At 40.1% G+C, this 60,948-nt stretch overlaps 1 protein-coding gene and 1 pseudogene across 1 annotated transcript; both read right to left on the bottom strand.

Annotated features, from left to right (window-relative positions):
* Positions 1 to 6,808: 6,808 nt before the first annotated feature.
* RAB21 (RAB21, member RAS oncogene family) lies at positions 6,809 to 46,522 on the bottom strand. Its single transcript, XM_059683655.1, has 7 exons — positions 46,084 to 46,522; positions 31,906 to 31,965; positions 30,873 to 30,980; positions 25,213 to 25,276; positions 18,260 to 18,314; positions 16,889 to 16,977; positions 6,809 to 13,983 (listed from the first exon to the last, which is right to left on the bottom strand). Exons 1-7 carry the CDS (start codon positions 46,228 to 46,230, stop codon positions 13,841 to 13,843), a joined length of 666 nt encoding a protein of 221 aa, XP_059539638.1. The 5' UTR covers positions 46,231 to 46,522; the 3' UTR covers positions 6,809 to 13,840.
* LOC132228820 (U2 spliceosomal RNA) lies at positions 40,400 to 40,540 on the bottom strand (annotated as a pseudogene).
* Positions 46,523 to 60,948: the final 14,426 nt, after the last annotated feature.

The raw sequence follows: 60,948 nt of genomic DNA, 5'->3' as shown, positions 1-60,948 counted from the left end.
TATTCTGCACACAAATATTTACAGAAGCTTTATTTGTATAATCACAAATGGAAAACCACCCAAATGTCCATCAACAGGTGAATGAATAAACAAAAAAGCAGTATATCCATACAAAGGCATATTACTGAGCAATAAAAAGGAATGAACTATCAATAAACACTATAACATGGATGAATCTTAACATAATTATGCAGAGTGAAAGAAGTCAAACTCATAAGTGTACATACTGTATGATCCTTTTATATAAAATTCTAGAAAACTCAAGCTAATCTATTGTAAAGGGAAGCAGGGGTGGGGGAAAAGGATAAAGCATAAGGAAACTTTTGGGCTTGATGGATATGTTCATTATCTTCATTGTGATGATAGTTTCACAGGTCAAACTTGTCAAATTGCACACTTTATATGTACTTTATTTTATATCTATTATACTTCAACAAAGCTAATTAAAACAATTTTAAAGCAGCATACACATTTCTGCCTCCTGTTGTGTTTTTTTTTTTTAAAGAAACTTAACATATCTTGTTGATTATATCTTTTAAATACACAAAACACCCTCATTCTTTTTTATAGCTACTTAGGATTATACTATACACATGCATTATAATTTGATTTTACAATTCTCCTACGGATGTCAATTTACAAACAATGCACTGAAAAACTTGAACAAACTTGTTTCTGTCATATATAGGCATATTCACAGGATATAGTTCTAGAAGCAAAAGTGTTAGGTCAAAAAGAAATACATTTACAATTCTCATTGCTATTGCCAAATTGAACAGTTTTCAATGCAGGAAACAGAACCATTCTAGGCATTTTAAACAGGAAGGCACTTGTAGGGAATTTGATGCTTGCAAAGTCATTGGGAGGGTTGAAGGAATAGGATGTAGGGATCTAGGTTGAGCCTCCCGGAATGAATCCTGCCATGATACAGAACTGATTCACTAGGGGAGCTCTTACTTCTGGGGTCATCACTGAGCCATGCTGGAAGCCAGATGCCACCACCACCACCTCTCACACCTGGGAAACTGGGAAAGAACTCATAACCACAATTCAGGAATATGTCAGATTATGAAGCTACTGCCACCATCACCACTACTCCATATCCGGAAGTCGAAGGATGGACACTTGACCGCTGCTGCATGGAAACAGGTTTCTCACAACATTGCAACATTCAAGAACCTCAAGAAGATATCCTGTGCCTCACTTCTCTTCTCAACGTATGTGGAAAACATATAATTGAGAAAATCTAATTAGTTTCCAGAACCCTAGCTACACGAAAAGGTCTGGTAAATGTATTTATTTACCTCTCTAGGAAGGTAAATTGACGATTGACAAAATACAGAATACGTAGTTCACCATCCTTAGTGGTTGTTCCACTATATGCCTCTACAAGTAAAATCACTTGCTTCCTAATTCTTACCAATAATATCTAGAACATAACACGATGGTTTATGAAATTAAAAAAATCTTCCTCAGGTGTGGCTAGTTGGTTGGAGCATTGTCCCATGCACTGGGAAGTCATGGGTCAGATTCCTGGTCAGGGCACATACCTAAGTTTGGGTTCGGTCCCGGTTGGGGCGCCAAAGGGAGGCAGCCAACCAATGTATTTCTCTCATATTGATGTTTCTCTTTCTCCTCCCAACCCCCCCTTCCTCCTTCTCTAAAATCAATTTTTAAAAAATCTTTCTTGATCAAATAGGTTTAAAAACTAGTGTCTGTGTAGTTTTATTTTGTACTTCTCTTAACAGTGAAGTTGAATTTTTCCCCAGCTTGAGTCATTAGTATCCATTTCTGTAAAAACTCTCTAGTTTTGGATCTTTTTCCTTCTGTACTATTGAACTTTTTCTTATTGAATTATAGTTTTTTATATATTAAGCAATGCATAATATAATTTGCAAATTATTTTTCCCAAATTTGTCATTTTTCTTTATTTTGCTTATGGTGGTTTTTGCCAGGAAGAACTTATTTAACACAGTGATATAATTTATCATTATAATTTTATAGTGAAAATCTTTTTTTGTTTCTGGATTTTATATTGAATTTAGAAAAGCCTTCACACCACACTAAAATCTTTTACGATTCTCCCATGATTTCTTCAAGTACTTTAAACATTTCAGTTTTCACACTTAAAACTGGATTTTATTTTGGTATAAGATATGCATCCAACTTTATTTTTTTCCTGGAAAAAGCTACCTAGGTATCCTAACACCTTTCAGTGAGTAAGCCGTATTTCCCCCCCACTGTACTGAAATGTCATCTTTATCTTGTACTAAATTCCCATATCTGGGTCTATTTTTGACCTTTTAATTTAGTTATAATGATCTGTTTAGCCATATGCTAGGACAAAACTGTTTTAATTACTAGAGTTCTCTATTTTAATATTTTTTAAGACTAGTCTACCCTCATTGCTTTTTCAGAGCTTTCCTGGTCAGTCTTGCTTCTCAAGGAACTTTGGAATCAGCTTTCTAGTTTTAAGAAAGCCTGATATTTTTATTGGGGTCACATTACATTTATAGATTATTTTACATTAATCTCCTCCATTTCTAATGTCTCTAAATACTCTAATTCTCCCCCTCGGTTTTAAAGGTCCTTGAGGACATGAATTTATACTCGTATATTTTGTGTACCTTTTAGAGCACCAGTAAAATGCTCTGCATTGAATGGCTCATGATTAACCCCTACCATGAAAATAGAAACACGAAGTGCCTGCTAAGTTCTGAATCTGCCCAGTTAGTTCATTTATTCACCACTTTGTCAGGTCCCACTAATCTTCTTCTAGAGAGACTAATCAATTCTGCCCATTCACAGCATCTAATTCTTTTCTCCTCTCACAGTGAAATCTTTTAAAGTGTCACTCATAAATTTTACAACAAAGTAGGCATTTTAGATTATAAGTTTTTTTGTTAGTTTTACATATGAGATTGCAGGGAAAATTAAAATGTTTTAGTCTCAGGTTTGCGTAAAGATTCTTGGTGATACTCATACATTGTTCATAGCAGTTTTCCTAAATCTATGTATGATTTTATTTTAAAAATACACACATTAAGTATAATGTGAGGAGAAATCCAAACTAAACATGTTTACATGTATGAAACATTACATTCTATAAACTATATAAGAAAATTAGAGGGGCCTTGACTTACGAGTGTCCTGACCAAAGAGTTTTTGAGATACCAGCTGTCTCTCCGCCGATATTTTGCATTGAGTTGACAGAGTAATTTGAGTTAACGAGTTCCTTAACGAGCTCTGTCTCGGAACGAATTAAACTCGTAAGTCAAGGCCCCACTGTAGTCTTCTTACATTAGGATATTATGTTAAAATATTTCCCAACCACACCAGTTAAATCAGAAGTTTCATGTGATAAAACATGTTTCTTCCCCAGGCCTTTTACAAGCATGGTAAAAATTCTAACTTCTAAATTAAACTTTCTAAAGTGAAGTTAAGTTAGTAACAACTGTGTGCTAGAAGTGAAATAAGATGAAAATTCAGGAAAATACAAACAAAAAGCAGCTCTTCAACCTGCCCAGCAAAACGGTCAAATATTTATAGAATTTCCTCACAGGACCAGGAGACACTATCCCCCAGCCTAACTCCAGCACTAGTCTCAAATCTCATGATAAGGCTCTTTCATTGCTTCAGTAACTAATTCTTCCTTGTGCCTTATAATATTTCACCTTATACGCGCTGGATCTTATATTGACTGTGTACATACCACACTCCCAACTCTCAAAAAATGAGGCATAAACTTTCAAATGTGCTAATATTTTAAAATTAGTATCAAAGACCAACAAAGGCAGATAACTGAGATTTAAAGGTCTAACCAATGAGTTCATAACAATGGGATGTGAATCCTGACCACAATACTCAAATTAAAAGTGCAATTACTTTTTATTATTAATTTGGATTAACAGATTTGTCAGTGTTAAGTGACAACTGGAGATTATGAGTTAAGATTATGTTTTGCCGCTTTTCCTGTCCATTTGCTGTTTCCCATTTGAGGTGCCCCATCAGGCACCTGCAGAAGTTCCTTTTAGCATTTCTTGGTATATATGTTAAAAATGGCATAAAAATTCTTTTGAGTTAATCTAAATGTAATGATTTGCTTTTAATATCCCATTAAGTATATTGCAAAGCAACCAAAAAGCAAAAACAAAATAGCAAAATTATCTTGAAAAACTGAAGGAACTAAAAACATATACATTTTTCTAAAAATTTTTGTCTAAGATTAAGAATTTTAAGACACTAACGTCTAGCCAGTTTTCAATACTAGGACAAAAATAGCGAACTTTCAGCTCAAGTTTTCTACCTCAAGTGTTTCCAAAAGATAACAGGCAGTGCTTAATCATCTTAAAAAAACACCCCCCCCCCCCAAAAAAAAGAGAGCAAAGATGGTAAGGGAATTCAGGACAGCATTAGCAAAAATTGTACATATGGAAAACTTGGAATTTATTATACAAATGCCAGGTAGCTGGAAGCGTCTGCATAATTTATTGATGAAAGAAAAGGGCAAATGAAGGAGAGGGGAGGGCTGACTCTGAAAAAGATATTAGTTACCCTTGGTAAATAAAGGTCATAGAACCTATCTCAACCTTCCCTAATGATGTTAAAACTGACTTTAAAATAATGTCAACATAAGACATTATTAGGCGAAGAATATCCCCAAACTTCCTTATTATTAAATATAAGCTTTTTTAAAAAAAGCAGTGCTTGGCTTAGAGCTGTGTTTTGTTTTGTTTGTTTTTTTCATTTAGTACCACTACAAATACTATGATCCTTTGACATATTTTTTAATGGCTATTTCTGGATTCTTGGCTTTTACTATTCTGAATCACAAATCAATTTTTCTTTAACTATACCCACCCATATTCACAGGGTTCACTATCAATAAAAAAGGACAAATAGAAGTCACTTATCAGTTGAACAAAGCTCTCCAACACCGTACCCTTAAGCTTTACTCTTAGTTCTGCATTTAAGGACCACCCTCCCACTTTTATGAATCATATCCCTGGCAAACAGTCCACAGATTGTTTGCTTTTATGAGAACTGTTTTTATGGCAGTGATAACTTTACAAATAATTATTCACGTTAGTAACTCTTTAAAAAATTTTATCAGAAGAGGCAGCAGCACTCCTACTATAGTCTGGCAAAGCAGTGAACCAAATGCTGAGAAATCAGGACTATCAAATGTCAACCTCAGGCCAACATATCAAATAGAAGTACTCAGTAAATTAAATGCCATATCTGACCATCTTCATTCAAGTTCAACCAAAATTATGTCCTTCATAAGTGATTTTCTTGTGCCACTACTGTTGGCCATTTTAAAAAATCTTTGAAGGGAGGAACTACTCATGCCAGCCACTTCTTCAGTTAAAGAACATTTTCAGGTTTAAAAACATCAATACAGGATTCATGGGGGAGGGGAGCTTATATTGCATATAGCTTTGGTACAAAAGTAATAATTCTGTCACCCCGGAGACAGCCAAAAATTTTCAAAGCGTCTTGCTTTTTCTGTTTAGTATTTCCCTTACAGGCTTTTACCTTTTGAAGAACTGTCACTAGATCATTGAAATTATTCACCTTTGCCCTAACCGGTTTGGCTCAGTGAATAGAGCGTCAGCCTGTGGACTCAAGGGTCCCAGGTTCGATTTCGGTCAAGGGCATGTACCTTGGTTGCGGTCACATCCCCAGTGGGGAGTGTGCAGGAGGCAGCTGATCGATGTTTCTAACTCTCTATCCCTCTCCCCTCCTCTCTATAAAACATCAATAAAATGTACAGTGGGGCCTTGACTTACGAGTGTCCCGACTAACGAGTTTCTTGAGATACCAGCTATCTCTCAACCGATTTTTTTGCATTGAGTTGACAGAGTAATTTGAGTTAACGAGCTCGGTCTCGGAACGAATTAAACTCGTAAGTCAAGGCCCCACTGTATTAAAAAAAAAAGAAATTATTCACCTTTTATGAATTAGTGATGAATTCAGATAAATAGAAGTTATTTCTTGATAACTGGCTATGGAATCATTTTTAAAAACTGATGTCATTCATTTTCTCCCCAAAATGGTCAAGAAGGGATCTGGATGTTACCTTTGATAATATACTATAATTAAAAATATATTCTTAAAACTTATTGAAAAGATTAGCAGAAAATTCAGGTAATCATTAAGCTATCTTTCTGACCTATCTTCAATATCAGGTAGGAAAAAGAGGACACATACTCCCAATTTGGAAAGTGTATTTAGAAATTCACAAATTACACTCGGTTACACTCTCCAAACAGGCCTACTTGTTTCCTAGGTTACTGTTTGGTGACAAGGCAAAGAAAATATCTGTCAAAGGCAACAATAAAAAATTGCTTTTTAAAATGCATTTTTTCTAGGTTAAAAAAAAAAAGCAACTAAATAAGCACAAGGCATCTGTTTCTGCACTGTTACCACAAAATTTGGAAAAGCAATTTGGGCTTGAGGATCATTTACTAGTAATTGCTCCCTTGAAGCTAAAAAACAAGTTATTCTATTTTAATCTGGCTTTAAAATTATTTGCAAGACTCAAAATCATTCTGTTCAGCTTTACCTCAACTTTCACTATCAGCTTCAACTACTGTCATTCTAATTACCTCTGAAGTTTCACTGGTACATATCTGATCAAATACAGAATGTGAACATGCCTGATTTGTTGACCTCATATCCACAGATAAAGTACTTACATGCTGGAGTATGGGCAATGGCTCCCTAATTTTAAGCTCTAACTATAAAGGACACTGGGCACACAGCACTCAATAAGTGAAATTGACAGAAGTCATGATAAGCAGAATGTTTCACATTTTTTAAATGACCACCAGAAAATTAAAAAATCATGGAAAGTTGTGCTTCAATTGCTCTCTGAGTTGTTTTCATTAAAAATCAAATAAGAATAAATTTGAATAATTGTTGTTCTGGGGCACACACACACGTAACTTTATGTCATGGCACTAATGTGCTAAACTATTGCTTTGACAACTATTGCAAAGAAGAATCTGAAGTAATTGTTGGGGACATTGCAATGCTCCCCAAGTAGGAAAGTATGCCAAGAGAATGAATGAGCCCAACCCAAAATTACCTGGGTATTAAGGAGCTTGGACTTGCACACTCCTCCTTCTCAGCCATATTTACACAGGGAATAGAAACCAATAATCAATTTGACTTTCCCAGAGTGCTATGGTTACTCTTTAAGCTTAATTTATCGTAAATATAAAACATCTTAAGAGTCAGCTAAGCCGAAACCGGTTTGGCTCAGCGGATAGAGCGTCGGCCTGTGGACTGAAGGGTCCCAGGTTCGATTCCGGTCAAGGGCATGTACCTTGGTTGCGGGCACATCCCCAGTGGGGAGTGTGCAGGAGGCAGCTGGTCGATGTTTCTCTCTCATCAATGTTTCTAACTATCTCTCTCCTTTCCTCTCTGTGAAAACTCAATAAAATATATATATATAAAAAAAGAGTCAGTTAATTTCTAGTTTAAGAAATGTTAACAGTGATTTAACTTTCGTTAAGGTGGGATTCTCTGGTTTGTTCTTGATAAAATGGTCAGTTGATTGAGGATGGAATCTGACATAGGGTAAAAGTTGCTTTCAGGGAACTGAAACATATAAAGGTCAAATAATAAAAACATTTATATATAATAAGGATACAAACACACCCTAAGTTGTTAACAGTGGGTACCTCTAAAGAGTTATGTAGATGGTGGGGAAAGGGAGATCTGAAAAGGAACTTAAATTTTTTTTACTCTAAAGGCACAGGACAAATGAAAGTTTAAATTTTTGTTAACATTAAGTCTTATGTGACATAATTACTAGGAGTTGTATGAAGACTTTAGTTTATCCTGTACTTTTCCCTAACAATTATACTTCCCTTTTTCCTCTTCCCTCAAATAAAAACCTAAAGAACCTGCTGAAGTTAACTCCTGATTTTTTTATTTTAATCAGTCAACAGTCCAAAAATAATGTACTTCAAGTTAATTGTAAGCAGATGCCGTTTTGATTTCCTGATTTACACATTTAAGGGAGACTGATTCTAAGTAAGCACTGGTTTGCATTAAAATTTTATGATTCTAATGAAGTCCACCAAATTAACCAGGTATCTTTTTGGAGGTAATTCAAAAAGGCAAAATATGCCCAAAGACATATGGGAGAAAATAAAATGAACGTCTGTTGCACCGACACTAGAGGCCTGGTGCACGACATTCATGCACTTGGGGGCGGGGATCACCTCAGTCCGGCCTGCGCACTTTAGCAGTCTGGTAGCGCTCAGGGGATGTCTGAGGGAGAGCGGGCTTAAGCCACAGCCGGACATCCATAGCGCTGCCACAGAGGCGGGAGGCTCCCACTGCCACCAGCCTGACTTGTGGCTTAGTGGTGCTCCCCATGGGAGCACACTGACCACCAGGGGGCAGCTCCTGCATCGGTGAGCGTCATAGCGACCCGTTGTTCTGACGTTCTGTCGATTTGCATACTAGCGTTTTATTATATAGGGTAAGAGCTCCTAGGCATGTTGGTAAGAAAAAAAGCAAGTTGCAAAACATATGCATAGTAAGAACAATTCATGTAAAAATTGTAAGCCCAACTAAACTATGTATGGCAAAAAGGTAATTGAATAGTATATATTAGAGAGCAAGGGTGACCATTTGGGAGGCAAGTTCCTAAGGGGCACTTTCACAGTATCTATGTTTATATTCTTTTTTTCTAGAATGTATTTAGATAATTAAATACAAAATGAAGAACTTCACATTTCTAGGAAGTACTACATATAATGGCTTCCTTAAAATAGCTTGCTACCAAATACCACTGTTGTCTATTTTTCAACATTATCATACTTTATCCCTATCCCTCATTTCTCTCATTGCTCTAGACAAGTTCAAATATAAGAAAATCATATTAGCTTTTTCTTGAGCATCTAATAATGAAGAGATGATACAGCTGCCAGGAAATATCAAAATCAAGGTAAGAACTGATAGTGGGAATAAAGGTTATTTAAGTAGGTAAGCCCACCTTCTGGTTTTAATGTGATGCATTTGGAAATATGTCCAGGCTTCTGAAGAGGGCAAGATGCTTTCTTGCTAGGTGTACCATGTAATATTAACTTGCAATGCTCATTTGTCTACTACAGAGAAAATGTTGCAGTAGAAAAGTTAATACTCAAAAGTACACTCAGCTTCTCAGAAAGAGATAATATAGGGTGTCCTCCAAAATGTATACACACTTTAACAGCTGATAACTCACTTAATTTTCACTCCTTTTCAGGTTTAACCGATTTGAAATAATGGGTGAAGGCCGACTAAACTTTGAAGAAAATGTATCCTAATGTGCCACTATACTTTTTTTTAATGGGGATACATAAAAGTAAGTTTACGGTACAAAACAGACAACAGTTGCCAAATTGAGGGCACACAAGTACCAAACAAAATAATTCGTAATATTTGCAATTCCATTGCTTGGATTAGCAGCAATGAAGTCATCAGTTTGAAAACATGCATTGACAAAAAAAAAAATTATTCATTTCTGTAGATCCTTTTAAATTCTGAAAATGAACTGTATGTTAAACACTGACTTCAAAATCATTCAACATATGTATACATTTGAGGAACCCTGTATACATACCCCAGATAGTACAAGTAGTGCTAAAGTAGTATTTATTTAGAAGTGAAGCATTTTTGCTTGATATTGGAAAGTCAAGAGTATTTATAATTTTTTTCATGACATATGATAAGACTAAACTATTTACATTTAGGAAAATTTGCTCTGGTTGTGATTAATCTGTTTTTCTTGAAAAGAGAAAACCCAATGAAATAAGATAGATATAGCATGAATTTTGGCCCACAACACCAAATACATTACTGTTAGTTGATTAAAAATTACAGAACATACTAGAATCAATGCCTATTATAAAATCAAGTAAATGTGTATGTTCAATGAATCTCAGCTTTTAATTACTAAAATCTAGGTAATGCATTTTGTTTACAAAAGAATACTTAAGAATCTATTGAAAGGATAACCAATGGACACAGACACTTGGGGGGGGGGGGAGGGAGTGAGGGCATGTGCCAGGGGTAGGGGAGGCCAGGGGAAGGTCAATGGAGGGAAAAAAGGAGACATATATACTACTATTTGTAAAAAACAATAGAAAAATACCAAATAAAATAAAATAAAGCAAATCATTGTGAAAATGTTGATGAAATATAAGGGGAGGGGGGAATCTATTGTCTCTTTAATCTTTAGACATTATTGTTAGACTACTGCTGGTCACTACTAATCTACACTCTTGTAGAAGATCCCAACATCTTACAGCTTCCAATTAAGTATTCCCTCTTTGTCACACTGTCTATAAAGAACCTATGAAAATTATTATGGCAAACAGAAGTTAAATTTGAAAAGTAAAAGGCACAGATCAAATCACTTCTAGAGATAACTGGTAATTACAAGGGGAAATTATGTTATCTGGAGATAATAAATGATCTGGATTCTTGGTAGCATTTATAATACAGAAAATTGCAAATTGTGTATTAAAAGAAATAGCATCACAATTCCTTTTTTTTAATGTTCTAAATATTTGGCACAATGCACAGCTTGCCTTTTTTACAAACTATGTGATAAAAGTAACGTATTTTTCAAAATACTTTTAAAAATTGTCAGGTTATAGAGGTTCACATTTACTCCTCACTACCCCCTTCTCTAGTTCCCAAATTTTCTATTTTCTTATTGAAAATCTAAAAGTGATTATCATTCCTTTCTTACCTGAAGGCCAAATTAAAAGTAATCACTAATAATATATGGCTAATATATAAAAAATATTTTAATTTAGCTGTAACAGCCATAGATTTAGGGTATTTTCAGGAAACATCCCTAGAACAAAACAAATTCACTCATATTTATCCAATAATATGATGCTTTTTTCTTTTCAAATTACTATTTACCTCCAGATTATTGCAACCTACTTTTTTGTTTTTTTACATATTTTTATTGATTTCAGAGAGGAAGGGAGAGGGAGAGATAGAAACATCAATGATGAAAGAGAATCACTGATCGGCTGTGTTCTGCATGCCCCACACTGGGGATCGAGCCCACAACCCAGGCATGTGCCTTTACCAGAATCGAACCTGGGACCCTTCATTTATTATCGTATACTTTTAACGTAATATTAGGTATTTTTAATAACAATACTAAACCAATTTTTAATTATATATACTAAATGTATACACTTACTCTTTGAAAAATATATTGATTCTACCTATTTTTATTATACATGGTAACTTGTGTCTTCTTCCTAATAGCACAATTACAACAATAGGAATACAAAATATATATTAAATGTGAAGAAAGATTGGATAAACTTCTCAGCCTTGGTCTATTATCTCTACCTTTCCTTTGTATACCCATTACAACTGATTGGTCTTCTTCATTTCCCTTTCACGCTATTCCTATCTAAAGACCTTTGGGGCTTCTGAGCAAGGACAGGAATACTATACTGTTGCTATTGGATTAACTTAAATTACAGGTTTAAAAAAGAATAAAATGCTTGATGTTAAGAAAGCTACACACAGAAGCCAAGGGAGAATAGAGGAGGAGGGGAGGAAACAAAACAAAACAGGGAGAGCGGTTGTGGCCCACCAATAATATAGACTTTAAAAGGTCAAAATTGAGAGCACAGTTCTCCAGTTATCAGGTTTCGTAACATTATTATTTTTGGAATAATGCTCAATTTCATCTCTACTTTAAAAAACCTTTTTCACTCCAATGGAAAAGAGCTTGCTTCCCATCTACAACAGCAGAAACGGCAAGGCTTTCATTATTACTTCTGAAAGAAAGTCAAAACAATTTTCCTCTATTATACTCATGATTCCCCCAACCTTCCCCAATTCCCTGCATAAACATCAAACTCTCAGAAAACCGAGAAACTACACAGAGTACAGCCACCGAAGACAATTTTAACTTATCTCCCTGACTTTTTTCCACCCCTCCCCTCCAAACACACACAACAGAGGTCAATGTGTTTGTTGAGTTTGGCAAGGACAATCACTAAAAAAGGTAAAGTGCAATAGGGTGTGAAGGATGCAGGAGGCGGGGGCGGGATAGAAGAAGTCAATGGGAGGAAAAGGGGGATAAGTAATATTTTCAACAATAAAAATTTAAAAAGAAAAAATTGGTAAAGCAAAGGCTCACAGAATCCTTAACACTAAGTAAAAATTGTAACATTATAAAATCAATTCATTCAACTTTTAACCCATTTGGGAAAGTTTAAGCTTTTAACTTAAAAATATGGTAGTACTTCTTTATATCCTCTTAATTGTGCATGCTAACAACTTTATTGGATACTGCTGCTTCTTATTAGAAGTAAATCCAGGGACCATTCCATTTTATCTTAGACATAACATTTACTAGTTTTCCAAGCATGACAGAAATGGAAAAATATATATATTAGAGCAAAAACAATTTATGTTAATGTCTACCATTTGTGTTCCTTCTGTGAGCAGTGCCTGACTATATGAAAATTAACAAATTTAAGTTCAGTCCTATGCTTAATGAAAAAAAAAAAAATCTAATGAGAGACTAATTTACAAAGTATACAAGAATATAATTTTATAATAAATCTTTCCAGTGTTCTCTGTAACTGCATTTCATGAAATGTTTCCCTTCACAGAAACTCAAAACAGCTCTTATAAAATTAAACAAAACTTTCTGTGTTCATCTCTGGCAAGCATTAAGCAAATACAACTTGCTCACAAAAGATCTAAAAGTGCTGTCTCAGGAGCATAAACTACCACTAACATGCTGCATGAATTAGTCTTGGTGAGTGGCTACTGTCTGGGACCCCTTTTTCTCTTCTTACATCAATGAACCCTTCTCATATGAAGCTTAAGAGAAAACCAAAGCCGTTGAAAAAGTGAAACTCAGCATGCTCCACTCAAATATTTCTAAGATAACCATTCTAGAGCAAAATTGGCAGAAGTCATCTCTTTTATAAAAACAAACAAACAAACAAATAAAACCCAAACCAAAAGGCAAATGCCGCTGCTCGATCATCGGTTGAACTTACAGAGGCCAAAACATGTGACAACAGCAATAATTCAAGTAAAGTATTTGTGAAAATTTAAACACGCCACTTTCAAGTTAAGACAAAAGTGAAGGGAGCTATGATCTTTATATATCAGAGTCAGAAAGCTTAGGCATTATCATCAAATGTTAATCACTTTACAGTCATCAATGAGACTATTGTATATATTTTTGCACCTTGCGCTTGTAAAAGCAGATAAAATATTTAATATGTAATTTACAATGTATTTTACCAGCTCAGCATACAGGATGTATATAGATTATATCAAAGTAGTAGACAGTTATAGGGGCCTGTGCAAACCCTGCAAAAATAGTACTTCGGGTATTTGCTAATTAAAAAACAAAAACAAAAACAGTTCACTGTTTGGAAGTGATACAGTTCAAACTACCACAAAATACAAAGGGCTGCAAAATGTATACCATTCCAACAACATATATAAGTTATTAAATAAAGATTTGATTTAAAAGAATATAAATGAAGCCTTTAAGTAGGTCTTTTCTACATGCATATTATTCCTTATTAAAGAAAAAAATATGTAAAAAGGCCATTGGTAATTGCTTTGTTAACATTTGTAGAAAATGCCAATTCTCTGGTCACAAACTCCACTAAGTTTAGCACTTAAGGTCTCTGCAGTGTTATAAACGTAATTTAAAATACTGTTAATTCTATAATTCCATTGGTAAAATAATGTGACTTGGAATATGGCAGTCTTCATGTTGAGGGCAATGATCCACAGTTTGTTTTAATTTCTGAGGCGTGAACAGTTATCCAGAAGAACAGCACCCTCCACCACTGCTCTGGACTTGAGGTTCATCATCAATAATCTGTACACCTCGCCGGGCAGCTCCTGGTTGACTGGAGCCATTGCCTTTTGCCCTCTCATCCATTTGTGCTGTTTCTATCATCCCTAAGAGAGGAAGAAAGCAGAGATTATTTAAGAGTAGAATCTTAGAATTTTCTCTTTTTATAATTTCGTATACCAGCATGATAGCCATTTCTGACTTTAAACCAAAAAAGGAACTAAATATAATAAACATTCTGTCAGCTCACTATACAGTTTTTCCTGCAAGTTTAAAAATTAATAGCAAGTTTATTTGTCTAGATATATAATGGCCACAATGACAGAGAAAAAAAATTTTTTGGCTTGAACAAATGAACAAAAGGATAAGTATAATCCTTAAGATTTTTCAAATGTACTTAGAAATATGTCAAAGACGTCCAAATTGTTCCAAGAACAAGTGATATTTAGGGTGCAAGATTTATTCTTCAACTAGTAATGCATATTTGAAATAACAAAAGAGTTTAACACGAAGAAGAACAAATCTGGAGAACTCACACTATCTAATTTAAAGATACAGTAGAAAGCTATTCTTATGAAGACAGATATTGATGAAAGGAGAAATACAGAGATCAGTGGAACAGAGTCCAGATACAGAGCCACGGTCACTTGATTTTTGACATATTTGCCAAGATTATTCAATGAAGGATAATCTTTTCAAGAAAACAGTAGTGGAACTGGACAGTTATATGTAAAAAATAAACCTCAACTTATACCTCTCACCATATGCTAAATTAACAAAAATGTTATTACATTTTTCATTAACAAAAAATGTTTTACATTCATATACTAAATCTAAATGTAAAACATAAAACAAAGTTTCTAGAAAAAACACAGGAGGAAATCTCTATAGGAGAAAATCTTTGTGACTTTGAGTTTGGCAAAGATTTCTCATATAAGACACAAAAACCAGAAATCATAGGAGTAACTAATAAATCAGACCTCATTAAAATTTAGAACTTCTGCTCTTTAAGAGACACAGTTAAGAAAAATGAAAATACAAGACATAGACAGGAGTAAATAACTGCAAAATATATATCCGAAAAGATAAGGAAAGAACAGGTGGAATCCTCAAAACAGAACAAGAGTTCTTAAATTTGTGTCGAGACACTGCTCTTGAACAATGGTTTCCAAATTGAAGTGAGAACAATCCACTGAAATGAAATTAGAAAACATTACAAATTCTAACTTCTGCTTAGCTTTCCGCAACCTTTAAAATTATCTATTTATGTGTTTTATAATGTACAAAATATATTCATACTTGTGTATGTTCTGTATTTTTAAATAAACATATGGGGAATGTTCAAAATTTTCTATGAAGACATGTGATTGAAACATTTATAAGCCAGATCTAGAGCGTGGTACTCAAAGTACAGTCTGAGGGAGGACCAGCATCACCAGCTGGGTTAGAAATGAGAAGCTCAGACCCCACCAGATCCATTTAAACAAGATCCCCAAGAGATTGGTATACACAGCAGTGCTTCTCAAATTTTAGAGTGCACCAGAATCATACAGAGGGATTGTTAAAACACAGATTCTGGGCACCACCTCCTTAGATTTTGATTCAGTAGATTTGGGGTAGGGCCCAAGAATTTGCAGCATTTCTAACACAGTCTAAAGTGATGCTGCTGATGCTGCTAAGGGCACTTCACTTAGAAAATTATTACTCTAGAACAATTATGAATGACTTTCAGGTTTTCATAGAACTGAAATTTACTCCAAAGTTTGTATACATGTACATTTTTCTACAGAGAAAAACCAGTTTCATCAAATTCTCAAAAGAGTCTGATGTCCATAAGTTCAAGGAATATAAACTAACAAAATCATTCCAATCCATTATTCCATAGACTTGAGTTTTCCAAAATATGTATTTTATTAGTGATATGAGAAATGACTTTCAGGGTATATATAAATAAACATTTTCCTTTCTCTCTTTAAGCAACTTTTTAATAACAGAAAATTTCAAACGTATACATAAAATTGGAAAGAACAGCATAATGAAAATCCATATGTCCATCACACAATTTCATCCATACCTGGCAAGCATCCTTACCATTATTTTGAGTCAAATCCCATATACATAATTTTAAAATATATTTTATTGATTTTTTACAGAGAAGAAGGAAGAGGGAAAGAGAGTTAGAAACATCGATGAGAGAGAAACATCGATCAGCTGCCTCTTGCACACCCCCTACTGGAGATGTGCCCGCAACCAAGGTACATGCCCTTGACTGGAATCGAACCTGGGACCCTTCAGTCTGCAGGCTGACGCTCTATCCACTGAGCCAAACCGGTCAGGGCCCATATACATAATTTTATACATAAATTATTTTAATAATATAATCATCTGTAAAAGATAAGAACTCTTGTTAAAAAAAAATAACTCTTGCCCTAGCTGGTTTGGCTCAGTGGATAGAGTGTTGGCTTGCAGACTGAAGGTTCTTGTGTTCGATTCCCATCAAGGGCAAACGCCCGGGTTGCAGGCTCGTTGCCCAGTAGGTGGTGTGCAGGAGGCAGCAGAGATCAATGATTCTCTCTCATCATTGATGTTTCCATCTCTCTTTCCCTTTCCCTTCCTCTCTGAAAAAAGAAAAAAAAATTAAACAAATAAAATATCTTGCCCAACTGGTGTGGCTCAGTGGTTGAGCATCGACCTATGAACAAGGAGGTCAGTGTTCAATTCTTGGTCAGGGCACATGCCCAGGTTGTGGGCTTGATCCCCAGTAGGAGGCAGCTGATCAGTGATTCTCACTCATTATTGATGTTTCTCTCTCTCTCTCTCTCTCCCTTTCTGAAATCAGTAAGAATATATATAAAAAAGAACGGAGTTAAAGAAAAATATTAAGTAAATAGTAGTAATGGTAGATGTGACAAATGATCAATGTGGTCATTAATGGAGATTGTAAAACATCACTTTAGAAATCTTATATTTTAAAAAGCCATTTCTAAATATACTAAATCTAAATATACCTACTTTTACAGAGGTCAAGAAAGAGTTCCTCAATTCCTTTGTTCTGTTTGGCTGATGTATGATAATGTTTTGCTCCCACAGATTCTGCATACCTTAAAAAAAAAATAATATCAATGACCAATGTAAAAAATATTTCTCATATTTTTGTCATGACGGCTATGTGAATTTTTTCATAGTACCAAGTTTAGTGACCTTTAATTAGCCCAGATTTAACAAAATTAAGACTATAGCCCTGGCTGGTGTGACTCAGTTGGTTGGGCAGTTGGCCCATGTACTAAGAGGTTGCCAGTTCAATTCTAGTCAGGGCACATGGCTGGGTTTGGGGCTCGATCTCCCGTGGGGGGCATGCAGGAAGCAACCCAGGCAGCCGACTGATGTTCCACTCTCACATCTATGTTTCTCTTTCTCTCTCCCTCTCCCTCTCCCTTTCTCTCTCTCTAAAGATCAACTAAAATATATTTTAAAAATAATAAAATAAAAGATTATATATCGCTGTTTCACATCTCTGTACATTGAACCAAATTTTAAATGAGCACAAGTTAACAAGATTTAAAATTTTTATAAGTTAACTTGGAACCCAAATATTTTAAAAGTTTTTGTGACACACTGACTATTTGATCATGATAGTTTTCTTATGCATTACTTTATATTTTTTACTGAAATCATAAGGAGATATGAGAGTGGGTTATCTTTATATACAGCCAAAAGTCTAGAAATTACCAATGTTAACATACTTCACTGAATCCAACAGCTCAATCTATATTAAGACATTTGAGCATGCCTGGTGTAGTCCAGTGGTTGAGCATCAACTCATGAATCAGGAGGTCACAGTTCGATTCCTGGTCAGAGCACATGCTGGGGTTATAGGCTTGATCCCAGGTGGCGAGCATGCAGGAGGCAGCCGATCGACAATTCTCTCTCATTACTGATGTTTCTATCTCTCTCTCCCTTTCCTTCCTCTCTCTGAAATCAATATATACATATATAAAAGAAACATTAAAAAACCTCAAACCAGACATTAGAGCAGTGATGGCGAACTTATGACACGCGTGTCAGAGGTGACGCGCGAACTCATTTTTTTGGTTGATTTTTCTTTGTTAAATGGCATTTAAATATATAAAATAAGTATCAAAAATATAAGTCTTTGTTTTACTATGGTTGCAAATATCAAAAAATTTCTATATGTGACATGGCACCAGAGTTAAGTTAGGGTTTTTCAAAATGCTGACACGCCGAGCTCAATAGGTTCACCATCACTGCATTAGAGTAATACCTAAATGGTAAAGCACACTCCTAAAAGGAAGACTTCTACTGGGGAGTGATTGTTGGGGGAGGAAGGGGTGTCATTGGGAGGATGGCAGGGATAACACTTACGATTCTGCTTCTTGAATGGACACATGTCTCTCCTTTTCCAAGTCTATTTTATTACCTAATTTGAAAAAGTAAATGCCAATCTTTAATATTAATTCATTATTATAACAAAATTAAGCCAATTCTAAATACACAATTACAACTTTAACCACCTGGAAAAGTAATACAAATCCTCATCAGACTTCTAAATATCTTAAAATTATAACCATAACCCTTATGACATGAGGGTTGATCATATCTATCAAGATGAATGCCTCAACCTCCCTCAAATGGCTCAATGCATAGCATTCCTGAAGCTGTAGTCTGTCAGAGAAAATATGGTCACTATTCCTTGTTTTGCAGTATTACAGAGACTAAGATCACTAGGGAACCTAGACATAAACCTATGTTTCTTAGCCAAGTGTAAATGGTTCCCAATCAACTTTAGAGTTAGTTAATAATTAATTAAGCAAGGCTACCTTATTGTTCACAAAAATATATTAGGCTAGCCTCTTGGATCCTAAGAGTATTTTGGTTTCCCGGATGATATAAGCTGGATAAAGAAAGAATTGTATGGCTTTTTAAGCACTTCACCACCACAGAGGAGGAAACTATACTCTTTTGTTTTAAAAACATGAGAGAACTTAATACAGTATATGCACATTATAACCTAGAGAATATTAGGCTAATGAAGTAAGTCAGAAAGAGAAAGACAAATACCGTATGATTTCACTTACTAGTATATGTGGAATCTAAACCACAAAATAATTGAACAAAAAAGAAACAAACTCACAGAAACAGAGGAAAAAAACTCACAGACACAGAGAAAAAAACTAGTGATTGCCAGATAGGTGGGGAATTAGGGGGATGAGTGAAAAAAGTGGAAGGGATTAAGATGTACAAACTGCCAGTTATAAAATTAGTCACAGGGACATAAAGTACAGGATATGGAATATAGTCAATGATATTGTAATAACTGTGTATAGTGTCAGACGGGTACTAGACTTATTGAGGTGATCACTTCTTAAATTATATAAATGTCTAATCACTATGTTGTACACCTGAAACTAATATATTTGATGTCAATGGTAACTGAAAAAATATATATATGTGCACACCATACACATTTAAAATTACTGAAAATAAGTTTAGCCGTCCTTAAACAAGGGAACCAAACTGAGATTATGATAAAAAGCCACCAGAACAAAAGTGAAGACACTGCAAAATGCAGATTCCTTATTAAATGCAGGATAGAAGTAGAAGTGAGTTGGCTGGATACATGAAGTGCTAAAGGGAATGGAAATAACAGATAGGAATGGGGGAAAATACCCTAAGGAAGGACACTTCAAACAATACTTTATTTTTTTCTATTATGACTTAGGGAGGGGGGAGGAAACCTTGTAAATAAAGTTCTTTTTCTTAGGACCTTAGAAAACCTAGAAGAGCATTGAAGTAAAAGCACCTATTGAAAGATTCAATGCTTAGAACTGAGAAGCATAAGTGCAGAGGTTCTACATGTAAAGGACCTCGAATAATCTGAGCACCTAATTGTAAGCAACTGCAATCAACTACCTGACTCCATAGTCTAAGGATGAGAGGGAGGGAAGTAGTCTAAAGCTCAGTAGGTACCAACAAATTTAGTAATGAATTCTTCCCTCTTTAAACAGTTATTTGTATACCTCAGCAGGAAGATACATATTAGTTCTGATTTCCTACATTAAACTTTTTCAATAAAAATTTTAATTTGCTGAATATTATAGCCAATATATTCAAGTCACCAAAGAAAAGTTTTATTTATGTTATAAGAATGCAAAAAGCACCACCTAGTGGCCAATGGTTCCAATAAACAAAGGCACAATATTCTGCCACTCTTAAAAAGGTAAAACAAGATTGCCTCCTAGAGGAAGAAAGACCTCTTTGTTCCAATTAACTAAAACCCTAGATGGGTTTTTTCCTAGATCTTTTTGCCCTCCCTCCTTTTTCCCCCCCAAATTCCATCTAAATTATCAATATATATTTTTTAAAAATGAGAATAAAGAGAGTACTGCCTCAAATGATTACTTGGGGGAAATTACTCAGTTTTATTTTTTAGTAACATTTTAAACTTAACTAACTTTAATAAACCCAGTTATTAAAATAGCTATTTTAATTACTTACTATTTTATTTATTTATTTATTTTAAATATATTTTATTGATTTTTTTACAGAGAGGAAGGGAGAGGGATAGAGAGTTAGGAACATTGATGAGAGAGAAACATCGGTCAGCTGCCTCCCGCACACCTCCTACTGGGGATGTGCCTGCAACCAAGGTATATGCCCTTGACCGGAATCAAACCTGGGACCTTTCAGTCCCCAGGCCGACGCTCTATCCACCGAGCCAAACCGGTTTTGGCTTACTTACTATTTTAAACAAAACTTTTAAAATCCTTCTATGAAATAACTACTATTTCTTTGAACAATCAGTGTTCATAATGGATTAGGTAAGCACAGACTAAGTCACAGAAAACTGCCTGTTAGCAATGCATACCTTTCCAAAGCTCAAAACCTTTTTAGTTCTATATTCTTTTAAAAGCAAGACAGCTAAAGGATTAGGCTTTAAGGCTCATATCTGCTTTAATACGATGGCACAGCTAACAGGAAACTGTCTAATAGGCTTAAAACACCTGAAAACAAGGATAAAAACACCTACTTGAAAGTACAGTACTAGAAAGATTTAAAAAAAAATTGGCTAAAGCTACTGGAGAGGGAGGAAAAAAAGCCACCCTGTTAAGAACAGTAAAAACTTTATCTTCTTTAAAAACACCTATTTGACTGAAGAGCAGAGGGCCTAAAAAGAGCTAGAACCATATTTTGCTTAAATTGGATGGTATCCGGTCTAGTAATAAGCAGCTTTCTAAAGCCTTTTAAATCCGAAGAAAATTTGTTACATCCAGGCTCATTTCATGGCTGTAAGATTTCAGGCAAATTACTTAACGTCTCTTAGTCTCACTTTGTGCAAATATAGTTAACAAACTTTGCAGGACTGATGTGAAAATATGATATATGTACTAAGCTTAGCATACAGTACATGTTCAATAAAGAGTAGTTATTAATATTAGCCATATTCATTACAGTGAATAATCATATGGAAAATCAATCTTGTTATGAGAGAGTTAAAGCCCATGATAGATACTTTCTACAACCACCCTGCTGGTTCCATCTAGCTAACTTAGTTAATCCAATGCTCTAGGAAATCCTCCCCTAGCCCTTGCCTCCCTAAATTTAGTTAGGTTTGCTTCTGAACTATCACAGCACTCTGTACTCCACCCTTCATAGCATTTATCATAATATATAATCGCTTGTTCTCTCTCTCCTTACACAATAAACTCTGAGAAAACAAAGGCATTATCTATTTTGTTTACTTATTCACTACACAATTCCCAAAGCCTGGAACATAGTAAGCAATATATAATGTTGATTAAGAATATGGGCTTGAAGTAACAGACAGATCCTACTTAAAATCCCAGGTCTACATCCAACTAGCTATGTATTTTGGAAAGTATCAAGCTCTCCAAGTCCATTTCCTCAGGTGTAAAATAGAAATGGCCACAATACCTCCCTTGCAGTATTGTCAGGAGGCATAAATGAAATAATAAATATGTAGTTCTTAGAAAAGTACCTGGCACTCAATAAATAACTTATCCTATATAATAAAGAGCTAATACGCAAATGGTCATCACGCCCTCATGCCATAATGGCTCAGACACTCAACACTGGGGAAAGAGGAATGGGGACCAGCCAGGCACAAATGAGCTCGCGAGAGAGGAATGGGGACCAGCCAGGCTGCGGCCTGGGAGAGGGACAAGCTACCCGCTCCATGGTCCCGGGGGGCCAGTGGCTGGGGCTGTGGCCCGGGAGAGGGACAAGCTACTGCCCCGCAGTCCTGGGCACCTGCGGCTGTGGCCTGGGCGAAGCCACCCACCCATAGTCCCTGCAGCTACAGCTGGCCCAGGCAAAGCCGGCCCGGGTCCTGGGTGCCTGTGGCCAGCCAGAGGGAAGGAAGCCCAGGTCCCAGGTGTCTGCGACCAGCCGGAGGAGGGAATCCAGGGTCCCAGGTGCAGGGCAAGGCAGAGGTGGTTAGGGGCGATCAGGCCAGCAGTGGACCAGTTAGGGGTGATCAGGCCGGTAGGGGAGAAGTTAGAGGCGATCAGGCAAGCAGACAGGCAGAGGTGGTTAGGGGTGATCAGGCAGGCTAGCGGTTAGGAGCCAGCGGTCCCGGATTGCGAGAGGCAGTCGGACATCCCCTGATGGGTCCCAGATTGGAGAGGGTGCAGGCTGGGTTGAGGGACTCCCCGCCCATGCACAAATTTCATGCACCAGGCCTCTAGTCATAATAAATATTTGGGACTGGCAGGCGTGGCTCTGTTGGTTGGGTGTCGTCCATGCATGGAAAGGTGGCTGGCTCAATTCCCGGTAAGGGCACATTCCTGAGTTTTGGGCTAGACCAGGGGTGGGCAAACTTTCTGACTCGAGGGCCACAATGGGTTCTTAAATTGGAGCGGAGGGCCGGAACAAAAGCATGGGTGGAGTGTTTGTGTGAACTAATATAAATTCAAAGTAAACATCATTACATAAAAGGGTACGGTCTTTTTTTTTTTTTTAGTTTTATTCATTTCTAACGGGCCGTAGTTTGCCCATGGCTGGGCTAGACCCTGGTTGGGAGCATGCAAGAGACAGCCTATTGATGTTTTGCTCTCACACCTATGTTTCTTTCTCTCCCTCTCCCTTCATCTCTCTCTCTAAAAAAATATTTAAAAAGTAGTAAAAATAAAAATAATAAATATTTAACAAACATACAAATGTGAAGGGCAGACTAAAACCAAAATACTATCAAATAGAGCAAATAGGATGTAATCAATGGATTAAAACCTAGCAGGGGAAAAAGTCTCTGCCAGTGAAGTATGAGGTTCTCTATTATTGGTTAACACATTATCAGAGGCCTAGATAAAGACCTAAAAGGCTCAGTATCTAATTTAATCTATTCAGAAACATAAGATAAGTTGAAATTCCTATTCTTAGGCTTAAATAACAATTATAGAAGAACAAGATGGGAAAAGACTGACAAAAGAGCAATATTTATAAAAAGGAATTCAGAGTTTTGTTATCTCTAATCTTTATAAAAGAGACACAGACCTGACATGGCTAAAAAGTATATACATTCTTGGGCAATGTTGGTAGAAGGACTGTGAGAATTTATAAAAAAAGAGAGAGAGCCATGTAAGTATACACTGGCTCAATAATGTTAGATTCTAGGGTTCATTTTAAGCATAGGAGACACATTGATACATTGAAATAAACCCATAAAAAATAATTAGGATGATGAAAATGTTTGGAAGTTAGACCAATAAAAAAAGTTGAAAACCCAGAATATAAGACTGTAAGTGAATTATCCAAACAGGCTTCAAAGGTTTGAAAGGTTGTCTTATGTTCAGGAAAAGGACACCACAATCTCGTGAGGTATTATTATTTTGAATTTAGTAATAAAACAAAAGAACTACTTACTATTAATAAAACTACTGAGCTACTGGAATAATAAATAATAAATGTGTAATTCTTAGAAAAGAACTACTACAGAGAATAGAATGAACATCACTAGGTGAAAAAAATAATGCAAATGTTCATCAATAGCAAAAGGATAAACTGTAGAATGTTCAACAGGATAAAGTATTAGATAGCAAAGAGAATAAAATGAACTACATCTATATACAAGAATGCAGAGAAATCTTGCAAACATAATGTAAAGTCAAAAAAATCAGACAGACACAAAAGAGTTCATTCTCTACGATTACACTTATATAAAATTAAAAAAAACAAAAAACTAGTCCATGAAGTAAAAAGTTAAGATAGTAGGAGATGGTGAGGAGAAGGCAGCTGGGTAGTGAGGGGATGAGAAAGAAGCACAGGTGGGGCTTCTAAGGTACTGGTGATATGATTTCATTAACTGTGAAATTTTTCCTTTTGTGATAAATGGACTCTCCAAATTCTTCCAACTCTGAGTTACAATTAAAATCCCATGTCACATTTGCCAATAGGAAAGAAAAGAGAGTGAGCTTTTTATACTTTATACCAATCATTAATAAACAGTATATAACATTAAATATGAATATTTTACCCTATTGGAGTAGTAAGCTACCAGACACAATATTCCTAAACCTTCTTATAATATGAACATGAAGAATATACAGTTTACATTAATTGAGCTTAATATTCATAAGCTTATTTACCCAGTTTTTAAAAAATGTTACTTTATAACTTCATCAACTAACAAGCTCTTGAGACTTCGAGTATATATTAGCCATATACTCTCTTTCTCTCTTCCAAGAGATAATCCCAATTCTAAATACTCAAATATTCATTTGTTAATAATCATAGCCACTTCTACCCCCAGCAAGTCCCATATGCCACACAAAGCCAGGCCAAACACACTAATGACTAGCTGCAACTTTGGCCCCAAAGTCCTATATAGCCTACTATCTCGGTGTTCAGTTCTGAAACATTCCTGCCATCTAGCCTAACATGCAGCAACTATCCCTCCCACCCTCTCTCTAAGCATGCTCTTAGATGAGGATTTTAAAAAATGTATATAGTTAAATGTAGAGAATACGAACACTAGCTTAAGTAATTGGTTTTAATTTTAGTTCCTGAACTTATTTCTAAATAAAACCTTATGGTGAAAGGTGAAAGTCAAATTGAAACAAGGCTGGGGACTTAAAGCCTTACATGTTTAGCTTCCCATTTGTTCCCCAAGACATTCCGTGAGGTACAGAGTTTGAATCTCCTAAAAGAGTAATTCCAAATACTAAATTATTCTAAAACATTATGCATTAAAATGCCATTCTTCTTTTCTCATATAATTTTAAAATGAGAATTACTGGTTTACTATTCGTTATAAAGCATTAAGAAAACAAAGGAGATTTTTAAAAAATAATGATGCTTACCAACTATACATAAACAGATTTCATTTCCCAACATTTTCCGCAATTCTTTGACCCAGTTTTTTACCTGTGTATATAAAAGAATTAATATTAAAACAAATTCTGTTACAAGACTATCATTACAACACTCCAAAATTCAACAATGTCAAAATACCTCAGAATTTGGCTAACAAGCCATATATTTAGTTGTTACCTGGAATGATTCACTGTAAGATCATTTATTGCCAGGTTATATTACAAACAACACACATACAAACATCCAATAGATATATTTCTGTCTCTACCTATAGGTAGAGAGAGAAGTACCTCTTATTACAAATGTTAATAAACCTTCCATAGATTCAAGCAAAGTTATTCACCAGAGCAAAAGCATGTCAACTCCAGCCTCTGATAACAGGTACTTGCATAGAGCCACTTTGGACTTAAGAACACAAGAACTTAACCCAACTGGTTCTGAAATAGAGAGCATAGGAGCTTCTGTGTCACACACTTAAAGGAAAAAGTATATATGGGCACCAAAAAGACTGGCAAAAGAAACTTTCATCCTTTGGTATGACAGGTTTTTTTCAACCTTGGCAACTATTGACATTTTGACTCAGATGATTCTCCGTTATGAGGGACTGTCCTATGGAATATATGATGTTTAGCAGCAAACCTGGCTGCCTAAGCACTCTGCCAGTATCACCCTCCAGTTGTAACAACCACAGATGTCTGCAGACATTTCCACCCCCTCCTGGAGAACCACTGGTATACAGTGACTCTAGTAACAAACTGATACTTCATATGGACATAGCAGTAAGCCCAGCTGGGAATAAACTAGAATTAAGAAAATTAATCTTTTGAAGCCATGATTTTAATGATGTTGACTACAATAAAATAAGATTAAAAAAAAAACACCTGGATATCTCCTTTCATTTTTTGTAATGGAATTTATTCTGTATGCAATCAAATTACACAGAACTTATATACCTCCCCCCAAAATTACACACATATCTATTTATAAGTTACAAATATTACATTAAATATATGGTAAGCATTTACTGTGCAACTGGTCTGATGGTAAAAATGTAACAGCACTATACTCCTATTCCCTGCAAGAATGTAGAGGAACCACGATCTCACTCATTTGTGGAATATAATGAACAACATAAACTGATGAACAAAAACAGATCCAGAGACAGAGAAGCATCGATCAGACCGTCAAACCTCAGAAGGAAGGTAGGGGATGGTGGGGGTAAGGGGGAGAGATCAACCAAAGGACTTATATGCAAGGATATAGGCCTAACCAATGGACACAGACAACAGGGGGGTGAGGGCATGAGTGGGGGGAGGGGGGATGGAGGGTAATGTGGGGATAAGGACAAATATGTAACACCTTAAACAATAAAAAAAAAACAGCTATACCTGCACTAGGTTATAGGAATTTTTAAGCTCCACTATAATCTTTTTTTTTTAAATATATATAATGGGTGTGCTCCCAGACCATGTGTGTGCACACCCTTCTGCAGAAGTAAAGATATTTGCCTGACCAAAAAAAAAAAAAAGAACGTACAGGAACTAACTCTTTAGTAAACCCAAAATCTTTAAAAAAGCAAAGGTAATCAATATCAACACCTTGTCTCTGTAACAGCACTGAACCAGTTTTCTCAGAACAACCCCATCTTTTTGTTTCATTCATGCGTATATAAAGTTTTCAGAAAAGCACTTAACTTCTGCCCCTAGTTAAGAAAAATTTGATAGTACTGGTATAAAATGTCCATCCTCATCACTTCAAAAGAAACATGTCAGAATCCAATTATGTATTACTCTACATATATACTATATGTATACTATACATATAGTATCACAAATCTAACCAGTTAAAAAAATTGTTATTCACCTCTAATAAGAGCTCCCTCCGCAGGCATCCAATTCATTACCCCATACATTCTGTGGTGAGTTAAAGATGGTCACAAATTCTTTGTCAATCTTCCTATCAAGAGGCAGACTCTATTTCCCTTTCCTCTGAATTTGGGCTAGCCTTGTAACCTGCTTTGACCAAGAGAACATGGCAGAAATAATGCTATGCCAATTCCAGACCTAAGCCGTAAGGACTGGCAGCTACAATCTTGGGATCCAGTTATCATATAAGAAGCTTAGGCTAGAATATGGAATAATGAGAGAGCATGTGGTGAGAGAACCAAAAGATGAGACACCAAATGGAGTGAGAAGCCATATGGAGGAGAACCAGGCTGCCTTGGATGGTTCCAGCCCAGCTAAATTCCTAGTTCAATGCAACTGCATGAGTGACTTCGCTGACACCAAATATAGCAGAGGACGCACAAAATCATAAGAAATAGTAAGTAATTTTAAACCACCAAGTTTTAGGAGTTTTGCTATGCAGCAAAATAAATGGTCACTTTTCAACTAAGAGACTCAACCTTCCCTCTCTCCCTCTCTCTCTTTTTGTTAATCCTCACCAGAGGACATTTTTCCCATTGTGGGAGAGTGGGAAGAGGGGGAGGGGGGAAGGAGGGAGGGGGGAGGGAGGGAGAGGGAGAGGGAGAGGGAGAGGGAGAGGGAGAGGGAGAGGGAGAGGGAGAGGGAGAGGGAGAGAGAGAGAGAGAGAGAGAAACATCAATGTGAGAGAGACACATGGACTGGTTGCCTCCTACACCCACCTTGACTGGGGTCAGGAGGTGAGCCCCCAACCCAGGTACGTGCCCTTGACCGGAAATCAAACCTGTGACCCTTTGGTTCACAGGCCAACGTTCTAAACTCTGAGCAACACCAGGCAGGGCTCAACCTTCTCTTTATCAAGAAGATACCTAAACCATTTTTTTAAATGTAAAAAGGCAGGAAGGGCCCTGACCAGTGTGACTCAGTTGGTTGGATCATCGGCCTGTGTACCAAAAGGTGGCAGGTTCGATTCCTGCTCAGGGCACATACCCAGTTGGGGCATGTACGAAATGCAATGAATCAATCTTTCTCTTCTCTCTCTCTCTCTCTCTCTCTCTCTCTCTCTCTCTCTCTCTCTCCCCCCCCCCTCCCTCCCTCTAAGACCAAATTTTAAAAATATATTACAAAATTAAAAAAGGCAGGAAGGGCTAAGAAATAGCACCAAATAGCAGCCCCAAAATAACTTGAAAATATCATTAAATCTGCAAGCTGTTTCATTTTTCTATTCCTTAAACTAAGTTTTTCCATGTCATCAGTAATCTAAGGCAAGCATGTCAAACTCGTGGCCGGCAGGCTGCATGCCTCATTTATTTAAATGAGGCATGCAGCCCACTGGCTGCGAGTTTGACATGCCTGATCTAAGAGCTAACACATATCTGCTTAATCAGTTAAATGCTTGGAGATAAAGGAAAAGAAAAAAAAACCTAAAAAGGCAAGCAATTTCAACATGAAACAACTATAACTCAAGCTAAGGTAAGTTTTTGCTTTGGAAATTACCCCTTTTGGTTATACACCCTTGAAAAATTCCAAAGGAGCTTTCAGAGGAAAGGTCAAATAAGTAATCAATCACTATTCTAATAGTGATGACAATCTATATAGATAAAACCCTACCATGCAAAGAGACCAAATGGTGGGACAACCGACGTGCGCTGACCACCAGGGGGTGCACGTGGAACATGGTGGGTGTCAGCAGCAGGCAGCAGAGTGCAGAACATGGATGGCATCGACCGCAGTGGGATGGTGGAGCAGGGGTGCCAGACCAAGGCAGGGCGCCAGTCACTGTCATCGGGGCAAGCCGCTGGTGGTTACTAAAAATTCTTTGCTCTGGGGCACCATGGTCCCGCCGGGCGCTCGCAGCTGCTGCCGGTGCCAGCCCCACTCGCATCCACTGCCAGCGCCGGAGCCACTGCTCGAACCCACCGTTGGCACCGCTGGTCCCAATCTCTTGGCGCCATCAGTGGTGTGAGCAGTGGCTGCCAGCCCCAATCGCCCCTGAGGGTTTCTCCACCTCTACCTGCTCCTAAGGGGCAATCAGGGCAGCAGCCGCCGCTCACACCCGCCCCAATCACTCCGCACTATTAGAAGGTGTGAGCAGGGCCGGCTTCAGCACGTGGAAGCGGTGGCAGCAGGAGCAGGGCTGCTGGCAGATAGGAGACCAGGAGCCTGGGGACCACAGTGGGAGGGGCCAGGCAGGGTCGAGGAGGATGGGCTGAGAGCCACCCCTGTGCCCACCGCAGTCTCGCAGCCCAGTTCCTTTCAAAGTACATGAATTTGTGCACGGGGCCCCTAGTTCAGAGATAAGTTTAATGGTGGTAACTCATTTTTGGTTCCAACTCTATATTGTTGATATACAAGCCCAGATGGTATGGCTCAGTGGTTGAGCATCGACCTATGAACCAGGAGACCATAGCTTGATTGCCAGTCAGGGCATATGCCAAGTGTTGCAGGCTCTATCCCCAGTGTGGGGTGTGCAGGAGGCAGCCGATCAATGAATCCCTTTCATCACTGATGTTTCTATCTTTCTCCCCCTCTCCCTCTCTGAAACCAATAAAAATATTAAATAAATATTAAATAAAAAGGGGTGAAAAAAATGGAGGAGCTATAAAATAAACACTTTTTACAGTTATATTATATCCTTCAGAACATTTAGTGAGGAGAAAGAGCTTAAATTTGATTTAGTTCTCCCTTTTCCTCTTCACAATTAGGAAGCCCATGGAGCCGTACCAAGATTTCAGTTGCCCAGTATGCATGTAATCCAAGAAATGCATGTGATTTTTCTTTAACAGGGAAAAAATGTAAAGCCCCTATATTTTCCTGAAGTTTCACTTCAGATTCTCTTTCCTAAGGTCTAAGAAAGCTATGTAATTTTAACTATTAACAACTATTATTCACATTGCTGACATGAATTAAATACTCCATTAAAAAATATGAGTAGTCACAATTTATATACAACAATACCTTTAAAATCAAGACTAATCAAATTAGTAAACAAAAGCATGTTATGGAAACTTGAAAATTCAGTGTTGTTCTTCTATTAAGTCATCTATACATCTATATATATAAAAAGCCAGAGATTGTTACAGCCATAACCACTGTAATGACTGGTCACTATGACGCCCACTGTGGCCAGCAAACTGGCTCGATCAGGGCGTGGGGTGTGGGGCTGGCCGGCCAAACGACCCCTCCCTTCCCCCTGGCCAGCCCTGCCCCCAATTAGCCCGCCCCACCACGATAGCCCTGTCCCCTATGGGCCCCCACCATCCTGATCAGTCCACAGCCCCTCCCCCCAGCCAGACCTGCCCCTGAGCCCCCCAACTGGGGGCAGAGCCGGCCAGCCAATCTCCTGCAGTCCCTCCCCCTGCCCGGCCCGACTCCAGGTCGGCCCCCCCCACCCCGATCAGGGGCAGGGCCAGCCAGCCAACCACCCCCCATCCCATTTGGGGGCAGGGCTGGCTTGCCCACAGCCCCTCCTCATGGCCTGTCCCACCCCCAATCGGCCCCCAACCCAATAGGGGGCGGGGCCCACCAGCCAATTGCCCATGGCCTTTTCCCCAGCCGACCCAGCCCTGATTGGGCCCCGATCGGGGTGGGCCAGCCAGCCAACCTCCCGCCATCTCCCCCTCCTGACAAGCCCAGCCCCGATCCGCCCCAATTGGGGCCGGGCCGGCCAAACCCCACCCTTCCACAAATTCGTTCACTGGACCTCTAGTAAGTAAATAAAATACCTTCTGAAAAGAATCTTCATCTGTTATATCATAAACTAAAATAGCTCCATTTGAATCTCTGTAGTAAATTGGACCCAATGCATGGAATCTCTCTTGACCTGCTGTATCCTAAATAAAGAAGCAAATGCTTATTATATCAGAAGAAAAAAAATACACCTGCTATTGCAATTACAGTAAACTTTTGACTAAAAGTGAGGCATGAAGTTATAGATAACCACAAAACACTGTTACAAGAAACAAAGCAGGTTACAAAAACTTTTTAAAACTCAAGTTATAATTAATATTTAATGTTTTACTGTTATACAAAGTTTCCATTTTCCTTCCCAACCATCTTCCTCCCCAGCAATCTTCCCACTCTCATTAAAAAAACAGTTCAGTTGCCTCCGGGTCAGAATGACCAAGATGGCATTATAAGCCAGGTAGGTACAGGCCTGGCCCTAAATTTAGGCTTCCCACAGAGGGAAGAGACAAGGAAAGAGAGGAAGCACCAGGACCGCCTGCCAACAGGTACCCTACTGCATCACCCTCACCCTTTTCCCCACCAGCCACTCCCTTAGAAGAGTGGAACATAGAGACACAGGGGGAAAAGGCCAAGTGGCCCTGGGCTGTGTGCTCAGTGGGTTGAGCATAGTCCTGTACACCGAAGGGACTATGATTGATTCCTGTGTAGATTCGTGTGTAAGAGGTGCCAATTGAATGTTGTTTTTTTTTTCTCTCTCTCCGTCTCCCTTCCTCTTTAAAATAAAAAATTTTAAAAAACCATTATTTTTTTTTAAAAAGCTAAGCAGCTGTCCTATCTCTAACACGAGTTAATCCTTACCCAGCTGAAAAGTTATGATAGCAATATTCATGTATATAATTGTATTCAAGATATCATTATTAACCAGATTTTAGAAAAAAATATTTTAAAAAGCTTTGGCTAATCTGGAGTTAATTTAAAAGAAAATTCAAGTTTTCAAATTACTATTCCTTGAGTCAAACGGTTATTAGAGTACCAAGACGGTAGAGGCCTTAACTTTCAAGGTAAACTTACCCATATAGCAAGGTTTACTCTTTTTCCACCAATGTTTAACTTCTTTGTTAAGAATGATGCCTAAGAAAACAGAGATACACATTAAACAATGTTTCATATAAAATAACATTTTTTAACTTAACTATAGATGAATAAATCATCTCAATATGAACCTCAAGTTATCTGGGTAAAAAAATAACCACTGAATTTTTATTAATGTTTACTGAGTAAACATTTTCACTGAAGAAAGAAAATTACTTATATTCTAATCTAAAAAAATGTTTTATAAGCATGTTATAAAAAACACAAAGAAAAACAGTACTTATTAGTAAATACTTCTTCTTAGTTTTTCCCCTTAAAAAATTTTCTTAGAGCATTGAATTTGATATAACCTTAACTACTCAATATAGAAAGAGTCTAAGAGATTTCTATGATGAGATAAAACAAATATTTACTGGTAATTTAATGTATGAATACCAATATTACTCAAAAATACTCTTGCAATTATTTTTTTAATATATTTTATTGATTTTAGAGAGGAAGGGGGAGAGATGAGAGAGAGAGAGAGAGAGAAACACCAATGATGAGAGAGAATCATTGACAGGCTAACTCCTGCACGCCCCCCACTGGGGATCGAGCCCGCAACCCAGGCATGTGCCCTTGGCAGGAGTTGAACCCAGGACCCTTCAGTCCGTAGGCCAATGTTCCATCCACTGAGCCAAACCAGCCAGGGCTGCAATTATTTTATAATTCAATTATTTTACCTATATCTAATACTTTCCCTAGATACTAATGCCACAGTAATGAAAGGGAACAGTTCCAGCCTTTAAGGAGCTTATGTCTATTGCAGAAATAAAAATGTAGAGAATTAAAATACCATGTGATCATTGTTAAAAATGAAGGGTCTTGCCAACTATATTATAAGGGGGGAAGGGAGAACCTAAGAAAGGAAATGTAAAGCCTGCCTGGATGAGTCCAAGATAGTTTCAGAGAAAAGGTGATGATCTCCCCTTTAGTCATAGTAGGAGTTTTCCTGGCAGATGAGTGAAACCACTGAAGGCTGAAACATATAACTCCTTGCCCCATGGCAAACTTCACGTTGTATGGTCAATGCGAGATAAGACCACAAATACAGCAAACCCTCCATTTTGCGACCTCAATTTAATGGACTTTGGATTTAATGGACAAAATTTCCAGTCTGTATGTCACATGTGAAAATTAACACCCTGTTAATTTTAAAAAGCCTTTAACCAAGATTTGCTTATAAGTAAATTAATAGGGTTTTTGTTGTTGTTGTTAATTCAGTCTCTCCCTCCCCGCCCCACCCCTGCCCCCGGTGAAAATATATTTTTATTGATTTCAGAGAGAAAGAGGGAGAGAGAGAGAGATAGAAACATCAATGATAAGAGAGAATCATTGATTGGCTGCCTCCTATATGCCCCACACTGGGGGGATCAAGCCTTCAACCTCCTGATCATAGGTCAACACTCAAACACTGAGCAACCAGCTGGATGTTTTCACTGTTATTTTTAACAAATTTTATGGAATAGGCCATATGTTGGAAAAAACACTGTAGTAATTTCGCCAACATAAATATTACATGTCTACAACTATAGTCTACCTATTCAAATCCAAGAGTCACTGCTTGGTAACAATGTTCTGCAAATGATTAGCACGTGATCACACCGCGTCACATGTGGTAATGGTTCTGTTGTCACATGGTGTGACTTTCTGCAGCAGTTTTAACATGTGCAGTCAGATGTTCTAATGTGCATTAAGCCTCGCTCCAGCCGTGTGTATTTGTTTACTGATAGTGTCTGGTGAATGCACGCATTTAAATTTATCCAGTATAAATTTAAAATTACTGTAATACATATAGAAAACTTTTCTGTGAAATTACAGTCATTAATAATACAGTCATTTCTACTATTGCTAACACTAGCTAACAGTTATGGAATGATTACCCTCTGCCAACCACTTTGCTAAGTACCTTTTTTTAAGATTTTTAAACTGATTTTCAGAGAGACGAAGGGAGAGGGAGAGAGAGAAATATCAATATGAGAGCGACATTGACACTGTACAGCTGCCTCCGGCCTGCCACTATCTGGGATCAAGCTGCAACCTGGGCATGTGCCCTGGCAATCTTTTGGTGCATGGGACGATCCCCAACCAACTAAGCCCACGGCTGTGCTAAATACTTTTTACAAGATCATTCATAAGGTTCTCCTTTATACAAGTTAGGGAGCCCTAATCCTATATAACAGTGGTCAGCAAACTTCGGCCCCTTGAGTGTGGCTCTTCCACAAAAGACCACGTGCGGGTGTGCACGTACAGTGCGATTGAAACTTCGTGGCCACACTCAAGGGGCCAAAGAGCCGCATGTAGCTCGCAAGCAGCAGTTTGCCGACCACTGCTATATAATAAAAGACTAATATGCAAATCGACCGAAAGGCATAATGACCAGTTGCTATGACACGCACTGACCACCAGGGGGCAGACGCTCAATGCAGGAGCTGCCCCCTGGTGGTCAGTGTGCTCCCACAGGGGGAGCGCCGCTCAGCCAGAAACTGGGCTCATGGCTGGTGAGTGCAGCCATGGTGGCGGGAGCCTCTCCTGCCTCCGTGGCAGCACTAAGGATGTCCGACTGTTGGCTTAGGCCTGCTCCCCATGGAGCGGGCCTAAGCCGTCAGCTGGACATACCCTGAGGGCTCCCGGACTGCAAGAGGGGACAGGCTAGGCTGAGGGCCGACCCCACCGCACCCAGTGCATGATTTTCGTGCACCGGGCTTCTGGTCTACAAATAAAAATCTCAAAGCCTTATCTTTGTATCCAAGGACCTTCACAATGTGTCTACATCTGTCTTCCTAAGATAGCTTCCAGTATTTCTTAACTCTTCAACTTACCTGGGCTGTATACAGTCCCTCCAATTCTGTTTTTTCAGTAAGTACCCCCTCTATCTTGGGTCTATTATTTATTCTCTATCTGAATTGTATACTTCCAACTTCTGTTCTGACCTATACTCTTCTTCCTTGAATTCTTCGGTCTTCTCATACCACCCATACAACTCACAATGAGTCTCTCTATCCTGAAGAATTTTATGAATCCCAATCTTGTAATATACAGCATATACTACCTTATCTTGAAAGTTATCTTTTCATAGGTATAAGTCTTGTGTTAACAAAGTCACATATTTTTATTAATTTAACAGTTTTGCAGAGCTTACAATCAGCCGCGGGCAAACTACAGCCCGCGGGCCGGATCTGGCCCGTTTGAAATGAATAAAACTAAAAAAAAAAAAAAAGACCGTACCCTTTTATGTAATGATGTTTACTTTGAATTTATATTAGTTCACACAAACACTCCATCCATGCTTTTGTTCCGGCCCTCCGGTCCAGTTTAAGAACCCATTGTGGCCCTCGAGTCAAAAAGTTTGCCCACCCCTGGCTTACAATAAAATGGGCAGTGTTCTAAGAACTTTTAATAGTAACTCATTTAATTCTGATAGCACCTTGTGATTTATACATAATTATTAGAGGCTCGATGCACGAAATTCGTGCAAGAGTAGGCCTTCCTTCCCCTGGCTGCTGGCACCGGCTTCCCTCTGGCCGCTGGCAGGCACCTGGGACCCAGGCTTCCCTCAAAGCCCCGGCTTTGTCCAGAAGGATGCCCAGTCTAATTAGCATATTATGCTTTTATTATTATAGACTAGGGGTCCAGTGCACGAAATTCGTGCGGGGGGGGGGGAGGGGGGGGGTTGCCACCTCAGTCAGGCCTGCACCCTCTCCAATCTGGGACCCATCGGACATCCCTCTGACAATTCTGGACCGCTGGTTCCTAATCGCTCACCTGCATGCCTGCCTGATTGCCCCCAACTGCCCCCTCCCTGTCGGTCTGGTCACTCATAACTGCCCCCCGCCACCAGCCTGGTCACCCCTCACTGCCCCCCCTGACAGCCTAATCGCCCCCAACTGCCCCCCTGCTGGCCTGGTTGCCCCCAACTGCCCCTCCTGCCAGCCTGGTCACCCCTCATGGCCCCCCTGCCAGCCTGGTCACCCCATGCAGCCTGCTTGTTCAGTCGTTTGGTCGTCCCTCACTAACCCCCCTGCTGGCCTGGTCGTAGGCAGCCATCTTGTGAGGGCGTGGGGGTTAATTTGCATATTACCTCTTTATTATATAGGATTATACAAAAATTATAGATGTAGAAACTGAGATACAAGAAGGATAAGTATCATGTCCAAGTCACACAGTAAGTGATAGAGTAGGATTTGAAATCCAGGTAGTTTGGCTCCAAAAAGAATTTATAGCTTCTATGCTCTGGTACCTCCCAGACTGAGATCTGGGCTAACACTTCTCCAGTGATAGGGGCAGGCAGAGTAGTGCCAACATCCACACAGATGAAAATCCGCATATAACTGTAGACTTCCCAAAAAACTTAACTACTTAGCCTACTATTAACAGGAAAAAGACTTAAGGTAACATGTAGATGATTAACACACATTTTGTATGTTATATGTATTATATACTGCATTGTTATTAAAAAATAAGCTAAAGGAAAGAAAATATTATTAAGAAAAATCATGAGCCCTGGCCAGTTTGGCTCAGTGGATAGAGCGTCGGCCTGCGGACTCAAGGGTCCTAGGTTCGATTCCGGTCAAGGGCATGTACCTTGGTTGTGGGCACATCCCCAGTAGGGAGTGTGCAGGAGGCGGCTAATCAATGTTTCTCTCTCATCGATGTTTCTAACTCTCTATCCCTCTCCCTTCCTCTCTGTAAAAAATCAATAAAATATATTAAAAAAGAAAAATCATGAGAAAATAAAATTTAAGCACTGTACATGTTTATTGAAAAAAAATCCACATGTAAGTGGATCTGTGAAATTCAAATCCATGTTGTTTAAGGGTCAACTGTATTGTTATTATAGATAAACACATTTACAAAGTGCCTGGGCAAATCAATGGAGGTATAACTCTATAATAGAGATGTTCCTAAAAGCTTCCTTATAAACCAAATTATTTTAACTCAGACATCTGAAGCACATTATCAAAGGATCCCCACTACAGCTTTTTTCCCCCTTCATAATGAAAAATGTTAAGTCCTACCTATAGAAAAATTCCTTCTGTAATATAAATCATCTCATTTTACAGACATCCAAAGTTTTTAATATTCTGTAGTTTCTTAAAGAGCAAACATCTAGTCTTAAAAACATACAATTATATACTTGAGAATAAAGTTGAAAAGATTTTATGTAACAGTAAGATGGCAGCAAACGATCAAAAGCTAAAATTTGTCTTACCCTTTTTAACCACTTCTATGAGGCATACACTTAATTTGTCTAGACTACTGATACCACTATGGTTATAATACTCTGGGAAGTGATTCCCCCCCCCCCGTTATAAAGTAATTTTATTAAACTGATCTGTACATACTGTAGGTCAAATAATATTTTCTGAAGACAATTGTGGACTTTAAAGCTCGACATAAGATTAGTAGCTTCAAAATGGGCAGTGATTCTTAATTCTGTTACATGTCAGTGAGAGTTAGAAAGGGAGTGATCATGGACTTCTTTGAGAATCTGATGAAAGCTATGAATCCACTCACTCCCAAGAAAACTGCTCATAAGCACATATCAGAAACAATTTTCACACACTTGCCAAGCACTGTGTTTGGACTTTCTCATTTAATCTTTGTAACAACCCTGTAAAGTAGGGAGTTATCCCTATTTTACAGTTGTGACCTTGAGATTTAAAGAATACAGTGACACCAAAGGTGAGATAATTGAGTCAGGGGCTACAGTGGATGAAAGCCTGTCTGACTCCTCAAGTGCTTTTCCTGTTGCTCAAAGCTGCCTATTCTAGAACATACACACATTCTTAACCTGGCACTCCTCTACTTAGACACTAAGTGTTTCTGGAAGCCAATTCATCTCCCAAATATTCTCAGGGTATGCAACAAGGTAATGAGGATCAAAGTAACAGTACATTTCCCATCTTACTCCTTCAAACTCTGAGTTACAGCACCACTACTTCTAATTCCAATGACTTCATCTTCCAAACCACAGGGGTATTAAAAAATTAGCAATCTTATTAGTTCAAGACTGCCATCCGTCATCTGCACCTGATGCTGGCTTATTTTGCCCATCTTATCAGAAATCTTGGCGGATTATTTTTTAAAATCTCTACTTAAAAACCAAAATAGAATTATAGGAGAGAAATAATAGGCACAAATTATATCTCTAAATGAAAGTCTTTTAATAACTTCTTTTAATTTTTGTTTTTTGTTGTTGTTTTTGTTTTTGTTTTGTTGCTGTGCTTGCTAACCACCGACAAAGCAATACCTAAATTAGCATATTAACTGAATTGTGGACGAATAGTTTCCTGACTTTATCTGATGTATTTTACTAGTAAATTCAGCCAATTTTCATTAGTGTGTGTGTAACTGAATGGTAATGTTATTTTTGCTATACTCACTAACACTGTTTCAGGCTAAAGTATCTATCACCATGTCCAGACTTAAGAAAGGATTCAGGCAGATAATTTATAAAATTAGTCCTTTGTAGCAAGGCAATAACAATGAGCTATCAGAAAACTAAGCTAGATTGCTACAATGGCAATTGTATTACAGTATTAAAATGTAAAAAATTAATGTTGTACACCTTAAATTTACACAATGTTATATGTCAAATATATTTCAATTTTTTAGAAAAGAAAGAAAACTAAGCTGGGTGCTTGAATACCTCATTTCTTGTTCTTAGCTTCTAAAAAGAGGGACTATAATCATTTTAGAATCCAAGTAAATACCTTGCAAAGAAGAGTCAAAAAGTCACTTCTAAGAAGTAGCTTAAAACACAAAGCAGGAAATGGCAGTCAGATACAGAATACTTACATACGTATTAGAAATTCAAATCCACAATTCAGAAAAACCCATTTGTTAGAAAAAGACTTCAATTATTTTATTTTATAAAAATTTTATAGATGACCTGGCTGAATCAACAGTGATGTGGCTTCCAGAACTATTTGGAAGATATTTCAGATATTCAAACATTAATTTTACAAACAAGGAAACCAAGATTCCTTCACCAGAGACTATGATGCCAAATACAAAACCAACTACTAGAACCTGAATGCCAAGTGTTGCTCCGGAAGTTAAGGTATATAGGGGAGGGGGGAAGTAGACTTAGTTTTTAAAAAATGGTACGCATTATTTTTGTGGGACCTTGGAAATCTAATTCAAATCTTAGTTTTCTCATTTGCCAAACTGTCAGGATACCATATGCCCAGCCAAACTTACAGCAAGCACTGTTTTGCTAATCAAATAACAGGCACCTACCCTACACTTTAGGAGGCAGATAGGTGGAATTCCAGTTAGTATTCTAAAAAGGAAAATGATAGAAGGCATTTAAATTAGAGGTTGTAATTTTAAAACACCTTCAATAAGGAAAAAAAGAAGGCACATCTAAAGAAAAGAAAGCAATCACCCAAGAGCACAGACATAGAGACATATCAAAGACAAGAGAGGGTTATAATCCAAACTAGAGGTCCGGTGCACAAAATTCTTGCAGGGGAGGGGGGTATCCCTCAGCTTGGCTTGCACCCTCGGTTTAAACTGGCAGTCGGACATCCCTCTCACAATCTGGGACCACTGGCTCCTAACCACTCACCTGCCTGCCTGCCCTAACCACTCTGCCTGCCTGCCTGATCCCCCTAACTGCTCTCCCCTGCTGGCCTGATCACCCCTAACCACCTCTGCCTCGCCCCCCCCCCCCCATGGTGGCTTTGTCCTGAAGGATGTCCTGAAGACATCCAGTCTAATTAGCATATTATCCTTTTATTAGTATAGATGACAACATTTAAGAATACATAAAGGCAAGCCCTCGCGGGTGTGGCTCAGTTGGTTGAGCGTTGTCCCATGCACTGAGAGATCACAGGTTCAATTCCAGGTTAGTGCACATGCCCGGGTTGCCTGCCGGACCCCAGTAGGGGGCGTGCAGGAGGCAGTTGATAGATGTTTCTCATTAATATTTCTCTCCCTCTTCCTTCCCCTCTCTCTCAAATCAATAAAAACAGGTCCTCTCCCTCCCGGGAGCACACCTTTCCCTTCCCTCTCCATTTCCCTTTCCCTGGCCTTTCTTCCCCCCCCCCTCCCCCCCCCCCCGCTCCCATTAAATCAAATCAATAAAAACATTTTAAAATTTAAAAAATTTTATATAAAAAAATACATAAAGTCAAGAAAGCTAACTAACAGTTAAAGTATCTTACTCATCTTACATTCCCTAGCTAGCACAATGTTTGATATATAACAGGTATTAAATAAACAATTCTTGAATTTAATTGCTTAGGTTCAGCAGTATTGCTTTGAATAAATTCCAGAGAAAAGGCAGTAACTCCCTCACTCCAATTGTCTTTCTTGCCTCTGCCAATTTTATCAAAGCTCCAAATCAGAAGGGAAATCACATCAGAGAGCTTGGGGACTCTATATAACAGGGGTGGGAAATGTCTGGCCTGCAAAATCACTTGTCCTGGCCATGCCAAGGCATTACGGGTGAGTTAATTAAATGTTTGACCAAATATAGCAGGCTAATTTTTAAGTTGATAATTTTGTATGGCCTGTGAATGATGTTATACTACACTTGATCTTAGCCAAAAGGCCGAGAAGCGATGAATGATGTTATAAATATCCAAATAGCCCTTGGCAAAAAAAAGATTCCCCACCCCTGCTATATAAGATTAAGCTTCCTGGGCCAGGTAAAGGATTTTGGGTTCTCAGAGAGCTCACCTACAAGATTACTTCACAATTATCAGTAACTTAGGAGAAGCTCTGCAAAAGGCCGCAGTACTAAAGCACTAAAGCACGACAAATATCACAATTTTCAAAAAGGAAGTGAATTTCCAGAAATGTCAACCCCAACAGAAAAGTCATTTCCAGCCAAAATTCGATAATGAATATATTTTTTCTATATTTTTAAAAATTGTTTATAACCTAATAAACAATTTTAAAATGTAGTTATCCCTCAGAGACAGCATGGGTTCTCAAAATAATTCATGCCAAATTCCATTATCTTTTTGAAATGGAAGAAACCAACACACATTAAGCACCACCTATTTACTCAACAGCAAACATTTATTAAACAAACATGTGCCAGGCACTGTGGTAGGAGCTGTACAGATGATGGCTTTCTATTTAATCCACATAAAAACCCTATGTGTGTGAGCCGAAATCGGTTTGGCTCAGTGGATAGAGCATCAGCCTGCGGACTGAAAGGTCCCAGGTTCGATTCCAGTCAAGGGCATGTACCTGGGTTGCGGGCATATCCCCAGTGGGAGATGTGCAGGAGGCAGCTGATCGATGTTTCTCTCTCATCGATGTTTCTAACTCTCTATCTCTCTCCCTTCCTCTCTGTAAAAAATCAATAAAATATATTAAAAAAAAAACCCCTATGTGTGAGATTCTCCCATTCCATAAGAAAAAGCCAGCTTACAAACATTAGAATAACCAAGATCATGATGGCTGTAAGTAGAAACCAAAATTCAAACCAAAGTCCCCTTTTACCACAATGTATGGCCTCCTAATGCGGAACACAGTATATCTTGTCTTCTGCAAGAATTTGTCAAAGCATCTAGTGATAACCAGGGGCAAGACTAACGTATCTAGGGCAAAAAAGCTAGGAGATCAAAAATGCTGGAATAACCATTTTTTTCTAAAGGTTTCATATCCAGTAGGTAGTAGCCCACAGAAGTAAGTCTTAAGTTGTTTTTTGCTTCCATTATCATTAATATGTACAACACTCCATTAGTAAGGATTTCTCACTCAAGGGGAAAAAAGACTATGGGCCATACATAGCCTAAAAAAGCCCCATCCTAAGATTCCCAAAGTCTAAAGAAAACTACACCTCTAGTCATACATCACTGGACTAGTGAGACCTGCTGCAGAGCTCTGCACTTGGCCCTCTCTCCCCCCTTTGAAAGTCTTTATTAATGACCTGGCCAGAAATTAAAGAAAAATCTTTGGGTGTCAAAGTTAAAATGAGTAGCTAATCAAGACAATAGGGACCATGCCTTATTCTTCTTTACATGCCCAGGACTCAACCAACTGCCTGACCCCAAAATCAATGTTTTTTGAACTATAGAATAAAAATTTAAAAGGACATTAAGAGGTTTTAACCACTGACGCAAATCTATCAAAGTCAAATTTAATGGGTCAAATACATTAGGGACAAAAAGCAACTACAAAATCCAAGAAAAAATAATTTAAGGGATGTAAAACTTTTTTAAGCAAATAAGACTAAGATAGCAAGCCCAATATTAATTGGTGTGACAAAAAGATAGAATCTTTTCTACTTCAGTATTAGAAAAGGATTCTCAGTAGGGGAGGTGATAGCCTGCACTACTCTGCTCAGTTCAAACCACCCCTGCAATCATTTCTGCAGCTCAAGGCATCACATTTTAAAGAAAAGAGGACAGCCCAGCTGGCATGGCTCAGTGGTTGAGCGTCAACCTATGAACCAGGAGGTCACGGTTTGATTCCTGGTCAGAGCACATGCCCGGGTTGAAAGCTTAATCCCCAGTGTGCGGTGTGCAGGAGGCAGGCAATCAATGATTCTCTCTCTCACCTTTGATGTTTCTAACTCTCTCTCTCTCCCTTCCTCTCTGAAATCAATAAAAAAAAAGAAAAAGAGGACAATGAGTAAATAAATAGTGAAGAGTCTAGAAAAGACGTCAAAATAGTGAAATGAGGAGCATCTGAGATCTTGCTCCCTGGTATACGTTGCCAGTTTAACTAAAATAAATTCATTAAAATTCTCAAAAAAAAAATAGTGAAATGATTTAGAATATCATAGGGAATCCAGTTAAAGGAACCAGAGCTGTTTATCCAAAAGATGACAAGACTCAAGATGTGATAGCTATCCTCAACTATCAAAAGGGATGTCCCATGCAACCAAGATGCAGTAGCAGAACTAGGACTGGAAACTACAGGGAAACAGATTTTGGCTTTACACACAGAAAAACTTATTGGAAATTAGACCTATCTAAAAATGAAACAGGTTGCCTTAGGGCATATAGTTTTACACCTTCTATGTCAGTTTATCACACCTCCAAGACAAAAGTAGACAATCACTTGACTGAAATTAAACAAGAGACTGAAACAGAGAACCATAAACTATTATTAGGTTCCTCAGTCCTATAATTCTTTGAAATATGAATGCATGAAAGTGTACTTTGCAAAACAAAGTATTTTACAAAGATAGATAGTAAGTCCTTGTTTACAAAAAAAAGGGGGAACTTCCTATCATATCTACTGATGCATGGTCTCTCCATTAGGAAATTAAAAGCTTACAAGGACGTGTAAGTCAAATTTCTCCATTAGGAAATTAAAAGCTTACAAGGACTGAAGTCAAATTTCTCTGAAAAAAATTATTAGAATCAGATGAGATGAATTGATATCTAAGAGAAAGATTAGATATAATTCTGTTTCCATACATTGGAATACAACAAAATCCTCAATTCAATAATATAATCCAGATATTGTTGTGATGAGAGTTATATATAAACATCAAAATCAGGACTATGCTTTGATACTGGAGATCTACCATAATTTCATCCTCCTGTAGATTCCTGGGATTTGGTAAGGAGAATGTGCCTAGACATGGGCAGGAGCTTCTGAGACCTCTGCCTGGAGTTGAGTTGGATGTGAGTGGACTGCCTAAAGACAGTCTCCAGCAGTGGTTTTCCTCAGATATTTAAAAATCTCTAGCCTGCTTTTAGCTTTGATGGTGTTTTTTGAATTATAAGGAAATGTAAGTTTTAGGTTGAAGGGCTAAATTATCTTTTTTAAAATATATTTTTATTGATTTCAGAGAGGAAGGGAGAGGGAGAGAGAGAAACATCAATGAGAGAGAGAATCATTGATCGGCTGCCTCTGGCATGCCCCCTACTGCGGATCGAGCCTACAACCCCGGCATGTGCCCCTGACTGGAATCAAACCTGGGACCCTCCTCCAGTCCCCAGGCCGACGCTCTATCCACTGAGCCAAACCAGCTAGGGCGTCTTTTTTTTTTTTTAATTGAGAGCTCAGCCGGCTGGCTTAGCTCAGTAGTAGTGTCGACCTCTGAACCAGAAGGTCCTGGTTCAATTCCCGGTCAGGGCACATGCCTCGGTTGTGGGCTCAGTCCCCACTGTGGGGCATACAGGAGGCAACCAGTCAATGATTCTCTTTCATCATTGATGTTTCTATCTCTCCCTCTCCCTTCTTCTCCAAAATCAATAAAAATATTTTAAAATAAAAATTGAGAGCTCAACTGCAATGGTTTTCTCTTTTATCTTAGACCTGTAGCATAAAGGAAACCACTAAAGGGGTGGTTTGCCAATATCCAGAGGCAGTGTGAATTTCTCAAAATCTGAAATCAGACCTGGGTTCAAATTTCAGCCTGGGCAGCATGACTTGTGGCAATGTAATGACTAGCAAATTACTCAACTTAACCAAGCCTGTTTTCTCATCTATAAAATGGGGCTAACAAAACTATCCACCTCAGCCCTAGCCGGTTTGGCTCAGTGGATAGAGTGGGTTCAATTCCAGTCAAGGGCACATGACCTGGTTGTGGGCTCAATCCCCAGGAGGAAGTCGATCAATGATTCTCTCTCATCATTGATGTTTCTCTCTCTCTCTCTCTCCCTCTCCTTTCCTCTCTGAAATCATTAAAAATATATATATTTTTAAAAAAACCTATCCGCCCCATAGGCCTGATTAAAAAAAAAAAAAAGAACTCGGTATTAGCTATTGCTATTTTACCTAAATGATTTTCTAAACTTCCAAATGACCATAGACATGTTTTTCCCCTACAAATCTCATTAGTAGCACTCAAAAATAACAATCCACTATTAAAATTGTGTAAGTGGTCTTGTGCAAGGATGTAAGAAAAAAAGGAGTTTCCTGGCATTAACCTTTTCAGATATTATGCTTTACACAGGAATAAAAATAGAACTGGAAATAGAACTGGAACATCTTCGTAAATTCTAGACTCGGTACTTTAATAATAGAATCAAGCATCAAATGTCACAACAATAAGAACACTGTGAGTTCTATTAATAGTGTCTATGTTCTTACACACTCCACAGTCATTAATTAAGATCTATTGTGCAACCTGGGGCAGTAAAAATGATGAAGAACTTACACTGGACCAGGTCCTAATCGCTTTATATAGGTGTATGTGTCCTGACAACCCTATGAATTACATAGACACTAAATTATGGCGAAGAACTTTAAAGGAGGAAGAACTTAGGCAAAGATACATTAACTAACTTGCCCAAGATCACACAACTAGTTAAATGAATGGAGGCTCAAAAGTTCACTAGGGTTTGTTGTCTCTGACTACATTGACCAAGTCAGATTAGTTGGATATTTCTTTTTTCTAACACGTGCAGCCGGATTTCTTTGGGGGAGAGGCGGACAGACTACAACCGCCTCCAAGGACCGGTTTCCCTCCCAATAAAATGATTACATTCTAACACTTTTCTGAGGAACCACAATGTAACTACAGAAGAAAGCCGGCTCTCTCTCCGAAACAAAGAAAATAAACAGTATTCACATGACGTTCCCATGTGAATGTGGGTCGACCTCGCAGAGCACGACAGACCCGCAAGGCGGTAACGAAGCTGCGTAACCCGCACCGGCGAGCGGTCATTTCAAAACCCCTCCGGGGATGGACGTTTTGCCCATCGGCGCGTTACGTGAAGACGGGACAAAACCGAACTTTCGCATAAACACTTAGTCATCGGTAAGCGCTGAAGTCCCGTCACCTAATTCGCGGAATCAAACCCGCAGCGAAGTCCCTAATTCCGAAAGAAACCAACCACAACAAAAAAGGCGGGGGGGACATCTGGCGACCGTAAAGCGAAGGCACCTAGGGCGCAAGAGGAAGTAAGACGAAGGGGAAAAACTGGCCCAACGATGGGGACTCCGCGACCTGCGCGGCCGGGGCATGGGGACTTTCAGGGCCCTTCCACTCCCCTCCCGACTGTCTGTCTGTCTGTCCGTCTACAGGCTGCCAAGACCCCGGGCGTCCCCAGGGCGGATTCGGAGGGGCCAGTCCACGGCGGCGGTGACAGGCCTGGGATGGGCGAGCCCCGCTCCAGAAGACCGCGGCGGCCGGGTCCTCCGGGCGGGCAGGGGCCCCCGGCGCCGCCTCCCGCCCCCCGGGGCCCGCACCTGCAAAGTGGTGATGTGCTTGTCGTTGAACTTGTTCTCGCAGTAGCGCAGCACCAGCGACGTCTTCCCCACGCAGCCTTCCCCCAGCAGCACCACCTTGAACGAGTAGGCTCGCCCCGCCGCCGCCCCGCCGCCGGCCGCAGCCATCCCGCCGCACCCCGCTCCCCGGCCGCCCGAGCCCTAGAGCAGCGCCGAGCTCCGCACGGCCGCCGCGGCGCCCTCACAGCCACGGGCACAGGCCCCTCCGCCCCGGCCCGCCGACCCCGGGCGCCGTCTGCTAGCTCGTCTCCTGGGGCGAGGCCTGGAGGGGCCGATAGAAAGTCCGAGAATGAAGGGCCCCGGCCACCACGTCAGGCACCCCACGAAAGGAGAAGAGCGCTCCTTCTCCGCCTCCCTCTAATGGCGTCTCCTTCCTCCTACGTCACACTCCGGGTCACGTGACCGCGTGGCCCCGGGCGGAGACGCTAGAACTTGGCCCAGGAGGACGCCCCCGGGGTGGGCGGGGCTTCTGGCCGCTTCCGGGGGTGGGGCTGGCGGGGTGGGGAGCTGCGGGCCGGCACCCGTCTGCCTCTTATGGGAACTGGGGGAACCGGGCATGAGTGGTGCGGGCAAGCCCAGCTCAGGTGCAGTGCTGGAGTGCAAGGCGTTGTCGTTCTTGCTCGGGGAACGGTCACAAAGCTAAGTCGCTGTAAGCCAAGCTGCCAAGGTGCCCTTCAGTAGCTTCACAGTATTTTCCTGTGGGACTCCAAATCATAACTATTGAATTTCTTTTCTTTTTTTCTGTATATTTTTATTGATTTCAGAGAGGAAGGGAGAGGGAGAGAGAGATGGAAACATCAATGATGAGAGAGAAGCATTGACTGGCTGCCTCCTGTGCGCCCTCTACTCGGGATCGAGCCCGCAACCCAGACATGTGCCCTTGACCGGAATTGAACCCAGGACCTTTTAGTCCACAGACCAACACTCTATCCACTGAGCCAAACCAGCGAGGGCCCATTGAATGTCTTTTAGTTCCCCAGGCCGCCAAGTCTCCTCATCATTCAGGTCTCAGCTTAGACCAGTAAGGCTTCCCAGACCACCCATGGTTCTCCCTCTGGCCTCCCACCCCTCTCCTCCCCAACCCCCCAGGTTAGGTATTTCATAGCACAGATACACCTTCTTTGGCAGTGTTTACCACACTTCATGGAAATTACTTTGCTGAGTATTTGTCTGTTTTTGTTAGGCTGCGGATTTGTTAAGGACAAGAACTGCGTGAGACTTGCCCACTTTTGGATTTCTGACTCAAGGTGCCAAGCACATACTTGGCTGTGGGGTGCGGCTACAGTGTTTGGGCCAGGTTCAAGCCTCAGACTAATGAAAGGACAGGGTCCTCTCATTGCCACATGCAAGTCCCAGCTGGAAGGGCAGGGCCCTCCCAGCACAATCATAGCCAATGGCTGTGGTTGTAAGCTTGAACCTATGGTCCGAACACGTAGCCCCACGTGCCTTGTGATAGAGTTCGGGTGCATGTAGTTAAGTGAGGATGAAACTCACGAGAATGCTGTAAACAACTTGATCACGCCCCTAGTTTGCCTCCTGGCATCTGCTATAAAATAAAGACACGGCTTGTGGGCGCTGGCGCTGTCTCCTCATCAGGGAGCAGCATCCCACCGAGACCCAGCTTTCATTCTCTTGTCTGTCTTTCCTTAATCCTTTCACCCCCTCCGCCCCCACTCGGGATCACCCCTGGTCGTGCTGGGGTGACACACTTGGCATTTTATAAATATTTGGGTGCTTGATGATTGCTTATTTTTCTTCATCTGCCTCCCCTTTCTTTCATGGAATACACTCTTTCAAGAAACCATGCTGGTGTTTCTGAAAATGTGCAACTAGAAATCTGGTGTCAGTTAGGCAAATATTCCCCCCTTCTTCTTTTCCACTTTAAACCAGATAGTCCATTCATTCATTCAAATATTTCAAGATATTCACCATGTGGCAGGCCAGGTGCTGAACAAGATATATGTTTTAGCAGGGAAGGTAGACACAGTCAATTATACAATAAATACTTTCATCTTGATAAAGCAGTTCAGAATAATTTGCAAACTCATATGGGGAGCCAACTGGAGTAACTTAGGCAAGAAGGGCGAAAAGCTTCGAAGCAGACAGAACAGTATGTACAACAGCCTTGAGGTAGGAAGGCTCAAGTGTCTAAAGTTAAGCAATACAAGAATGCAGAGAGGAGGGGAAAAAACATCAGATAAGATGGGCAAAGAAGCTAGGGGTCAATACTGAAAGGTCCTTTCAGCAAATGAAGTTTTAATCAAGGGGGCTGACAATTATATTTGACTTTTAAAAGATCACTCTGACTGTACTGTAATTTGGAAAATGGATTAAGAAGGATAATATTACTTAGATTTATTTAGAGCCATTAAAGAGACTTTATGTCTTTATTAATATCCTCATGATTGTATCGGAGGATATATTCTCTACTTCTACCTGCATTCCTCCTTTCAGGGTCTGTGCATATTCATGAATACTATCAGAATTAGAACGAGACTTCATTTTGAAGGGGCACCTTCTGTTATTCCTTCTGAATTCTTATTCATATTGGATTGGATCTGTCTGTCTATACCTACAATTAATTGTTCCTAACTCAGCCTACACAGTATGTATGTAAGCTCTGTTCTTTATGAAATATCTCCATACGTATGAAGAAAGCTATGTGATCCTCCTTTAAGCCTTCTTTTCTCTTTTCAATATAACAAATTCTTTCAACTACTGTTCAAATGATACGGATCCCAGATCATTTAAGAGCTTGATCCTCTTAGAACCTACATGAAACTTTTTCATTGTAAAATAAAATAATTTTTAAAGATAAAATAATCTTTCAGATTTAGCTTACATCAGGATTTAAGGAAAGTAGAGCAAATGTTCATGGATGTGCCTCTCCGGTGAAGCTCAGTTGATTGAGCATTGTTCCATGCACCAGGAAGTCGCTGGTTTGATTTCTGGTCGGGATGGGTTGCATGCTCCATCCCCAGTATGGGGGTGTGCAGGAGGCAGCCAATCAATGTTTTTATATTTCTCTTCCTCTCCCTTTCTCTCTCTGAAACCAATAAAAAACATTTTTTAAGTATGACTTTTAACAAATGTTCATGGATTACAATATGTCGGTTTGGCATAGTTTTGAGCAGAGTGGGTAAATATAGATGTAAGTTGTGGCAGGTTGATAATGCCCACTCCACTCCCCCTGCCAAAGATATCAAGTCCTACATCTGGTGCCTAGAGATGTTAACTTATTAGGAAAAGGGTCTTTTCAGATATGATTAAATTAATGATTTTGATATAGAGAGATTATCTTGGATTATCTGGGTGGCCCCTACATGCAATCACAAATATTCTCATAAGAAGAAATAAGAAGGAGATGCCACACACACACAAAAGAAAAGCAGTGTGACCATGGAGGCAGAAATTGAATGATGCAGACACAAGCCAAGGAATGCTGACAGCCGCCAGAAGCTGGAAGAGTCAAGGAATAGATTTTCCCCTAAAGTTTCTGGAGGGAGTACACCCTGACAAAACATTAATTTCTGCCTAGTGAAACTTATTTTTTTTAAATATATTTTACTGATTTTTTTACAGAGAGGAAGGGAGAGAGATAGAGAGTTAGAAACATCGATGAGAGAGAAACATCGATCAGCTGCCTCCTGCACACCTCCTACTGGGGATGTGCCCGCAACCCAGGTACATGCCCTTGACCGGAATTGAACCTGGGACCTTTCAGTCTGCAAGCCGACGCTCTATCCACTGAGCCAAACCGGTTTTGGCTGAAACTTATTTTTGACTCTTGACTGCCAGAACTGGAAGAGAATAAATGTGTGCTATTTTAAGTGAATAGATTTGTGATCATTTGTTCCAGAAGCAATAGGAAACGAATGAGTAAGTATATATTCAAGTACCCTACATGAGTCCAAGCATTGAAAGACATTCAGGCTACTTCTGGGATAGTTTCTGTGCTCTTGAGAACTTAGGTCAGCTGTGGAATCAACTATGATTGGTTTGTATAAACTTGATAGAGGATGCCACAAAAAACTAGAACTCCATTTCCTTCTTACATAGGAGTTGCAAAAATATGAGGACTCCTTTGTGAGTTGATAGCAATAGATTCCTGATTGATAAGGGTTGAGGCATGATATAGCTCCTTTATACCAAAACAAGCCTCTCCCCCATCCCCAAACCCCTACCCCACCCAAAAAAACACAAGCATAATTATACAGGTGAAATCAAGTTAACCATGAACATGTAGCACAGTATCAAATGGGAAAAGTTGCCACAGAAAGGTAATGTGTAGCTCTAATAGCTTCTGTAAGACAAGAAAAATAAGCCCACCAATTTTGTGGTGGTTATAAGTTTGGGCTTATAGACTACTTTTTTAAAATATATTTTTTCATTGATATCAGAGAGGAAGGGAGAGGAGAGATAGAAACATCAATGATGAGAGAGAATCATTGATCGCCTGCCTTCTGCATGCCCCACACTGGGGATCGAACCCACAACCCAGGTATGTGCACTGACGGAACCATGATAACCTGTTTCATAGGTCAATACTATGGACTACTTTTAATGTATGTAAGTCCTAGTTTTGTGTTTTGTTTTTTTAAGTCCAGCTTTTTTATGATCCCTCCTTTCTCTCCATTTTCTTATACCATTTTTGTGAATTAAGACCAACCTCATCGTCTCCAGTATGATTTTTCTGGGGCCCTCAATTGTTGAATTTTGATGAATTCTCCAGCGCTAAGGAGTTAGGTAATGCTATTTGTTCATTTGGGAGGGACCTGATTGTCAATGGTCTTTTATACATCTTTGGTTCATTCATTCATTTGTTCATCATTGAACAAATTTTTATTAAGATTTACTACATGGCTGCCCAGCTGGTATGGTTCAGTGGTTGAGCATCAACCCATAAAATAAAAGATTTTTTTGCTCTAAAAAGTAATCTAATCAGGCACAACTTCTGTCCTCATAGAGTTTACAATTTAATGTAAGCCACAGATAATTATACAGTTACAAGAAAGTATGATAAATGATGTATAGGACATATATGTGGGACTGTGGAACTACATGGGAATAGCAACTAACCAGCTGTTCTAGAAAATAAGTCAGATCAAATGACACATTACTTTATCTTCAATTTTATTAACATTTCAGCAGATTTGACTCAGCGGACCACTCTGTTTTTCATGGAACATGTTTCTCCCTTGGCTTCCAGGTAATCACAATCTACTTTTCTCCTGCTTCATTGGCTGCTTCTTTTCTCTCTCTTTGTTGGCTTCTCCAACTCTTCCCAACTCTAAATGTTGGTAGGCTTCTAGATTCAGTTCAATGGAATAAAATTCTCTCTTCCATTTTATGACTTGAAATATCCTCTACATGTTAATGATGCCTAAATTTACATCTTTTACTCCTGATACCTTCCCTGAGCACTAGAAATGTATAAGCAACTCCCATTTAACATCTTGTTTTTTCCTTTTGACATCTTTACTCAACTGTCAAGCAGTTAATTCAAACACAGTATTTTAAAAGAGCCTGGTTCTGCGACATCTGTCACCCCATTGATCGCCAGGGTTGATTCGGCTGATCTGGCTGGCTAGGCGGGTGTCCCCCTCCTCCCTCACCAATCCATGTGCGTCCCTCCCGAAGAGGACGACCTTCCCCCCCCCCCCCGCCCCCAGGAGAGGACCGGTCTTCGGTCAAGGGTATACGAGTAGCTGCACTCCCCTGCTAGAACCTCCAAACAAGCTCTCTGTTAAAAGAGCCTGGCTGTTGTAGCTCAGTGCTTGAGTGTTGAACTATGAACCAGGAGGTCATGGTTCAATTCCTGTTAGGGCATATGCCTAGGTTGCAGGCTTGATCCCCACTAAGGGGCATGCAGGAGGCAGCTGATCAGTGATTCTCTCTCATCATTGATGTATCTATCTCTCCCTCTCCCTTCCTCTCTGAAATCAATAAAATCAATCAATCAATCAATCATCCCTCAATTTCTCTCCAAAAGCTGTTCCTCCCTTGGTTTTCCCATCTCACTAAATAGTTCTACTATACATTTCTTCACTGAAACTAAAACCTAGCTTTTATCTTTTCATTTTCTCTCATTCCTCATATCCAATCCACTACCATGTCTAGTGAATTGTGCCTTCAAAATAGATCTTTATTAAAAAATATTTTTTATTGATTTTGCGAGGAGTGAGAGAGAGAGATAGAAACATCAGTGATGAGAGAGAATCATTGATCTGCTGTCTCCTGCATGCCCCACACTGAGGATCGAGCCCACAACCTGGGCATGTGCCCTGGCCAGGAATCAAACTGTGACTTCCTGGTTAGTAGATCAACACTCAACCACTGAGCCACACTAGCTGTGCACTAACTGCTTTTTTCTTACTGCTCTTAATAGTCTCTCTTTGTCTTTAACCTTTTGTATTTTACTAGTAATTGCAATGTGTCTTGGTGTGGGCTCTTAAGGTTCTCTTTTTGTCTTTAACCTTTGGTATTTTAATTATGATGTGTGGTGTGGATTCATCATGTTTGGGACTCTCTGTGCTTCCTGTATTTGTATTTCTTCTTCCTTCAAAAGTTAGGGAAGTTTTCTGTCATTATTTTTTCAAAAGCTTTTTAAAAATATATATATTTTTTATTGATTTCAGAGAGGAAGGTAGAAGGAGAGAGATAGAAACATCAATGATGACAGAGAATCATTGATCCGTTGCCTCCTGCATGCATCCCACTGTGGATGGAGCCTGCAACCTGGGCATGTACCCTGACTAGGAATTGAACGGTGATCTCCTGGTTCATAGGTCAACACTCAACCACTGAGCCACACCCTTCGGGTTCAAATAGGTTTTTAAATCCTTGCTGTTTCTTTTCTCCTTCAGGCACCCCCATGATGTGAATGTTTGTATGCTTGAAGTTGTCCCAGAAGCTCCTTCCACTATCCTTATTTATTAAAATTACTAGAGGCCCGGTGCACAAAAATTTGTGCACTCAGGGGGTCCCTCAGCCCGGCCTATGCCCTCTTGCAGTGTGGGACCCCTCGGAGGATGTCCACCCCAGTGGGGACCCTCACCCCATGGAGGTTTGGCCAGCCTGGGTGAGGGGCTGATGGCTGTTTTCAGGCTGGCCACACCCCCTTTAGGGTGGGTGGGTGGGGTCCCCACTGGGGTTCCTGGCCAGTCTGGGTGAGGGGCTGGGCCATTTTCAGTCTGGCCAAGCCCCCTGGTGATGTAAGCTCCCAGCCTCTCCTTTTTTTCTTTTATTCTGGGATTTACTTACCTTCTATAATTGAAACTTTGTTGCCTTTAGCAGAGACCTGCGGAAAGCTTGGCTTCCTCCATTGGCAGGGGCAACCTACTCCTGCTCTCTCCAGCTCCGTGGCCATGGCTGGCTGAAAGCAGTTATCTGGGGTTTGTTTACCTTCTATAATTGAAACTTTGTTGCTTTGAGTGGAGCTCAGAGCTGGCTCCTGCTCGCTCCAGCTCTGTGGCCACAGCTGGCTGAAAGCAGGTATCTGGGGTTTATTTACCTTCTATAATTGAAACTTTGTTGCTTTCAGTGGAGCTCAGAGCTGGCCGCAGCAGGCAGGGAAGCTTGGCTTCCTCCATCACTGGAGCAAGCAAGCCTCCTTCTCGCTCCAGCTCTGTGGCTGCCAGCCACCATCTTGGTTGGGTTAATTTGCATATAGTCGCTCTGATTGGCTGGTGGGCGTGGCTTAAGGCATAGCAAAGGTACAGTCAATTTGCATGTTTGTCTTTTATTAGTGTAGTTTTTTTTTCTTTTGCTGTTCTGATTGGGTGTTTTCTGCTTCCATATATTCCAAATCGCCGATTTGTTTCTCTGCTTCATCTATTTTATGGTTGTTTCCCTGTAATTTATTCTTCATTTCAGTTAGTGTATCCTTCATTTCTTATTGGTTTATTTTTATGTTTTCTATCTCCATTTTAGGTTTCCTACCTCTTTGTTTAAGTTCTCACTAAGTTTATCTACTCTTCCCCTAAATTGATTGAGCATCCTATAACCGGTGTTTTGAATTCTGCATCTGGTAAATTGCTTATTTTGATTTTGTTTACTTCTTTTTCTAGAGTTTTGTTCTTTTGTTTCATTTGTGACATTTTTCTTTGTTTCCTCATTTTGGTAGCCTCCCTATGTTTGTTTCTATCTATTAGGTAGAGCTTCTATGTCTCCTGGTCTTGGTAGAGTGGTCTTGTGTAGTAGGTGTCCTGTAGGGCCAAGTGGTGCAGCCTTCCCAGTCACCTGAGTTGGGTGCTCCAGGTGCACCACCCCTCTTCATGTGGGCTGTGTGAACCCTCCTGTTGAAGTTGAGCCTTGATTACTGTTGGCACATCAATGGGAGGTATTGACACTCCCCGCCCCCAGGCCAATCAGCTGCAAGGATTGGCCATGACTACCATGGAGAATCCACTATGTAGGGGCTGATTCCATGGAGTAAGACTGTGGGATTCTGTGCCTGCTGAGTCTGCCCCTTGAGTGTATCACTTGTTGAGGTAGTTGGGTGGTGTTTCAGTCTGAAGCTGTCCACTGGGTGTGCTAGCTCTGGAGTCTTTCAGGATGTCTAGGCCAAGGTCAGCCAGAGCCTGTGCCCTGCCCAAGGCCACCAGCATGAGCCACAGAGTGATCTGAAAATGGCTTCTACTTGTGCTGAACTTGGAGGTGTCCAGGAAGAGGCCATGCTGCAAACCAAGGTCAGCTGGCATCAGTGCCAAGCCTGGGGACACTTAGTAAGAGTACAGGGTACACAAAGGCCAGATGCTGCTTGTTTGAGAGATTTTAGGAAAGTCTAGAGTATAACACAAGAAGGGTTCTTTGGTTGGGTGAGACAGGTGTCTCAGGGAATCACCAGGGTGGGGAAAATAGTGTTAGTCAGATTGATGAAGACTGAGATATGCTGGCTCTGTTGGGGGAGGGCTCAACAAAGGAAAAATAGCCTCTGCCAGCACTTCTGTCTGGCAGAAAACTGCCAGATAATTCAGTGCCTCCCATATGTTCCTACCACCCTTTCACCTGCTGCCCCAGTGCTGGAACTCAGAGCAAGTGAGTCCAAGTAAGTTCATGCCCAGGTCCTGTAAGAAGAACTTCCTGGACTCCAGCAACCTTCAGTTACACTCAGCATAGTCCCTGCAGGCTTTCACAGCCAGAAGCTATGGGAACTTCTCTTTTCACTGGAACTTTGGCTAGGGGGGCCTGGTGTGGGACTGAGACCTCTTTCTCCACATGGGGGACCTCCATAGCAAAGACATCCCTCTCAATTCTCAACTGCCACACATGGGTGTGGAACCAGCCCTCCCAATTGCCAACCACTACACCTGGGTGTGGGCACAGCTTGCTCCACATCTCCATCCCTCCCACCAGTCTTGATGCAGCCTCCTCTTCACGTCTCCAGCCATAGCACCTCCATTTAATTAAATCTCAGGTAGCTCTGAATGATGGTTGTTGTATAGTTCAGTTGTAATTCCAATGTGGTTATGGGAGAATGTGAGCACCTCATTCATCTACTCCACCATCCTGACCGGAAGCTCTATAACAGCCATGTTTGATACCAAACTGTCATCCACACTTTCTTCTCCTTTCAGAGGTATACGCTCTCTCCTTTGCCAAGGTTTATGCCATAGCTTCCAGCTAGTTCTGATCTCATTTCCCTGTGGTTCCTACCAGCTTTTAGAGGCCACTATTTCTGCATGTCAAGCAATAGTTCAAATGCTTCTTGCTGGCAAACAAATCTGAGCTGTAATTGTAAGTATTGGCCACAAAGGGGGCATAAGCAGCTCAAATGAAATTTACCAGGTTGGCCAGTGTACATTCAAGACTGGCCAGTGTTTTTCAGATGTGCTCAGTTGGTTAGAGTGTCATCCAGTACACTGAAAGTTTGGGGTTTCGGTTCCCAGTCAGGGCACATACCCAGGTTGCGGGTTCAATCCCAAGCCTCGGTTGGGGCATGCGCAGAAGGCAGTCAATTGATGTTTCTCTCTCATATCAATGTTTCTCTCTCTCTTTCCTCTCTCTAAAAATCAATGAAAATTTCCTCCAGTGAGGATTTAGATAGATAGATAGATAGGTAAGACTGGAACTCAGAAGACCCTCAACATGAAAGAAAAGAGAAACCGTTGGGAGATTTTCTGCACAGTTGTAGAAACCAAGAAAATTCCAAGAAACATGTGGGCTAGGGGAGGGAGAAAGAGACAGTTCCCACACTATTCATTCCCAAAATGACAATCTATAATAATAAAAGTGTAATATGCTAATTAGACCAGACAGCAGAACAACCTTCCGGACATCCTTCTGGATGAAGCTGGGGCAGCGGTGGCTGAGGCAGAGGCAATTAGGGGCGATCAGGCAGGCAGGCAGAGTGGTTAGGGCCTATTAGGCAGGCAGGAGTGATTAGGGGCAATCAGGCAAGTAGGCAGTAATTGGACCTAAATCAGCAGCCCGACATCCCCCAAGGGGTCCCGGATTGCGAGAGGGTGCAGACTGGGCTGAGGGAACCCCTGCCCTGTGCACAGATATTGTGCACCGGGCCTCTAGTGTTAAATAAAAGTGTCAAAGAATAAATTTAAGCCAAACTTCCAGATTCTCAGAATTTATCAATTTCTTCTAAAATATATATAATCTCAAAGGTTAAAGGGGAGAACAAGTGAAGAAGCAAACCACGTTGTTTAATTGTAATGTGTATTTTATATATCCATTTATAAATTATATTTTGAAATAACCAGAGCATGAGGTTGTATCAGATGACAGTATATACTTAACATGATTGGCAATAGAATTGTATAGCTGCAATTTCTAAATTACTAAAAAGGTTTAGTTCAGAGTGGTAGCAGTCTGACTGAGACAGTCTAGTATGCTCACTTTTTGTAAAAAATATGTTTTTATTGGTTTCAGAGTGGAAGGGAGAGGGAGAGAGAGAGAGAGAGAGAGAGAGAGAGAGAGAGAGAGAGAGATAATGAGAGAGAATCACTGATCGGCTGCTTCCTGCATGCCCCCTTTTGGGGATCTAGCCTGCAACCCAGGCATGTGCCCTTGACCAGAATCGAACCCAGGACCCTTCATTCCGTAGGCCGACACTCTATCCACTGAGCCAAACCAGCTAGGGCTAGTATGCTCACTTTTAAAAACTAGATGTCAGGAGTCATATGGAACTTGAAATTCTGGAGAGATTTGTCCACTTGAACTAGGCCTGAATGACTGTATTTTTCCATCTTCTTAAGAAGTAAATCAGTGTGGAGATGAAAAAGCCTCTTCAAATAAATTGTTTTTCCCTGGTGAAATACTTTGGTTGAGGGTTCTTATGAGAGATTTGTGATGTTGAGATTGGAGACATTTTCAGTAGCTGTAGATGATCTAATAGGATGTTTGGAAATACACATATATACTGAGGATTTCAGCATTCACTTCCACTTGCTTGAGTATTTTCTTTATTGGCTACTCATTCCTGTTTGCTTAGGTCTCATTTAAAATCTTACCATTTTTTCAGGCCACTTTATAAGTATTTCTGATCATGTATCACTGATTATGACAATTACCTATTTATTTATAAGTACTAAAGCTGTAAGCTCTATGGTACTAAATATCTTCCTTGCTCACCATTATATCCTGTGTCCAGAATAATACCTAACATGGTAGATGCAAAATAAATAGACCTCCAAAGTTCTCTCTCTCTCTCTCTCTCCCCTCCCCCGATCCCCCACCCCCCACCCTGCCACGTGCGCCTTGGTACAAACCTCCGGTTCCTTGAACCTCCATCTGCCACCAACTCCTCCAAATCCCATTTACATAGATGTCCCTCCCTTGAACCTTTTAGACTAAATTCCAATATTTGTGTGAAGGGTGAATCTCCATGAAGCTAGACAAAGAACAACTGAAGAGGAGCTGTAGTGCAGAAAATTACCCCTACCCAAGTTCATCTATCAAGCCTTCTCTTGTTCTCTCCATCCCTCCTATTTGTAGCTCCCTCATACAATCCTCCTCCATAGCTAGGTTTGGACTTCATATTGAGCACTTCAACTCCCTCTTCCCAGCATCCTTGATTCTCTTATATCCTTATATTTCAAGTACATCATCCCAGAACACCAACTTTCAAGTAAAGTTCTGTATAAATTATCTGAGCCACTTAGATTTTGTGCATCAATACAAACTTACAGTCAGCAGTGTCATTCTCAGGACTATGTGTCAGTTCCTTTACTCTTTTGGCTTCAGCTTTCACCTATGTCCTTTTACTATTCTTGGAAACTTTCCTCAGTTTACTTGCCCTAATTCAAGTTGTTCATAGTATTTCCTTATCATCCTCTAGTGTCTGTGGGTCTGTAGTTATTATCTTTCCTCTTTTATTTCTAATACAATATTGATTATTATGTACTAGAGGCCTGGTGCACAAAATTCCTGCACAGTTGCAGTCCCTAGACCTGCCCGGCAATTGAAGCGTGAGCGTCTGGCGTGGAAGGGCAGGTCCCAGCTGACCTCTGGGCCCTGGCCAGCACCTGGGCCCCTGGGGCCCCATCCACCCCCCTCCACCTGAGTCACGGTGCCTGAGTCTCCATGTGGAGATGCATTGAGTGCAGCCAGATGCCATGGGCCCGGGTGCAGTGTGGGCCTTTGGGCCGCCCAGCAGCACTGCACGGAAGCCTTACGGGCAGCGCGCTCTCTCCTGGCTGGCCTCGCAGACCAGCTTCTGTGTGAACCCATGGGGAGCCTGACCTGCCCTTGTGGTCCCAGCAGCTGCGGCCCAGCTTACCTGGGAGAGGTCATGCGGGTGCTGGGCAGGCTCCTCACTGGCACCTGGCACCTGAGCACAGGGGCTTCCCTGGTGTGCAAGCCCTGGCGTCCCGGGGGAGGGTAGCAGGGGGAGTGAGAGCGAGCTCGGTGGACACCCCACATTCTCACCACACCTCTGTCCCCGTCACCCCTGCCTCCAGGTAACAGTGGAGAGGATGCAGCCCCGGCCCTGTGCAATGGGAGATTGGTTGCCACCACCCACTCCCAGTTCCCTGAGCCAGCCCAGAGCCCAGCCCAGATGGGCAATCAGGGCCTGCAAGCTGCCAGTCACCTTCTGTGAGGTGATAGCCTGGCAGCGGTCCCGCTGCCCCCCCCCCCCCCACTTCCCCCTGCTCCCTTTTCCCTACTCTGCCACCACTGATGATCCCTGTCTGCAGGGTGATCAATGGGGCGATTGGACTCCCGCTCGCACTCGCCTTGGCCTAGGGCCTCCCACTCACCTGCTCCACCAGCCCACCGTGGTCCCACTCTCCTCTCCTCAGGGCCCATCAGGGCTGGCAGCACCTCCACTGCTGCCTGCTGCCAGTGCCATGTTGCCGACGCCCGCCATTTTCCAGGCTGCCCCCTGGTGGTTAGCACACATCATAGGGAGTGTTCGAACTTCTGGTAGAACTGGTTGAATGACTGCTGGAAGGGACAATTTGTATGTTAGGCTTTTATTATATAGGATCCTCTCTTTTTTTCTTGGTCAGTCTAACTAGAGATTTATCAATTTATTTTCTAAGAGCTTTGGTTTCATTGATTTTCTCAATTATGTTTCACTTCTCAATTTCATTGATTTCTACTCTTTCTTTTCTGCCTTCTGTGTGCTTGGGTTTAATTTGCTCTTCTTTTTCTAGTTTCTTAAAGTGAAAGCTTAGATTACTGATTTAGATCTTTATTCTTCTCTATTATAAGTATTTGTAATAGCTGCACCCACAAATTTTGACATGGTGTATTTTCATTCAGTTAAAAAATATGTGTAGCCAGCTGAAGTGGCTCCACTGGTTGAGTGTCATCCTGTGCACTGAAAGGTTGTAGGTTTGATTCCCAGTCAGGGTAAGTACCTGGGTAGTGAGTTCAGTCCCTGATTGGGGCATAAATGGAAGGCAACCAATTGATGTTTCTCTCACATCAGTCTTTCTCTCTTTCTCTCTGTCTTTGTCTCTCTCTCCCTTCCTCTATAAGCCATGTCATGAGATGAATGTTATTAATATACCATACATATTGTTGTTTTGTTTTGTTTTTTCATTTCCCTTGAGATTTCCTCTTTTATTCATGGGTTATTGTAGAAGGCAGAGTAATTTCCCTCTTCTTCCTCCCCTTCTCCCTTCCTCGAAATGAGAATATGTTAGTTTACATGACAAAGGAAAATTAAGGTTGCAGATGGAATTAAGGTTGCTAATCATCAGCCTGCGGACTGAATGTCAAGGGCATGTGTCCAGGTTGTGGATTCAGTCCCCAATGGGGGGCGTGCAGGAGGCAGCCAATCAATGATTCTCTTTCATCACTGATGTTTCTATCTCTCCCTTTCCCTTCCTCTCTGAAATCAATAAAAATATATATATTTTTAAAAAGTGAGATTATCCTGGATTATCCAAGGAGGCCTAAAGTAATCACAAATATCCTTAAAAGTAGGGAGGGGGGTAGTGTTGGAGGAGGGTATAGGGGAAATGGAGGGAGACTTCACTTGGGGTGGTGAACACACAATATAATGTAAAAATGATGTGTTACACCTGAATTGTGCATCTGAAACCTGTACAATTCTGTTAACCAGTGATACCCCAATTATTTCAGTAAAAAGAAAAAGCCAGAGGCAGAGGAGATGTGATGACAAAAGTAAGGTCAGGGTGATGTGAGCCACCACTGCTAGCTTTGAAGATGTAGGAAGAGAATCATGAAATAAGTAATGCAGATAGTCAATGGAAGCTGGAAAAGGAAACAAACAAACACACACACTCTCTCCTCTAGATCTTCTAGAAGGGAATGCAGCCCTTCCAACACCTTGATGTAGCCCCAGGAGACCCATGTTGGATATCTGACCTAAAATTATGGTAATTTGTTACAGCAGCA

The sequence above is a fragment of the Myotis daubentonii genome, chromosome 2 (genome assembly GCF_963259705.1).
Source record: "Myotis daubentonii chromosome 2, mMyoDau2.1, whole genome shotgun sequence".
In the NCBI taxonomy this organism is placed as follows: domain Eukaryota; kingdom Metazoa; phylum Chordata; class Mammalia; order Chiroptera; family Vespertilionidae; genus Myotis; species Myotis daubentonii.
Note: the sequence above shows the minus strand (reverse complement) of the source record. Positions and strands in the feature narration are given on the sequence as shown.

Coding starts and splice junctions, on each gene's coding strand:
- RAB21 (XM_059683655.1), bottom strand. CDS start 46,230: ATGGCTGCGGCCGGCGGCGGGGCGGCGGCGGGGCGAGCCTACTCGTTC. Junction 30,981..31,905: donor GAGTAAACCTTGCTATATGG/GTAAGTTTACCT, acceptor TTCTTTATTTAG/GATACAGCAGGTCAAGAGAG. Junction 25,277..30,872: donor ATGAAGATTCTTTTCAGAAG/GTATTTTATTTA, acceptor TTATATACACAG/GTAAAAAACTGGGTCAAAGA.